We start from the raw sequence: 72,089 nt of genomic DNA, 5'->3' as shown, positions 1-72,089 counted from the left end.
GGGCCATTATTCTGTAGGGAGGACCCTATGGGACCCATTATACTTTATAGAGGATAATGTGGGAGCCATTATACTGTATGGATGACTATGTGGGGCCATTATACTGTATGGATCACAATGTGGGGCCACTATTGTGTACGAATGACTATGTGGGGCCTATTATACTGTATGGAGTACTATGTGGGGCCCCTTATTCTGTATGGAGGATTATGTTGTGCCCATCATACTGTATGGATGGCTATGTGTGACCCATTAATCTGTATGAAGTACTTTGTGGGGCCAATTATACTGTACGGAGGACTATGTGGGGCCATTATTCTTTATGAAGGACTTTGTGGGGCCATTATTCTGTGTGGAGGACTATGTGGGGCCTATTATTCTGTACAGAGCACTATGTGGAGCCTATTATTCTGTATGGATGACTGTGTGGTGCCATTATTCTCTATGGAACACTATGTGGGGCCCATTACCCTGTTTGGAGGACTATGTGGGACAATATATTCTGTATAGAGGACTATGTGGGACAAATTATTATGTATGGAACACGGTGTTGGGCCATTATTCTGTATGGAGGACTCTGTGGGGCCCATTATACTGTATGGGGGACTATTGAGTGCCATTATACTGTATGCAGCACAATGTGGAGCCATTATACTGTATGGAGGACTGTGTGGGGCCATTAATCTGTAGGGAGGACTCTGTGGGGCCCATTATACTATATTTGAGGACTATGCGGGGCCCATTATTCTGTATAGAGGACTATGTGGGGCCCATTATACTGTATGCAGCACTATATGTAGCCATTATACTGTATGGAGGACTGTGTGGGGCCATTATTCTGTAGGTAGGACCCTGTGGGGCCCATTATACTTTATAGTGGATTATGTGGGAGCCATTATAATGTATGGATGACTATGTGGGGCCATTATACTGTATGGAGCACAATGTGGGGCCACTATTGTGTACGAAGGACTATGTGGGACCTATTATACTGTATGGAGTACTATGTGGGGCCTCTTATTCTGTATGGAGGACTATGTGGTGCCCATTATACTGTATGGATGGCTATGTGAGACCCATTAATCTGTATGAATCACTTTGTGGGGCCAATTATACTGTCCGGAGGACTATGTGGGGCCATTATTCTTTATGAAGGACTTTGTGGGGCCATTATTCTGTAGGAGGACTATGTGGGGCCTATTATTCTGTACAGAGCACTATGTGGGGCCTATTATTCTGCATGGATGACTGTGTGGGGCTACTATTCTGTATGGATGACTGTGTGGTGCCATTATTCTGTATGGAGGACTATGTGGGGCCCATTATTCTGTATGGAGGACTGTGTGGGGCTATTATTCTGTATAGAGGTCTATGTGGGGCAATTATTCTGTATGGAGGACTATGTTGGGTTTATTATTCTGTATGGAGGACTTTGTGGGGCCCATTATTCTGTATGGAGGACTGTGTGGGGCTACTATTCTGTATGGATGACTGTGTGGTGCCATTATTCTGTATGGAAGACTATGTGGGCCCTATATACTGTATGGAGGACTTTGTGTGTCTATATATTGTATGGAGGTCTTTGTGAGGCCCATTAATCTATATGGAGGACTATGTGGGGCTATTATACTGTATGCAGGACTGTGTGGGGCCATTATTCTGTAGGGAGGACTCTGTGGGGCCCATTATACTTTATGGAGCACTATGTGGGTGCCATTATACTGTATGGAGAACTATGTGGGCCATTATTCTGTATGGAGGACAATGTGGGGCCATTATTCTGTATGGAGGACTATGTGGGGCCCATTATACTGTATGTATGGCTATGTGGGACCAATTAATATGTATGAAGCACTTTGTGGGGCCAATTATACTGTCCGGAGGACTATGTGGGGACATTATACTGTATGAAGGACTATGTGGGGCCATTATTCTGTATGGAGGACTATGTGGGGCCTATTATTCTGTATGGAGGACTATGTGGGACCCATTATTCTGTATGGAGGACTGTGTGGGGCCCATTATTCTGTATGGAGGACTATGTGGGGCTATTTTTCTGCATGGAGGACTATGTGGGACCCATTATTACTATGTGTGACCCATTATTCTGTATGGAGGACTATGTGGGGCCCATTATTCTGTATGGAGGACTATGTGAAGCCCATTATTCTGTATGGAGGACGATGTGGGGCTATTATCCTGTATGGATGACTGTGTGGTGCCATTATTCTGTATGGAGGACTATATGGTGCCATTATTCTGTATGGAAGACTATATGGGGCCATTATTCTATATGGAGGACTATGTGGGACAAATTATTCTGTATGGAGAACTATGTGGGACACATTATTCTGTATGGTAGACTGTGTGGGGCCGTTATTCTGTATGGAGGACTATGTCAAGCCCATTATTCTGTATGAATGACTATGTGGGGCCAAATATACTTTATGGAGGACTATGTGTTGCCATTATACTGTATAGATGACTATGTGGGGCCATTATACTGTATGGAGCACAATGTGGGGCCACTATTGTGTACTAAGGACTATGTGGGGCCTGTTATACTGTATGGAGTACTATGTGGGGGCCATTATACTGTATGAAGCGCAATGTGGGGCCACTATTTTGTACGAAGGACTATGTGGGCCCTATTATACTGTATGGAGTACTATGTGGGGCCCATTATTCTCTATGGAGGACTATATGGTGCCCATTATACTGTATGGATGGCTATATGAGACCCTTTAATCTGTATGAAGCACTTTGTTGGGCCAATTATACTGTATGGAGGACTATGTGGGGCCATTATTCTTTATGAAGGACTTTGTTGGGCCATTATTCTGTGTGGAGGACTATGTGGGGCCTATTATTCTGTACGGAGCATTATTTGGGGCCTCTTATTCTGTATGGAGGACTGTATGGTGCCATTATTCTGTATGGAGGACTATGTGGGGCCCATTATTCTGTATGGAGGACTATGTTGTGTCCATTATTCTGTATGGAGGAATATGTGGGGCCCATTATTCTGTATGGAGGACTATGTGGGGCCCATTATTCTGTATGGAGGACTGTGTGTGGCTACTATTCTGTATGGATGACTGTGTGGTGCCATTATTCTTTATGGAGGACTATGTGGGCCCATTATACTGTATGGAGGACTATGTGCGGCCACATAATGTATGGAGGACTATGTGGTTCCCATTATACTGTATGGAGGACTATGTGGGACCCATTATTCTGTAAGAAGGACTATGTGGGGTCCGTTATAATGTATGGAGGACTATGTGCGGCCATAAAATGTATGGAGGACTATGTGGTGCCCATTATACTGTATGGAGCACAATGTGGGGCCATTATTCTGTACAAAGAACGATGTGGGGCCCATTATACTGTACGCAGGACTATGTGGGAACAATTCTTCTATATGTATGACTGTGTGGTGCCATTTATCTGTATGGAGGAGTATGTGGGGCCCATTTTTCTTTATGGAGGACTGTGTGGGGCTATTTTTCTGTATAGATGACTGTGTGGTGCCATTATTCTGTATGTAGGACTATGTGGGGCCCATTATTCTCTATGGAAGACTATGTGGGGCCTATTTTTCTGTATGGAGGACTATGTGGGACCCATTATTCGGTATGGAGGACGGTGTGGGGCTATTATCCTGTATGGATGACTGTGTGGTGCCATTATTCTGTATGGAGGACTATATGGAGCCATTATTCTGTATGGAGGACTATGTGGGGCCATTATTCTGTATGGAGGACTATGTGGGGCCCATTATACTGTATGGATGGCTATGTGGGACCCATTAATATGTATGAAGCACTTTGTGGGGCCAATTATACTGTCCGGAGGACTATGTGGGGCCATTATTCTGTATTAAGGACTATGTGGGGCCATTATTCTGTATGGAGGACTATGTAGGGCCTATTATTGTGTATAGAAGACTATGTGGGGCCCATTATTCTGTATGGAGGACTGTGTGGGGCCCATTATTCTGTATGGAGGACTATGTGGGGCCTATTTTTCTCTATGGAGGACTATGTGGGACCCATTATTACTATGTGTGACCCATTATTCTGTATGGAGGACTATGTGGGACCCATTATTCTGTATGGAGTACTATGTGAAGCCCATTATTCGGTATGGAGGACGGTGTGGGGCTATTATCCTGTATGGTTGACTGTGTGGTGCCATTATTCTGTATGGAGGTCTATATGGAGCCATTATTCTGTATGGAAGATTATATGGGGCCATTATTCTATATGGAGGACTATGTGGGACAAATTATTCTGTATGGAGAACTATGTGGGACACATTATTCTGTATGGAAGCTGTGTGGGGCCGTTATTCTGTATGGAGGACTATGTCAAGCCCATTTATTCTGTATGGAGGACTATGTGGGACCCATTTTTCTGTATGGAGGATTGTGTGGGGCCATTATTCTGTATGGAGGACTGTGTGGAGCCATTATTCTATAGTGAGGACTATGTGAGACCCATTATACTGTATGGAGGACTATATGGGGCCATTATTCTGTATGGAGGTCTATGTGGTGCCCATTTTACTGTATGGATGGCTATGCGGGGCCCATTATTCTGTATGGAGGACTATGTGGGGCCATTATTCTGTATGAAGGACTATGTGGGGACATTATTCTGTGTTGAGGACTATCTGGGACCTATTAATCTGTATGGAGCACTATGTGGGGCCTATTATTCTGTATGGAGGACTGTGTGGTGCCATTATTCTGTTTGGAGGACTATGTGGGGCCTATTATTCTGTATGGAGGATTATGTTGGGTCCATTATTCTGTATGGAGGACTATGTGGGGCCCATTATTCTGTATGGAGGACAATGTGGGACCCATTATTCTGTATGGAGGACTGTGTGGGGCTACTATTCTGTATGGATGACTCTGTGGTTCCATTATTCTGTATGGAGGACTGTGTGGGGCCCATTATTCTGTGTGAAGGACTGTGTGGGGCTACTATTCTGTATGGATGACTGTGTTATGCCATTATTCTCTATTGAGGAGTATGTGGGGCCATTATACTATATGGAGCACAATGTGGGGCCATTATTCTGTACAAAGAACAATGTGGGGCCCATTATACTGTATGGAGGACTATGTGGGGCCAATTATTCTGTAAGGAGGACTATGTGGGGCCCATTATACTGTATGGAGGACTATGTGGGGCCATTATTCTGTGTGGAGGACAATGTGGGGCCATTATTCTGTATGGAGGACTGTGTGGGGCTACTATTCTGTATGAATGACTGTGTGGTGCCATTATACTGTATGGAGGACTATGTGGGACTCATTATACTGTATGAAGGACTATGTGGGACCCAATATTCTGTATGAAGGACTATGTGGGGCCATTATAATGTATGTCGCACAATGTGGGGCCATTATTCTGTACAAAGGACGATGTATGGAGGACTATGTGGGGCCAATTATTCTGAATGGAGGACTATGTGGTACCCATTATACTGTATAGATGGCTATGTGGGACCCATTAATCTGTATGAAGGGCTATGTAGGGCCCATTATACTGTATGGAGGACTATGTGGGGCCATTATTCTGTATGGAGCACTATGTAGGACCCATTATTCTGTATGGAGGACTATGTTGGGCCCATTATTCCGTATGGAGGACTATGTGGGGCCCATTATTCTGTATGGAGGACTGTGTGGGGCTATTATTCTGTATGGATGACTTTGTTGTGCCATTATTCTGTATGGAAGACTATATGGAGCCATTATTCTTTATGGAGGACTTTGTGGGGCCATTATTCTGTATGGAGGACTATGTGGAGCCCATTATACTGTATGGATGGCTATGTGGGACCCATTAATATGTATGAAGCACTTCGTGGGGCCAATTATACTGTCCGGAGGACTATGTGGGGCCATTATTCTGTATGAAGGACTATGTGGGGCCATTATTCTGTATGGAGGACTATGTAGGGCCTATTATTCTGTATGGAAGACTATGTGGGGCCCATTATTCTGTATGGAGGACTGTGTGGGGCCCATTATTCTGTATGGAGGACTATGTGGGGCCTATTTTTCTGTATGGAGGACTATGTGGGACCCATTATTCGGTATGGAGGACGGTGTGGGGCTATTATCCTGTATGGATGACTGTGTGGTGCCATTATTCTGTATGGAGGACTATATGGAGCCATTATTCTGTATGGAAGACTATATGGGGCCATTATTCTATATGGAGGACTATGTGGGACAAATTATTCTGTATGGAGAACTATGTGGGACACATTATTCTGTATGGAAGACTGTGTGGGGCCGTTATTCTGTATGGAGGACAATGTCAAGCCCATTATTCTGTATGGAGGACTATGTGGGACCCATTTTTCTGTATGGAGGATTGTGTGGGGCCATTATTCTATAGTGAGGACTATGTGGGACCCATTATACTGTATGGAGGACTATATGGGGCCATTATTCTGTATGGAGGTCTATGTGGTGCCCATTTTACTGTATGGATGGCTATGCGGGGCCCATTATTCTGTATGGAGGACTATATGGGGCCCATTATTCTGTATGAAGGACTATGTGGGGCCCATTATTCTGTATCGAGGACTATGTGGGGCACATTATTCTGTATGGAGGACTATATGGGGCCCATTATTCTGTATGGCGGACTATGTGGGAACAATTCTTCTCTATGTATGACTGTGTGTTGCCATTAATCTGTATGGAGGACTATGTGGGGCCCATTTTTCTTTATGGAGGACTGTGTGTGTCTATTTTTCTGTATAGATGACTGTGTGGTGCCATTATTCTGTATGTAGGACGATGTGGGGCCCATTATTCTCTATGGAAGACTATGTGGGGCCCATTATTCTGTTTGGAGGACTATGTGGGACACATTATTCTGTATAGAGGACTATGTGGGACACATTATTATGTATGGAACACGGTATTGGGCCATTATTCTGTATGGAGGACTCTGTGGGGCCTATTTTTCTGTATGGAGGACTATGTGGGACCCATTATTCGGTATGGAGGACGGTGTGGGGCTATTATCCTGTATGGATGACTGTGTGGTGCCATTATTCTGTATGGAGGACTATATGGAGCCATTATTCTGTATGGAAGACTATATGGGGCCATTATTCTATATGGAGGACTTTGTGGGACAAATTATTCTGTATGGAGAACTATGTGGGACACATTATTCTGTATGGAAGACTGTGTGGGGCCGTTATTCTGTATGGAGGACAATTTCAAGCCCATTATTCTGTATGGAGGACTATGTGGGACCCATTTTTCTGTATGGAGGATTGTGTGGGGCCATTATTCTATAGTGAGGACTATGTGGGACCCATTATACTGTATGGAGGACTATATGGGGCCATTATTCTGTATGGAGGTCTATGTGGTGCCCATTTTACTGTATGGATGGCTATGCGGGGCCCATTATTCTGTATGGAGGACTATGTGGGGCCCATTATTCTGTATGGAGGACTATGTGGGGCCCATTATTCTGTATGGAGGACTATGTGGGGCACATTATTCTGTATGGAGGACTATATGGGGACCATTTTTCTGTATGGCGGACTATGTGGGAACAATTCTTCTCTATGTATGACTGTGTGTTGCCATTAATCTGTATGGAGGACTATGTGGGGCCCATTTTTCTTTATGGAAGACTATGTGGGGCCCATTATTCTGTTTGGAGGACTATGTGGAACACATTATTCTGTATAGAGGACTATGTGGGACACATTATTATGTATGGAACACGGTGTTGGGCCATTATTCTGTATGGAGGATTCTGTGGGGCCCATTATACTGTATGGAGGACTATTTGGGGCCATTATACTGTATGCAGCACTATGTGGAGCCATTATACTGTATGGAGGACTGTGTGGGGCCATTATTCTGTAAGGAGGATTCTGTGGGGCCCATTATACTATATTTGAGGTCTATGCGGGGCCCATTATTCTGTATAGAGGACTTTGTGGGGCCCATTATACTGTAACCAGCACTATATGGAGCCATTATACTGTATGGAGGACTGTGTGGGGCCATTATTCTGTAGGGAGGACCCTGTGGGGCCCATTATACTTTATAGAGGATAATGTGGGAGCCATTATACTGTATGGATGACTATGTGGGGCCACTATTGTGTACGAAGGACTATGTGGGGCCTATTATACTGTATGGAGTACTATGTGGGGCCCCTTATTCTGTATGGAGGACTATGTTGTGCCCATTATACTGTATGGATGGCTATGTGAGACCCATTAATCTGTATGAAGTACTTTGTGGGGCCAATGATACTGTACGGAGGACTATGTGGGGCCATTATTCTTTATGAAGGACTTTGTGGGGCCATTATTCTGTGTGGAGGACTATGTGGGGCCTATTATTCTGTACAGAGCACTATGTGGGGCCTATTATTCTGTATGGATGACTGTGTGGTGCCATTATTCTGTATGTAGGACTATGTGGGGCCCATTATTCTCTATGGAAGACTATGTGAGGCCCATTATTCTGTTTGGAGGACTATGTGGGACACATTATTCTGTATAGAGGACTATGTGGGACACATTATTATGTATGGAACACGGTGTTGGGCCATTATTCTGTATGGAGGACTCTGTGTGGCCCATTATACTGTATGGAGGACTATTGAGGGCCATTATACTGTATGTAGCACTATGTGGAGCCATTATACTGTATGGAAGACTGTGTGGGGCCATTAATCTGTAGGGAGGACTCTGTGGGGCCCATTATACTATATTTGAGGACTATGCGGGGCCCATTATTCTGTATAGAGGACTATGTGGGACCCATTATACTGTATGCAGCACTATATGTAGCCATTATACTGTATGGAGGACTGTGTGGGGTCATTATTCTGTGGGTAGGACCCTGTGGGGCCCACTATACTTTATAGTGGATTATGTGGGAGCCATTATACTCTATGGATGACTATGTGGGGCCATTATACTGTATGGAGCACAATGTGGGGCCACTATTGTGTACGAAGGACTATGTGGGGCCTATTATACTGTATGGAGTACTAGGTGCGGCCTCTTATTCTGTATGGAGGACTATGTGGTGCCCATTATACTGTATGGATGGCTATGTGAGACCCATTAATCTGTATGAATCACTTTGTGGGGCCAATTATACTGTACGGAGGACTATGTGGGGCCATTATTCTTTATGAAGGACTTTGTGGGGCCATTATTCTGTGTGGAGGACTATGTGGGGCCTATTATTCTGTACAGAGCACTATGTGGGGCCTATTATTCTGTATGGATGACTGTGTGGGGCTACTATTCTGTATGGATGACTGTGTGGTGCCATTATTCTGTATGGAGGACTATGTGGGGCCCATTATTCTGTATGGAGGACTGTGTGGGGCCCATTATTCTGTATGGATGACTGTGTGGTGCCATTATTCTGTATGGAGGACTATGTGGGGCAATTATTCTGTATGGAGGACTATGTTGGGTTTATTATTCTGTATGGAGGACTTTGTGGGGCCCATTATTCTGTATGTAGGACTGTGTGGGGCTACTATTCTCTATGGATGACTGTGTGGTGCCATTATTCTGTATGGAGGACTTTTTGTGTCTATATAATGTATGGAGGTCTATGTGAGGCCCATTAATCTGTATGGAGGACTATGTGGGGCTATTATTCTGTATGGATGACCGTGTTGTGCCATTATTCTGTATGGAGGACTACATGGGGCCATTATTCTGTATGGAAGACTATTTGAGGCCCATTATTCTATATGGAGGACTATATGGGGCCCATTTTTCTGTATGGAGGACTGTGTGGGGCTATTTTTCTGTATGGATGACTGTGTGGTGCCATTATTCTGCATGGATGACTATGCGGGGCCCATTATTCTGTATAGAGAACTATTTGGGGCCCATTATACTGTATGCATCACTATGTGGAGCCATTATACTGTATGGAGGACTGTGTGGGGCCATTATTCTGTAGAGAGGACTCTGTGCGGCCATTATACTTCATGGAGCACTATGTGGGGCCCATTATACTGTATATGAGGACTATGCGGCGCCCATTATTCTGTTTAGAGAACTATGTGAGGCCCATTATACTGTATGCCGCACTATGTGGAGCCATTATACTGTATGGAGGATTGTGTGGAGCCATTATTCTGTATGGAGGACTATGTGGGGTCCATTATTCTGTATGGAACACTGTGTGGGGCCCATTATTCTGTATGGAGGACTATGTGGGACACATTATTCTGTATAGAGGACTATGTGGGACACATTATTCTGTATGGAAGACTGTGTGGGGCCATTATTCTGTATGGAGGACTCTGTGGGGCCCTTTATACTGTATGGAGGACTATGTGGGGCCATTATACTGTATGCAGGACTGTGTGGGGCCATTATTCTGTAGGGAGGACTCTGTGGGGCCCATTATACTTTATGGAGGACTATGTGGGTGCCATTATACTGTATGGAGAACTATGTGGGGCCCATTATACTGTATGGAGGCTTGTGTGGGGCGATTATTCTGTAGGGAGGACTCTGTGGGGCCCATTATACTTTATGGAGAACTATGTGGGGCACATTATTCTGTATGGAGGACTATGCTGGGTCCATTATTCTGTATGGAGGACTATGTGGGGCCCATTATTCTGTATGGAGGACTATCTTGGACCCATTATTCTGTATGGAGGACTGTGTGGGGCTACTATTCTGTATGGATGACTGTGTGGTGCCATTATTCTGTATGGAGGACTATATGGGGCCATTATTCTGTATGGAAGACTATGTGGGGCCCATTATTCTGTATGGAAGACTATGTGGGACACATTATTCTGTATGGAAGACTGTGTGGGGCTATTATTCTGTATGAAGGACTATGTGGGGCCCATTATTATGTATGGAGGACTATGTGGGGCCCATTATTCTGTATGAAGGACTGTGTGGGGCTACTATTCTGTATGGATGACTGTGTGGTGCCATTATTCTGTGTGGAGGACTATGTGGGGCCCATTTTTCTGTATGGAGGACTGTGTGGGGCTATTATTCTGTATGCATGACTGTGTGGTGCCATTATTCTGTATGGAGGACTATGTTGGTCTACTATTCTGTATGGAGGACTATGTTGGGTTCATTATTCTGTATGGAGGACTATGTGGGGCCCATTATTCTGTATGGAGGACTGTGTGGGGCTACTATTCTGTATGGAGCACTGTGTGGTGCCATTATTCTGTATGGAAGTCTGTGTGGGGCTATTATTCTGTATGGAGGACTATGTGGGGCCCATTATTCTGAATGGAGGACTATGTGGGGCCCATTATTCTGTATGGAGGACTGTGTGGGGCCACTATTCTGTATGGATGACTGTGTGGTGCCATTATTCTGTGTGGAGGACTATGTGGGGCCCATTTTTCTGTATGGAGGACTGTGTGGGGCTATTATTCTGTATGCATGACTGTGTGGTGCCATTATTCTGCATGGAGGACTATGTGGGTCTATTATTCTGTATGGAGGACTATGTTGGGTTCATTATTCTGTATGGAGGACTATGTGGGGCCCATTATTCTGTATGGAGGACTGTGTGGGACTACTATTCTGTATGGAGCACTGTGTGGTGCCATTATTCTGTATGGAAGACTATGTGGGCCCATTATATAGCATGGAGGACTATGTGCGGGCTTATAATGTATGGAGGTCTATGTGAGGCCCATTATTTTGTATGGGGGACTGTGTGGGGCTATTATTCTGTATGGATGACTGTATGGTGCCATTATTCTGTATGGAAACCTATATGGGGCCATTATTCTGTATGGAATACAGTGTGGGGCCCATTATTCTATATGGAGGACTTTATGGGACACATTATTCTGTATGGAGGACTGTGTGGGGCTACTATTCTGTATGGAGCACTTTGTGATGTCATTATTCTGTATGGAAGACTATGTGGGCCCATTATATAGCATGGAGGACTATGTGCAGCTTTATAATGTATGGAGGTCTTCGTGGGGCCCATTATTCTGCATGGAGGACTATGTGGGGCCAATTATTCTGTATGGATGACTGTGTGGTGCCATTATTCTGTATGGAGGATTATATGGGGCCATTATTCTGTATGGAAGACTATGTGGGGCCCATTATTCTATATGGAGGACTATCTGGGACATATTATTCTGTATGGAGGACTATGTGGGGCCCATTATTCTGTATGGAGGATTATGTGGGGCCCATTATTCTATATGGAGGACTCTGTGGGGCTATTATTCTGTATGGATGACTGTGTGGTGCCATTATTCTGTATGGAGGACTATGTGGGGCCATTATTATGTATGGAGGACTATGTTGGGTTCATTATTCTGTATGGAGGACTATGTGGGGCCCATTATTCTGTATGGAGGACTATGTGGGGCCCATTATTCTGTATGGAGGATTATGTGGGGCCCATTATTCTATATGGAGGACTCTGTGGGGCTATTATTCTGTATGGATGACTGTGTTGTGCCATTATTTTGTATGGAAGACTATGTGGGCACATTATACTGTATGGAGGACTATGTTCGGGCTTATAATGTATGGAGGTCTATGTGGGGCCCATTATTTTGTATGGGGGACTGTGTGGGGCTATTATTCTGTATGGATAACTATATGGGGACATTATTCTGTATGGAAAACTGTGTGGGGCCCATTATTCTATATGGAGGACTTTATGGGACACATTATTCTGTATGAAGGACTATGTGGGACACATTATTCTGTATGGAAGACTGTGTGGGGCCGTTTTTCTGTATGGAGTGCTGTGTGGGGCCATCATTCTGTATGGAGAACTATGTCGAACCCATTATTCTGTATGGAGGATTGTGTGGGGCCATTATTCTGTATAGAGGACTGTGTGGGGCCATTATTCTCTAGGGATGACTAGGTGGGCCCATTTTACTGTGTAGATGGCTATGTGGGACCCATTAATCTGTATGAAGGACTAGGTGGGGCCCATTATACTGTATGGAGGACTATTTTGGGCCATTATTCTGTATGGAGGACTGTGTGGGGCCATTATTCTGTATGGAGTACTAAGTGGGCCCTATTATTCTGTATGGAGGACTATGTGGGGCCCGTTATTCTGTATGGAGGACTATGTGGGGCCCATTATTCTCTATGGAGGACTATGTTGGGCCCATTATTCTGTATAGATGACTATGTGGTGCCCATTTTTCTGTATGGAGGACTATGCCGGACACATTATTCTGTAAAGAGGACTATGTGGGACACATTATTCTGTTTGGAAGACTGTGTGGGGCCATTATTCTGTATGGAGGACTCTGTTGGGCCCATTATACTGTATGGAGGTCTATGTGGGGCCATTATACTGTATGGAGCACTATGTGGGGCTCATTATACTGTATATGAGGACTATGGGGGGCCATTATTCTGTATAGAGAACTATGTGGAGCCATTATACTGTATGGAGGACTGTGTGTGGCCATTTGTCTGTAGGGAGGACTTTGTGGGACCCATTATACGTTATGTAGGACTATGTGGGGTCCATTATACTGTACGGAGGACTATGTGGGGCCATTATTCTGTATGGAGGACTATGTGGGGCCCATTATTCTCTATGGAGGACTATGTTGGGCCCATTATTCTGCATAGATAACTATGTGGGGCCCATTTTTCTGTATGGAGGACTATGCCGGACACATTATTCTGTAAAGAGGACTATGTGGGACACATTATTCTGTTTGGAAGACTGTGTGGGGCCATTATTCTGTATGGAGGACTCTGTTGGGCCCATTATACTGTATGGAGGTCCATGTGGGGCCATTATACTGTATGGAGCACTATGTGGGGCTCATTATACTGTATATGAGGACTATGGGGGGCCATTATTCTGTATAGAGAACTTTGTGGAGCCATTACACTGTATGGAGGACTGTGTGTGGCCATTTGTCTGTAGGGAGGACTCTGTGGGACCCATTATACGTTATGTAGGACTATGTGGGGTCCATTATACTGTACGGAGGACTATGTGGGGCCATTATTCTGTATGGAGGACTATGTGGGGCCCATTATTCCGTATGGAGGACTGTGTGGGGCTATTATTCTGTATGGATGACTGTGTGGTGCCTTTATTCTGTATGGAGGACTATATGGGGCCATTATTCTGTATGGAGGACTGCTGGACTTCAGAGTTTTACTGTCTCTCTAGCCAGGTGTTTCTTTGCCTTTGTCTGTCTAGTTCGCTTGGTCCTCTGGGACCTCTAGTACTTTTTGTCAGTTTGTCTTTTGTGTTCTGCAACAACTTCTGTTTAGGAGGTGTCCCATTTTTGTCCCAGTCCTTAGTCCTTTTAGGGACCCCTCCCTTAATTCTATAGGTCTTCGTTCAGACTAGTCGAGGACAAAGGCTGGTCTGTTCACTAGGAACAGGCAGCCCGCTACATCGTAGGGATTCAGCTTAGTCTTACTGTAGGGACAGCTTTCCCCTATCTTTCCTTAGTACATGTTGCAGATCATAACAGTAAGTCCAGACCAAAAAAAATTTAAAGGAAAGAAATTCGGGAATCAGTATGGTTTTCGTCCAGGATTTGACTCAACTCCTGCAGGGATTGTCTCTGGAGGTGGCCGAGCTCCAGCAACACTTGAGTAGCTATTCTGAAGCGCATTTTGTCAAACCCAAGGTAGGACTGCCTGATGTTTTTTAAGGTAAACAGCAAGATTTTTTTTCCTTTAAAAATGCTTGTTTGTTATATTTTCGTTTGAGACCAAGATCCTCTGGGAATGGATCACAGCGCATTGGTTTTATTATGTCACTATTGCGCAAAGAACCACAGGGGTAGGCCTTTTCTCTCCAACCTTATGATCCGTTTTTGGGGTCTGTTAAAGAATTTTTTTCTGCTATGGGGCTATTATATTACGATCCTGATTGAATCTCATCTGCTGAATCAGAACTTAGTCGTTTGAATCAGGGGTCAGATGATGTTGAAAATTATTGCACACACTTCAGGAGATGGGCCTCAGAAGTTAAGTGGAATGATTCTGCGCTGAGATGTTTTATTCTTGCTGGTCTGAGTGAAAGGGTTAAGGATTTGCTAATTGCATTCCCTGCACCTGAGACACTGCAGGAAGGTATGCAGTTAGCTGTTCGTGTGGACAGGAGACTAAGGTCCAGGGTGAATGATGTAAAAACTCCTGTAACGTCAGGTCCTAGTTCCCAGAAAATCTGCTCTGACAGCGGAGAACCAATGGAGGTGGGGGCAATGTCACTCCGCTCTCAGGAAAGAGACCGGATATTCGCCTAAGGTTTGTGTCTTTATTGTGGTAAAGCTGACCATTTGATTAAGTATTGTGAGTGTCGTTTAAGTAAAGAAAAAAAAAAAAGGTCATTTACTCCCGTATAGTTTGTTTACGCTCTGCAGGAGTATTTCTTTCTGGGAGTACTACTCTGCAGGGAGATTTGATTGAATTTCAGGTATTTGTGGATTGTGGTTCTACACTAAATGTGATTGATAAAGGGTTTTTGGAAAACCTTAAATTGAAATCCAAACCTTTGTCGTCACCTATTTCTGTGGTTGCAATTGATAACACTCCTTTGAAATGTATTACTCACAAGACTGCTGCATTTTCCCTCATTATCAATGGAGTTCACCAAGAAATTTTGGACTTGGTTGTTTTGGATAATTTGCCCTCTCAAGTTGTTCTAGGATTGCCTTGGTTAAAACTGCACAATCCTTTATTGGACTGGTCTACTAATGTGATTAAGTCTTGGAGTCCGAAGTGCTATGATAAATGTTGTAATGGTCGCATTGCGGCTGTGGAAAAAGGGGAATTACCGGTACCTATTCAAGATTTTTGGAGGGTTTATTCGGAGGAGGAGTCGCAAGTTTTACCTCCTCATAGGGATTATGATTGCGCCATTGAGTTTGTTCTGGGTGCTACTCTTCCCAAAAGTCACTTGTTTAATCTGACTATCCCTGAAAGAAAGGCTTTGGAGTAGTACATAGAGACTAGCCTGGCTGCTGGTCACATTAGACCTTCTAAGTCGCCTGTGGCAGTTGGATTCTTCTTTGTTAAAAAAAAGGACGGCGGTTTACGTCCATGTCTGGATTTTCGTGAAATTAATAAGATTACCGTACGCAATTCCTACCCATTGCCGTTAATTCCTGACTTGTTTAACCAGTTAGTGGGGGCCAAGTGGTTCTCCAAAATTGATCTCCGGGGGGCATGCAATTTGTTACGAGTGAAGGAGGGTGATGAATGGAAAACTGCATTTAACACTCCGGTAGGTCATTTTGAGAATCTGGTGATGCCTTTTGGTCTTACCAATGCACCGGCATTTTTTCAGAACCTTATTAATGACATCCTGAGACCTTTGATTGGTAAGAATGTGGTTGTGTATTTGGATGACATTTTGATTTATTCACCAGATCTGGAGTCCCATTGGCAGAGTGTACGTGAAGTTTTGCAGTTATTGAGTGATAATTCACTGTTTGCTAAACTGGAGAAATGTGAGTTCGCTGTGCAGAAAATTAGTTTTTTGGGCTACATTGTCTCAAGCGAGGGCTTTGAGATGGACCCTGTGAAGGTTCAGGCTGTGCAGGAATGGCCTAGGCCTATTGGTTTGAAATCTATACAGAGATTTTTGGGTTTTGCCAATTATTACAGGAAATTCATTAAGAATTTTTCTGTAATTGTTAAACCTCTAATCGATCTCACCAGGAAAGGTGCGAATACGGTCCAGTGGACCACTGAGGCCACTGAAGTGTTTAAGAATCTCAAAGAGAGGTTCAGTTCTGCCCCTATCCTTATGCAGCCTGATGAGACCTAGCCTTTTTTGGTCGAGGTCGATGCTTCATCGGTGGGGGGCGTGAGCGTGATTAGTGATCCCACTGTACCATGAACCGAGGAGTGCCTGGAGGGGCGTAACTAAGTATCAACCCGATCCGACCAAGGTCGAACGGCGGCTCAGTCGACTCCGTGAACCAAGGAGGAACCGAGCAGAGGGACCAGGTGCTACTCCAGGTCAGACCCCGGTCACAGCTGTTGACCCACACCGGGAAATTCAGGAACAGGCAGGTTAGACTGGCATGTAGACAGGTGGGTACTGACAAACACGGCTGGTATGCAGACAGGTGGATATTGACAGGTACAGTTGGTATGCAGACAGGTGGGCACAGGCAGGTACGACTGACATGCAGAGAGGTGGGTACTGGCAGGTAGAAACGCAGGCAGGATAGGGACCTGTACAGACTGGCAGAGCAGAGCAAAACCCGCAGATGCGCTAGACAAGCTGAGCAGAGCAAAACCCGCAGATGCGGTAGACAAGCTGAGCTGAGCAAAACCCGCAGATGCGGTAGACAAGCTGAGCAGAGCAAAACCCGCAGATGCGGTAGACAAGCTGAGCAGAGCAAAACCCGCAGATGCGGTAGACAAGCTGAGCAGAGCAAAACCCGCAGATGCGGTAGACAAGCTGAGCAGAGTAAAACCCGCTGATGCGGTAGACAAGCTGAGCAGAGCAAAACCCGCAGACGCGGTAGACAAGCTGAGCAGAGCAAAACCCGCAGACGCGGTAGACAAGCAGAGCAGAGCAAAACCGCAAGCGCGGTGAACAAGCAGAGCAGAGCAAAACCGCAGGTGCGGTGAACAAGCAGAGCGGAGCAAAACCGCAGGCACGGTGAACAAGCAGAGCGGAGCAAAACCGCAGGTGCGGTAGATAAGCGGAGCAGAGCGGAACCGCCAGAGCGGTGAACCAGCAGAGCAGAATAGAACCGCAGGTGCGGTAACCAAGCGGAGCAGAGCGGAACCGCCAGAGCGGTGAACAAGCAGAACGGAGCAGAAAGTGAAGGCAGACAGGACAGGGCTCTGTTCACATGGAACATACTGGAAAATACAGGAAGATGGTTAGAACACAGGAGGTAGATACGGAGGAAGGGAAAGGGGACAAGCAGAACCAGATACACACAAGGTACTACAATGAAGTAGCGAGTGGACACAAAACTCACAAACAGAAGTACAGAGACAACGAGTTGGAGTTAGGTGCAGGTTCAGACACTGCAGGAAAAGGGAAGATTTGGACATAGAGACAAACAAGTAACAGGCTAGGACACTGTTCAGACAGGAACTGAACCGGGAATAATATACAGGAACGAGCCTGGGAACTCAGCCCCCAGCGTGGCGGAAACAGACTAGGAGTCAGATATACAGGTAGTGGCCCTGGGTACTCGGCCCCCAGGGTGGCGGAAACAGAGTCAGGACAGGACCTGGCAACTAACAGTTGCACAGAACACAGGCTGTAAGAAAGTGTTGCTCAGGCACCTCCCACTGGGTGGAGGGGGTTTAAGTTTCCAGTGACTCACAGCAATAGGCTGGGGACACATTAGGACTGTGCACACAGTAGCTATAAGAAACAAGCAGAAAGCCGCACCGCCACCCTAAGCAATCAGACAAGAGACATGGAAAGAGCAGGTACTGGAGCAAAGAGTGCAGCGTGGACTGACAGGTAAGATTGCGGTCTTGCATAGTGGGAGGTGGTGCACTATGCAAGCACGCCGCCAGGGATGTTACACCTCTAACCGATCTCACCAGGAAAGGTGCGAATACGGCCCAGTGGACTACTGAGGCCATTGAAGCGTTTGAGTATCTCAAAGAGAGGTTCAGTTCTGCCCCTATCCTTATGCAGCCTGATGAGACCAAGCCTTTTATGGTCGAGGTCGATGCTTCATCAGTGGGGGTCGGAGCAGTTTTGTCTCAGGAGAACTAGGGTGGAGTACATCCTTGTGCCTTCTTTTCGAGTAAATTTTCGTAAACCGAACTGAATTATGATGTTGGAAATCGGGAGTTGCTGGCTATTAAACTTGCGTTTGAACATTGGCATCATTTTTTGGAAGGTGCTAGATTTCCTATTCAGGTTTTCACAGATCAGAATTTGATCTATCTGGATGCTGCCAAGCGCTTGAATGCCCGTCAAGCTAGGTGGGCACTTTTTTTTTCTCGGTTTCATTTTTCTGTTACCTATATCCCTGGTACTAAGAATGTTAAAGCCGATGCTTTATCTCGCAGCTTCTCTCCTACAGTCGGTACCGAGGAGGAGAAGAGCATTTTACAGAAAGGAGTTGTGGTGGCGGCTTTGGACTCCATTTTGGAGAATGGGATTCTGAAAGCTCAAGATGATGCTCCATCTAACACTCCCCATGGGAGGTTGTTCATGCCTAGAGCCTTTAGGAGAGATTTGTTTGTGGAGTGTCATGAGTCTCGGTTGGCAGGTCATCCAGGAATTTCGGAAACTAAGAGAATTATCAGTCGCAGTTTTTGGTGGCCTGGATGGCAGAAGGAAGTCATCAGGTGGGTGCGTCAGTGTACTGTGTGTGCTAGGTCAGAGGCTTCACATACTCCTGCTGCGGGGTTGCTTTGCCCTCTGGAAGTTCCTAGTGCGCCTTGGACGCATCTCACAATGGATTTTATTACTGATCTTCCTGTGTCCGAGGGTTTTACTGTCATCTTTGTGGTCGTGGACCGTTTTAGTAAGATGTGTCACTTGGTTCCATTCATTAAGTTGCCCTGCGCCAAGACACTCGCTAAGGTGTTTGTTAAGGAGATTGTCAAACTCCATGGCGTTCCCACAGATATTGTTTCTGATAGAGGACCTCAGTTTGTGGCTCGCTTTTGGCGTGCTTTTTGTGACAGGTTGGGAGTCCATTTGTCATTTTCGGCTGGTTATCATCCTGAGTCTAATGGACAAACTGAAAGAAAGAACCAGGATGTTGAACAGTTTTTGCGTTGTTTTGTGGCAGACAATCAGGAGGTGTGGTCTGAGTTTCTGCCTCTCGCAGAATTTACTCTTAACAACCATACATCCTCCTCTGCTGGGTGTTCTCCTTTTTTTTGTTTTACTGGGAGACATCCATCTTTTGGTTCGTTCTCCAAATTAGGGTCGGCGGTGTCGGAGGAGGAGAATTTTTCCGGTGATTTGGAGAGAGTTTGGACTAATGTACGTTGCAACCTTCAAGAGGCTAACAAGAAGTCCAAGAAGTATTTTGACAGGAAATGTAAAGAGGTTTTGATTACTGTGGGTGACATGGTTTGGTTGTCCTTGAAGAACCTGCGGTTGAGGATTCCCTCTAAAAAACTGGGTCCTAAGTTTGTGGGTCCATTTAAAGTGCTTCAGGTTGTTAACCCTTCTGCTGTTAGGTTGGATGTCCGTACTTCGTGGAAGATTAATCCTGTGTTTCATGTTTCCTTGTTGAAAGAGGCTTACGTATCTGATAGGGACGCCACTGTCACAGTTCCTCCTGTGGTGGAAAACGGCGAATTTGAGATTTCGCTTATCTTGAATTCTAGATGACATAGAGGGAGATTACAGTATCTAGTCTCCTGGAAGGGTTTCGGTCCCGAAGACAACTCCTGGGTAAGGAAGGATGATGACTCTGCTCCTAGGCTTGTTAAAGCTTTCCACAGGAGGTTTCCGGATAGGCCTGGGACTGAAGGATCCGGAGGATCCTCATAAAAGAGCGGGTACTGTTAGAACCCTCCTGTTAGTTTTTTCTATCTTGTGTTTTGAGGTCACGTGACCATCTGCCTATATATTCCAGCTCCGCCCTTCTGGCTTTGCTGGACTTCAGTGTTTTACTGTCTCTCTAGCCAGGTGCTTCTGCGCCTTTCTCTGTCTAGTTCGCTTGGTCCTCTGGGACCTCTAGTACTTTTTGTCAGCTTGTCTTTTGTGTTCTGCAACAACTTCTGTTTAGGAAGTGTCCCATTTTTGTCCCAGTCCTTAGTCCTTTTAGGGACCCCTCCCTTAATTCTATAGGTCTTCGTTCAGACTAGCCTAGTACAAAGGCGGATCTGTTCACTAGGAACAGGCAGCCCGCTACATCGTAGGGATTCAGCTTAGTCTTACTGAAGGGACAGCTTTCCCCTATCTTTCCTTAGTACATGTTGCAGATCACAACATATACTGTATGGAGCAAAATGTGGGGCCATTATTGTGTATGAAGGAGGATGTGGGGCCTATTATACTGTATGGAGGACTATGTGGGGCTCATTATTCTGTATGGAGGACTGTGTGGGGCCCATTATACTGTATGGAGGACTATGTGGGGCCATTATTCTGTATGGAGGACTATGTGGTGCCCATTATACTGTATGGATGGCTATGTGGGACCCATTAATCTGTTTGAAGGACTATGTGGGGCCCATTATACTGTACGGAGGACTATGTGGGGCCTATTATTCTGTATGGAGAACTATGTGGGGCTACTATTCTGTATGGATGACTGTGTGGTGCCATTATTCTGTTTGGAGGACTATGTGGGGCCCATTATTCTGTATGGAGGACTATGTTGGGTTCATTCTTCTGTATGGAGGACTATGTGGGGCCCATTATTCTGTATGGAGGACTATATGGGACCCATTATTCTGTATGGAGGACTGTGTGGGGCTACTATTCTGTATGGATGACTGTGTGGTGCCATTATTCTGTATGAAGGACTATGTGGGGCCATTATTCTGTATGGAGGACTATGTTGGGCCCATTATTCTGTATGGAGGACTATGTTGGGCCCATTATTCTGTATGGAGGACTATGTGGGGCCATTATTCTGTATGGAGGACTATGTGGGGCCATTATTCTGTATGGAGGACTATGTTGTGCCCATTATTCTGTATGGAGGACTATGTTGGGCCCATTATTCTGTATGGAGGACTATGTGGGGCCATTATTCTGTATGGAGGACTATGTTGGGCCCATTATTCTGTATGGAGGACTATGTGGAGCCCATTATTCTGTATGGAGGACTATGTGGGGCCCATTATACTGTATAGAGGACTATATGGAGCCATTATTCTGTATGGAAGAGTATGTGGGGCCCATTATTCTGTATGGAGGACTATGTGGGACACATTATTCTGTATGGAAGACTGTGTGGTGCCATTATACTGTATGTAGGACTATGTCGGGCCCATTATTCTGTATAGAGGACTGTGTGGGGCTATTATTCTGTATGGATGACTGTGTGGTGCCATTATTCTGTATGGAGGACTATGTTGGGCTATTATTCTGTATGGAGGACTCTGTGGGGCCCATTATTCTGTGTGTAGGACTGTGTGGGGATACTATTCTGTATGGATGACTGTGTGGTGCCATTATTCTGTATGGAAGACTATGTGGGCCCATTATACTGTATGGAGGACTATGTGCGGCCATATAATGTATGGAGGTTTATGTGGGGCCCATTATTCTGTATGGAAGACTATGTGGGGCTATTATTCTGTATGGATGACTGTGTGGTGCCATTATTCTGTATGGAGGACTATATGGGGCCATTATTCTGTATGGAAGACTATGTGGGGCCCATTATTCTATATGGAGGACTATCTGAGACACATTATTCTGTATGGAGGACTATGTGGGGCCCATTATTCTGTATGTAGGACTGTGTGGGGCTATCATTCTGTGTGGATGACTGTGTGGTGCCATTATTCTGTATGGAGGACTATGTGGGGCCCATTATTCTGTATGGAGGACTGTGTGGGGCTATTATTCTGTATGGATGACTGTGTGGTGCCATTATTCTGTATGGAGGACTATATGGGGCCATTATTCTGTATGGAGGACTGCTGGACTTAAGTGTTTTACTGTCTCTCTAGCCAGGTGCTTCTGTGCCTTTGTCTGTCTAGTTCGCTTGGTGCTCTGGGACCTCTAGTACTTTTTGTCAGTTTGTCTTTTGTGTTCTGCAACAACTTCTGTTTAGGAGGTGTCCCATTTTTGTCCCAGTCCTTAGTCCTTTTAGGGACCCCTCCCTTAATTCTATAGGTCTTCGTTCAGACTAGCCGAGGACAAAGGTTGGTCTGTTCACTAGGAACAGGCAGCCCGCTACATCGTAGAGATTCAGCTTAGTCTTACAGTAGGGACAGCTTTCCCATATCTTTCCTTAGTACATGTTGCAGATCATAACATATACTGTATGGCGCAAAATGTGGGGCCATTATTATGTATGAAGGAGGATGTGGGGCCTATTATACTGTATGGAGGACTATGTGGGGCTCATTATTCTGTATGGAGGACTGTGTGGGGCCCATTATACTGTATGGAGGACTATGTGGGACACATTATTCTGTATGGAAGACTGTGTGGTGCCATTATTCTGTATGGAGGACTATGTGGGGCCCATTATTCTGTATGGAGGACTGTGTGGGGCTATTATTCTGTATGGATGACTGTGTGGTGCCATTATTCTGTATGGAGGACTATGTTGGGCTATTATTCTGTATGGGGGACTCTGTGGGGCCCATTATTCTGTATGTAGGACTGTGTGGGGCTGCTATTCTGTATGGATGACTGTGTGGTGCCATTATTGTGTATGGAAGACTATGTGGGCCCATTATACTTTATGGAGGACTATGTGCGGCCATATATTGTATGGAGGTTTATGTGGGGCCCATTATTCTGTATGGAAGACTATGTGGGGCTATTATTCTGTATGGATGACTGTGTGGTGCCATTATTCTATATGAAGGACTATATGGGGCCATTATTCTGTATGGAAGACTATGTGGGGCCCATTATTCTATAAGGAGGACTATCTGGGACACATTATTCTGTATGTAGGACTATGTGGGGCCCATTATTCTGTATGGAGGACTGTGTGGGGCTATCATTCTGTATGGACAACTGTGTGGTGCAATTATTCTGCATGGAGGACTATATGGGGCCATTATTCTGTATAGAGGACTATGTTGGGTCCATTATTCTGTATGGAGGACTATGTGGACCCATTATTCTGTATGGAGGGCTGTGTGGGGCTATCATTCTTACGGATGACTGTGTGGTGCCATTATTCTGTATGGAGGACTATATGGGGCCATTATTCTGTATGGAGGACTGCTGGACTTCAGTGTTTTACTGTCTCTCTAGCCAGGTGCTTCTTTGCCTTTTTCTGTCTAGTTCGCTTGGTCCTCTGGGACCTCTAGTACTTTTTGTCAGTTTGTCTTTTGTGTTCTGCAACAACTTCTGTTTAGGAGGTGTCCCATTTTTGTCCCAGTCCTTAGTCCTTTTAGGGACCCCTCCCTTAATTCTATAGGTCTTCGTTCAGACTAGCCGAGGACAAAGGTTGGTCTGTTCACTAGGAACAGGCAGCCCGCTACATCGTAGAGATTCAGCTTAGTCTTACAGTAGGGACAGCTTTCCCATATCTTTCCTTAGTACATGTTGCAGATCATAACATATACTGTATGGCGCAAAATGTGGGGCCATTATTATGTATGAAGGAGGATGTGGGGCCTATTATACTGTATGGAGGACTATGTGGGGCTCATTATTCTGTATGGAGGACTGTGTGGGGCCCATTATACTGTATGGAGGACTATGTGGGACACATTATTCTGTATGGAAGACTGTGTGGTGCCATTATTCTGTATGGAGGACTATGTGGGGCCCATTATTCTGTATGGAGGACTGTGTGGGGCTATTATTCTGTATGGATGACTGTGTGGTGCCATTATTCTGTATGGAGGACTATGTTGGGCTATTATTCTGTATGGGGGACTCTGTGGGGCCCATTATTCTGTATGTAGGACTGTGTGGGGCTGCTATTCTGTATGGATGACTGTGTGGTGCCATTATTGTGTATGGAAGACTATGTGGGCCCATTATACTTTATGGAGGACTATGTGCGGCCATATATTGTATGGAGGTTTATGTGGGGCCCATTATTCTGTATGGAAGACTATGTGGGGCTATTATTCTGTATGGATGACTGTGTGGTGCCATTATTCTATATGGAGGACTATATGGGGCCATTATTCTGTATGGAAGACTATGTGGGGCCCATTATTCTATAAGGAGGACTATCTGGGACACATTATTCTGTATGTAGGACTATGTGGGGCCCATTATTCTGTATGGAGGACTGTGTGGGGCTATCATTCTGTATGGACAACTGTGTGGTGCAATTATTCTGCATGGAGGACTATATGGGGCCATTATTCTGTATAGAGGACTATGTTGGGTCCATTATTCTGTATGGAGGACTATGTGGACCCATTATTCTGTATGGAGGGCTGTGTGGGGCTATCATTCTGTACGGATGACTGTGTGGTGCCATTATTCTGTATGGAGGACTATATGGGGCCATTATTCTGTATGGAGGACTGCTGGACTTCAGTGTTTTACTGTCTCTCTAGCCAGGTGCTTCTTTGCCTTTCTCTGTCTAGTTCGCTTGGTCCTCTGGGACCTCTAGTACTTTTTGTCAGTTTGTCTTTTGTGTTCTGCAACAACTTCTGTTTAGGAGATGTCACATTTTTGTCCCAGTCCTTAGTCCTTTTAGGGACCCTCCCTTAATTCTATAGGTCTTCGTTCAGACTAGCCGAGGACAAAGGCGGGTCTGTTCACTAGGAACAGGCAGCCCGCTACATCGTAGAGATTCAGCTCTGTCTTACTGAAGGGACAACTTTCCCCTATCTTTCCTTAGTACATGTTGCAGATCATAACATATACTGTATGGAGCACAATGTGGGGGGCCATTATTGTGTATGAAGGAGGATGTGGGGCCTAATATACTGTATGAAGGACTATGTGGGGCTCATTATTCTGTATGGAGGACTGTGTGGGGCCCATTATACTGTATGGAGGAATATGTGGGGCCATTATTCTGTATGGAGGACTATGTGGTGCCCATTATACTGTATGGATGGCTATGTGGGGCCCATTATACTGTACGGAGGACTATGTGGGGCCCATTATACTGTACGGAGGACTATGTGGGGCCATTATTCTGTTTGGAGGACTATGTGGGGCCTATTATTCTGTATGGAGAACTATGTGGGACTACTATTCTGTATGGATGACTGTGTGGTGCCATTATTATGTTTGGAGGACTATGTGGGGCCCATTATTCTGTATGGAGGACTATGTTGGGTTCATTATTCCGTATGGAGGACTATGTTGGGCCCATTATTCTGTATGGAGGACTATATGGGACCCATTATTCTGTATGGAGGACTGTGTGGGGCTACTATTCTGTATGGATGACTGTGTTGTGCCATTATTCTGTATGGAAGACTATGTGGGGCCCATTATTCTGTATGGAGGACTGTGTGGGGCTATCATTGTGTATGGATGACTGTGTGGTGCCATTATTCTGTATGGAGGACTATGTGGGGCCATTATTATGTATGAAGGACTATGTGGGGCCATTATTATGTATGGAGGACTATGTTGGGCACATTATTCTGTATGGAGGACTATGTTGGGCCCATTATTCTGTATGGAGGACTATGTGGGGCCATTATTCTGTATGGAGGACTATGTTGGGCCCTTTATTCCGTATGGAGGACTATGTGGGGCCCATTATTCTGTATGGAGGACTATGTGGGGCCCATTATACTGTATAGAGGACTATATGGGGCCATTATTCTGTATGGAAGCCTATGTGGGGCCCATTATTCTGTATGGAGGACTATGTGGAACACATTATTCTCTATGGAAGACTGTGTGTTGCCATTATTTTGCATGGAGGACTATGTGGGGCCCATTATTCTGTATGGAGGACTATGTGGGGCCCATTATTCCGTATGGAGGACTGTGTGGGGCTACTATTCTGTATGGATGACTGTGTGGTGCCATTTTCCTGTATGGAGGACTATGTGGGGCCCATTATTCTGTATGGAGGACTGTGTGGGGCTATTATTCTGTATGGAAGATTGTGTGGTGCCATTATTCTGTATGGAGGACTATGTTGGGCTATTATTCTGTATGGAGGACTCTGTGGGGCCCATTGTTCTGTATGTAGGACTGTGTGGGGCTACTATTCTGTATGGATGACTGTGTGATGCCATTATTCTGTATGGAAGACTATGTGGGCCCATTATACTGTATGGAGGACTATGTGCGGCCATATAATGTATGGAGGACTATGTGCGGCCATATAATGTATGGAGGTCTATGTGGGGCCCATTATTCTGTATGGAAGAATATGTGGGGCTATTATTCTGTATGGATGACTGTGTGGTGCCATTATTGTGTATGGAGGACTATATGGGGCCATTATTCCGCAATGGAATACTATGTGGGGCCCATTATTCTATATGGAGGACTATCTGGGACACATTATTCTGTATGGAGGACTATATAGGGCCCATTATTCTGTATGGAGGACTGTGTGGGGCTATCATTCTGTATGGATGACTGTGTGGTGCCATTATTCTGTATGGAGGACTATATGGGGCCATTATTCTGTATGGAGGACTATGTTGAGTCCATTATTCTGTATGGAGGACTATGTGGGGCCCATTATTCTGTATGGAGGAATATGTGGACCCATTATTCTGTATGGATGACTGTGTGGGGCTATCATTCTGTATGGATGACTGTGTGGTGCAATTATTCTGTATGGAGTACTATGTGGGGCCCATTATTCTGAATGGCGGACTGTGTGGGGCTCTCATTCTGTATGGATGACTGTGTGGTGCCATTATTCTGTATGGAGGACTATGTGGGGCCATTATTCTGTATGGAGAACTATGTGGGCCCATTATACTGTATGGAGGACTATGTGCGGCCATATAATGTATGGAGGTCTATGTGGGGCCCATTATTCTGTATGGAAGACTATGTGGGGCTATTATTCTGTATGGATGACTGCGTGATGCCATTATTCTGTATGGAGGACTATATGGGGCCATTATTCTGTATGGAAGACTATGAGGGGCCCATTATTCTATATGGAGGACTATCTGGGATACATTATTCTGTATGGAGGACTATATGGGGCCCATTATTCTGTATGGAGGACTGTGTGGGGCTATCATTCTGTATGGATTACTGTGTGGTGCCATTATTCTGTATGGAGGAATATATGGGTCCATTATTCTGTATGGAGGACTATGTGGGGCCCATTATTCTGTATGTAGTTCTATGTGGACCCATTATTCTGTATGGAGGACTGTGTGGGGCTATCATTCTGTATGGATGACTGTGTGGTGCCATTATTCTGTATGGAGTACTATGTGGGGCCCATTATTCTGAATGGAGGACTGTGTGGGGCTATCATTCTGTATGGATGACTGTGTGGTGCCATTATTCTATATGGAGGACTATGTGGGGCCCATTATTCTGCATGGAGGACTATATGGGGCCCATTATTCTGTATGGAGGACTGTGTGGGGCTATCATTCTGTATGGATGACTGTGTGGTGCCATTATTCTATATGGAGGACTATGTGGGGCCATTATTCTGTATGGAAGACTATGTTTGGGTTCATTATTCTGTATGGAGGACTATGTGGGGCCCATTATTCTGTATGGAGGACAATATGGGACCCATTATTCTGTATGGAGGACTGTGTGGGGCTACTATTCTGTATGGATGACTGTGTGGTGCCCTTATTCTGTATGGAAGACTATGTGGGGGCCATTATTCTGTATGGAGAACTGTGTGGGGCTATCATTGTGTATGGATGACTGTGTGGTGCCATTATTCTGTATGGAGGACTATGTGGGGCCATTATTCTGTATGAAGGACTATGTGGGGCCATTATTCTGTATGGAAGACTATGTTGGGCCCATTATTCTGTATGGAGGACTATGTTGGGCCCATTATTCTGTATGGAGGACTATGTGGGGCCATTATTCTGTATGGAGGACTATGTTGGTCCCATTATTCCGTATGGAGGACTATGTGGGGCCCATTATTCTGTATGGAGGACTATGTGGGGCCCATTATACTGTATAGCGGACTTTATGGGGCCATTATTCTGTATGGAAGACTATGTGTGGGGCCCATTATTCTGTATGGAGGACTATGTTGGACCCATTGTTCAGTATGGAAGACTGTGTGGTGCCATTATTTTGTATGGAGGACTATGTGGGGCCCATTATTCTGTATGGAGGACTATGTGGGGCCCATTCTTCTGTATGGAGGACTGTGTGGGGCTACTATTCTGTTTGGATGACTGTGTAGTGCCATTATTCTGTATGGAGGACTATGTGGGGCCCATTATTCTTTATGGAGGACTGTGTGGGGCTATTATTCTGTATGGAAGACTGTGTGGTGCCATTATTCTGTATGGAGGACTATGTTGGGCTATTATTCTGTATGGAGGACTCTGTGGGGCCCATTATTCTTTATGTAGGACTGTGTGGGGCTACTATTTTGTATGGATGACTGTGTGATGCCATTATTCTTTATGGAAGACTATGTGGGCCCATTATACTGTATGGAGGACTATGTGCGGCCATATAATGTATGGAGGACTATGTGCGGCCATATAATGTATGGAGGTCTATGTGGGGCCCATTATTCTGTATGGAAGACTATGTGGGGCTATTATTCTGTATGGATGACTGTGTGGTGCCATTATTCTGTATGGAGGACTATATGGGGCCATTATTCCGTATGGAAGACTATGTGGGGCCCATTATTCTTTATGGAGGACTATCTGGGACACATTATTCTGTAGGGAGGACTATATAGGGCCCATTATTCTGTATGGAGGACTGTGTGGGGCTATCATTCTGTATGGATGACTGTGTGGTGCCATTATTCTGTATGGAGGACTAAATGGGGCCATTATTCTGTATGGAGGACTATGTTGGGTCCATTATTCTGTATGGAGGACTATGTGGGGCCCATTATTCAGAATGGAGGAATATTTGGACCCATTATTCTGTATGGAGGACTGTGTGGGGCTATCATTCTGTATGGATGACTCTGTGGTGCAATTATTCTGTATGGAGTACTATGTGGGGCCCATTATTCTGAATGAGCACTGTGTGGGGCTATCATTTTGTATGGTTGACTGTGTGGTGCCATTATTCTGTATGGAGGACTATGTCGGGCCCATTATTCTGTATGTAGGACTATATGGGCCCATTATACTGTATGGAGGACTATGTGCGGCCATATAATGTATGGAGGTCTATGTGGGGCCCATTATTCTGTATGGAAGACTATGTGGGGCTATTATTCTGTATGGATGACTCTGTGATGCCATTATTCTGTATGGAGGACTATATGGGGCCATTATTCTGTATGGAAGACTATGTGGGGCCCATTATTCTATATGGAGGACTATCTGGGACACATTATTCTGTATGGAGGACTATATGGGGCCCATTATTCTGTATGGAGGACTGTGTGGGGCTATCATTCTGTATCGATGACTGTGTGGTGCCATTATTCTGTATGGAGGATTATATGGGGCCTTTATTCTGTATGGAGGACTATGTTGGGTCCATTATTCTGTATGGAGGACTATGTGGGGCCCATTATTCTGTATGTAGTACTATGTGACCCATTATTCTGTATGGAGGACTGTGTGGGGCTATCATTCTGTATGGATGACTGTGTGGTGCCATTATTCTATTTGGAGTACTATGTGGGGCCCATTATTCTGAATGGAGGACTGTGTGGGGCTATCATTCTGTATGGATGACTGTGTGGTGCCATTATTCTATATGGAGGACTATGTGGGGCCCATTATTCTGCATGGAGGACTATATGGGGCCCATTATTCTGTATGGAGGACTGTGTGGGGCTATCATTCTGTATGGATGACTGTGTGGTGCCATTATTCTATATGGAGGACTATATGGGGCCATTATTCTGTATGGAGGACTGTGTGGGGCTACTATTCTGTATGGATGACTGTGTGTTGCCATTATTCTGCATGGAGCACTGTGTGGGGCTGCTATTCTGTATGGTTGTCTGTGTGGTGCCAATATTCTGTGTGGAGGACTGTGTGGGGCTACTATTCTGTATGCATGACTGTGTGGGCCCATTTTACTGTATGGAGGACTATGTGGGCCATTATACTGTATGGAGGACTATGTGGGACCCATTATTCTGTATGAAGGACTATGTGGGGCCATTATACTGTATGGAGCACAATGTGGGGCCATTATTCTGTACAAAGGACGATGTGTGGCCCATTATACTGTATGGAGGACTATGTTGGGTCCATTATACTGTATAGAGGACTATGTGGGGCCAATTATTCTGTATGGAGGACTATGTGGGGCCAATTATTCTGAATGGAGTACTATGTGGGGCCAATTATTCTGAATGGAGGACTATGTGGGGCCAATTATTCTGAATGGAGGACTATGTGGGGCCAATTATTCTGAATGGAGGACTATGTGGGGCCAATTATTCTGAATGGAGGACTATGTTGGGCCCATTATACTGTATAGAGGACTATGTGGGGCCAATTATTCTGTATGGAGGACTATGTGGGGCCAATTGTTCTGAATGGAGGACTATGTTGGGTCCATTATTCTGTATGGAGGACTATGTGGGGCCAATTATTCTGTATGGAGGACTACGTGGGGCCCATTATTCTGTATGGAGGACTGTGTGGGGCTACTATTCTGTATGGATGACTGTGTGGTGCCATTATTCTGTATGGAGGACTGTGTGGGGCTACTATTCTGTATGGTTGACTGTGTGGTGCCAATATTCTGTGTGGAGGACTGTGTGGGGCTACTATTCTGTATAGATGACTGTGTGGGCCCATTATACTGTATGGAGGACTATGTGGGCCCATTATACTGTATGGAGGACGATGTGGGACCCATTATTCTGTATGGAGGACTATGTGGGGCCATTATTGTGTCTGGAGAACTATGTGGGGCCTATTATTCTGTATGGAGGACTATGTGGGGCCCATTATTCTATATGGAGGACTATGTGGGGCCCATTATTCTGTATGGAGGACAATGTGGGGCTATTTTTCTGTATGGAGGACTATGTGGGGCCCTTTATTCTGTATGGACGACTATGTGGGACCCATTATTCTGTATGGAGGACTGTGTGGGGCCCATTATTCTGCATGGAGGACTATGTGGGGCCCATTATTCTGTATGGAGGACTTTGTGGGGCTATTATTCTGTATGGATGACTGTGTGATGCCATTATTCTGTATGGAGGACTATGTGGGGCCATTATTCTGTATGGAGGACTATGTTGGGTCAATTATTCTGTATGGAGGACTATGTGGGGCCCATTATTCTGTATGGAGGACTATGTGGACCCTTTATTCTGTATGGAGGACTGTGTGGGGCTATCATTCTGTATGGATGACTGTGTGGTGCCATTATTCTGTATGGAGGACTATGTGGGGCCATTATTCTGTATGGAGGACTATGTTGGGTCCATTATTCTGTATGGAGGTCTATGTGGGGCCCATTATACTGTATGGAGGACTATGTGCGGCCATATAATGTATGGAGGTCTATGTGGGGCCCATTATTCTGTATAGAAGACTATGTGGGGCTATTATTCTGTATGGATGACTGTGTGGTGCCATTATTCTGTATGGAGGACTATATGGGGCCCATTATTCTATATGGAGGACTATCTGGACACATTATTCTGTATGGAGGACTATATGGGGCCCATTATTCTGTATGGAGGACTGTGTGGGGCTATCATTCTGTATGGATGACTGTGTGGTGCCATTATTCTGTATGGAGGACTATGTGGGGCCTTTATTCTGTATGGAGGACTATGTTGGGCCCATTATTCTGTATGGAGGACTATGTGGGGCCCATTATTCTGTATGGAGGACTATGTGGGGCCCATTATACTGTATGGAGGATTATGTGTAGCCCTTATTCTGTATGGAGAACTATGTGGGGCCATTTTTCTGTATGGAGAACTCTATGGGGCCCATTATTATGTATGTTTGACTATGTATGGCCCATTGTTCTGTATGGAGGACTATGTGGGGCCCATTATTCTGTATGGATGACTGTGTGGTGCCATTATTCTGTATGGAGGACTATGTGGGACCCATTTTTCTTTTTAGAGGACTGTGTGGTGCCATTATTCTGTATGGTGGGCTATATGGGGCCATTATTCTGTATGGAAGACTTTGTGGGGCCATTATTCTGTATGGAGGATTGTGTGGGGCCATCATTCTGTATGGAAGACTATGTCGAACCCTTTATTCTGTATGGAGGACTTTGTGGGGCAAATTATTGTGTGGGGCCATTATTCTGTATGGAGGACTGTGTGGGGCCATTATTCTGTAGGGAGGACTCTGTGGGGCCATTATCCTGTATGGAGGACTCTGTGGGGCCCATTATACTGTATGGAGGACTTTGTGGAGCCCATTATACTGTATGGAGGACTATGTGGGTCATTATTCTGTATGGAGGACTATGTGCGACCATTATACTGTATGGAGGACTATATGGGACCCATTATTCTGTATAGAGGACTATGTGGGGCCCATTATTCTGTAGGGAGGACTATGTGGGGCCCATTATTCTGTATGGAGGACTCTGTGGGGCCCATTATTCTATATGGAGGACTATGTTGGGCCCATTATTTTGTAAGGAGGACTATGTGGGGCCCATTATACTGTATGGAGGACTATGTGGGGCCCATTATTCTGTATGGAGGACTATGTGGGGCCCATTATTCTGTAGGGAGGACTATGTGGGGCCCATTATTCTATAGGGAGGACTCTGTGGGGCCATTATTCTGTATGGAGGACTCTGTGGGGCTCATTATTCTGTATGGAGGACTATGTGGGTCCCATTATTCTGTATGAAGGACTATGCGGGGCCCATTATTCTGTAAGGAGGACTATGCGGGGCCCATTATACTGTATGGAGGACTATGTGGGGCCCATTATTCTGTAAGGAGTACTATGTGGGGCCCATTATTCTGTATAGAGGACTATGTGGGGCCCATTATACTGTATACTGGTTGGCCCATGACTATATTCAAGTCTTTCATTTTGACCGTCTGTTTGTTTGAATTTGACATTCCTGCTTTAACCCCTTCCCAATGTTGTTGTACATGTATGTCCTGGTCAAGAAGGTCTTTCTGTATATGATTGCACATGGATTTGCTGGTGATTGGGCAGGCACACGACCTGTGCCCAGTGCGTTTACCATGGGAGCTTGGGGTAAAATAACATTTTATTGGAAAATATATATTTTTTTAATTTTTATTACACGATGTGACAAAATTCAGTGAAATACCTGTGGGGGTCAAAATTGTCATCACACGTCAAAATTAATTCCTTGCGAGCTTTGTTTTTCAAAATATCGTAAATTTTTGGGGCATTCTGCTGTTGTGTGCCGCAGTCTATTCCAGCAAAATCTGTACTCCAAAACGAAATAGCATTCGCTTCTTTCTGGTCCCTGCCGTGTACCAAAACAATAGTTTATGATCACAAATGGCTGAACTGAAACTTCCGGTGTGTGCGCACACACTGACAACGCAGGTGCCGAGTGCACACACGCTAAAATACTTTATCAATTTTCCATTAAAAGTGGTCAGAACAATTTAAAACTACTATAGTGGACTTGTATTTCTCCAATGTATAGGGCAGTCTCCTAGAATTGGAGTCCCTCTTATATCAGCTACAATTCTTTGTACTTAATTATATATATTTTCATATCAAGATCATGGCTGCAGTCCATAGATCCATGTAGCACACTTTTATAATATAATTTCTGCTTCATACATGTTCCACTACAGAAACTAAAACACACACATATAGCTCCCTCGACTAGTTTCACCTTTACAGGCTTCCTCAGGGGGCCAGAGCTGTAGTACTTTTTAGTATTTCCCTTAAATAGGGTCTTTTTTACCCCTTCGGGTAACAAGTGGTTTAGAATTTTTCATCCCTAAAATGGTGCTAGCACCTTGATGTGTTAAGAGTGCACACAGACCTCTCTGCTGCAGCCGCTCGCTAATGTAGGTAGCGAGCGGCCATCTCTGCATCGACCTCTCGCTGTATGCACGCTTAACACATCAAGGTGCTCGCACCCCTTTAGGGACGAAAAATTCCAAATAACATGTTACCCGAAGGGGTAAAAAAGACCCTATTTAAGGGAAATTACAGCTCTGGCCCCCTGAGGAAGCCTCTGTAGGTGAAACTAGTCGAGGGAGCTATTTGTATGTGTCAGTGTGTGCACACACGCTGGAGGTTTCTGGTCATACACTGCTTTCTCTGGGCAAGCCAGCACTATCAATCAATAAACAGGGAGACGGCGAGGCATGCTAAAGTATATAATTATCGTTGATAATATTATTAGTGCAAAATAACTGATCTGATGTAAATAGCGAAGAAAATAAGTAAAGACATACATACTGATAAAAAGAGATGAGAAATGATGCAGCACAATTTTAGTGCTATCGCTGAAAACAGAGGTGATTGTGCTGCACTCCATAACTCAGCAGTAGTAGACGTAATTGAGGATAGTGTCGCGCTTTGATCCCATAGAGAGTATGATCCTTTGGGCAATGCCGCCGTGCCTGAAAGAACAGGCTATACCGTGATGTCCTATGACACCATACAAGAATAGGCAACGGGCCAACTGTAGATTTTGCAGAACGGTCCTGTTACACCACAGTGTGCATCTTTTTGCTGAGCTCTTTAAGACTGTCAGATATCTGCTGTGTCAGCAGAACATGAGGACACAGAGCTTGCAATATAAAATTCTCATGTTTTATTCCCGTTTTCCTGCACCATGTCACTGATGTGTGCTGCAGTGTATACACCCCACTAATTGCATTCTCTGTTCCAGAAATTGTATTTTTCTGCTATATTGTCTGATATATATCTATATAGATATATAGTATATACTGTGCATCAAACACAAGTGGCTTATAGAGTGAAAATTTCTGCAAACCGGACCTTGAGTATACCCCAGATTGTTTCTTTATAGGAATGTATTGCCACAGAATGATCAGGCTTTTATATTTTACATAGGTTTTTGTTTTGTTTTTTTTACATTTTGGCAATGTTTTATTTTTTCATATCATTATTTTTGTTAAAAAAAAAATAGTAATCTATCAGTTTTCCCACTGGCAGCTGTGGTCATTTTAAACTCGTACTTCATATGATTTCAGAGTTTACAGCAGTTTCCTTATCATCAGAGGCAGGATGACAGGTAATACCTCTATACACAGCTGATAACACAGGATCCACCAATCACAATAGGTGATGGTACAGCTGACCCTGCTTAACAATGACCTTTGCACTTGCTCATTGGGTCGGGGTTTGTTCATTGAGGCTAATGTATATGTGCATTTCCAAAGCCCCAGTGGCAGATGAAAACTGCCAGATTTATCATTTTTATTTTTAATATAGATTGTGATATTGGGGGGAAAAAAATTTAATTTTTTTTTTCAATTTCACTGCACTTGGATTTTTGTTTAAGTACATCATATGGTAAAATGAATAGAGTCCTTCAAAACTAAAACTCGTCCCACAAGAAAACAAGCCCTCATACAGCTTTGCCGACAGAAAAATAGAAAAGTTAAGGTTGCTGGACCCCACTAGTCTTCATTCCAGGAACACTAACAGCTCGGCGTTACATTGATTTGATGATGAAACGGTGAAACCAGTGGTACGGCTGTTTCTCCAAAGTGTCCCAGGAGCCGGTTTTTCAACACAACACAACGTCAGGCCACTTGTTGCTCGTGCTACTATGAGCAGCCTGCGTGGTCTTAACATACTACTATGGCCATGGCCTGCAGTGTCTCCGGACTTGTCTCCAGTTGAGCACATCTGGGACATAATTGGTCGGCAATTAAAAATGGAGTTGCCAGTAGCTGAGCTTGAATAAATATTTTTGGAGAGTATAATAGCATTGTGGACTTCCAAAATACCCAGATCTCTATCTTTTCAAGCAGATGAAATGGAAAAACAATTCTGATCCACAGAGTCCCAATTCATAACTTACAGGGACTTAAAGAGGACCTGTCATTTGCTCAAAAAATGAAGTGTAATACCTTGAAAAAATTCCTGAGATCCCCTGGTTCTGCTGCTGTTTTCCGTTTTGTGCTGCGTCACTCCATTACAAAGATATTCACATTTGTTTCTTTTATGTGAAGTCTCCACTTTACAGTCCAACTGGGCTTTTTTTTACGGTCTTCTCTGGAGGCGTGTTGCCTTCAGCCCTCATTTCCAGATGCTGCCAATCATAGAGTATGGGAGGTAGGAGTGAAAGTGCCATACCCTCAGAGAAGACTCTGAAGAAACGCCCAGTTGAATTACAAGCAGAGATTTCCCATGCTGCACTCCAGAAGAAAGAATGTAAGTATCTCTGTAAAGAAGTGACGCAGCGCAAAACGGTAGACAGCATCAGAATCAGGGGAGCTCAGGCATTATCCCTGTTATGATAGTGTAGCAACTCTTTCAGGAAAATATGTAACACACTAAAAACTGCAACTGACCCTGCCGGTTCCTGACCCCACAATCCCTAGTGGTTCCTGTGTGAGCAGAGATAGCACTAACCACAGACTAGATGATGGCAACTCTGACCTATGCTGCCTGAAAGTCCGTCGAGCTCTTAATGAACCAGAGGACAGAGGAGAGTGTGAATTACCTACAGAAGGGAAAGTGTGCTGAAATAGAGAGAGATCCCAGAGTGAGTAAAACAAACCACGAAATACAAAATAAATGATTACGTACACACTGTTAGAGAATATGCCGTCTACTGCCTAAAAAGGAACAGAAGATAGGTGCAGAGTAAAGAACATAAACAGCAGAGATAAACCCTAGCTGGTCTTTCACTGACCAGCTTAAACTACAGCAATATGGCTGGACATCCAAATGAAACTATCACCATCAGGAAATACCAGCAGAAGGAAAATATATAAAGCCGTGCCTGAAAGGTGATAGGGCAGACAAATTAGTAAATTAAAACACCTGTTACCCTAAAAAGACTGAAACAAGGATAACAGAAACTAAACACCCAGAAAAATGATGTATGTGCTGTGACTCGGCTGGCAGAGAAGCCGACCAGAAAGCACAGGCTCAAGGGTTCGAACCCAGATGCATGACAATCCTAAAATGATTATCCAAACTTGATGTTTTTGAGCAAGTGCAGCTAACTTTCTGTTGCCAAATACCACAGGACACCATCATAAGTTTTGTGGATTCCATGCCTCAATGGATTATTTTGAAGACACAGGATAGATCCACAAAATTAGTCAGATGGATTTACAGGGATACCTGATCAGTATTTAAGCACAATCTTATTTGTGTACTAAATTTGCAAATGGACCCAAATAAAAAAAAAGCTTTCTGTCTGACAAAAAAAAAAAGAATATTCATACTTTCCATCCAGTGAGTAAAGTGCCACAGATGCCAGAGAATCATTTTCTTGTATGTCTTCAGCAATATATAGATCAATCTGGTTACATTAGTTCAACACGAGAATATTAGTAAATGGTTCAGAGAAATGTCTCCCGCTGCGTTTCTTCCCAATGGATTTCTGTTTTTCATTATGGGGATTCCAGGTCGTGAGCACCAACCAAGAAAGAAGCCCAGCGCACCGTACCACGTCATGAACTATCAGATGAGCAGGTGCCAGTGACCCGGAGCATGATGTAAACATGTTTAGTTTTGCATATTGTTTTATCATTAGTCTCCTGTGTCTGCCTGGAGTGTCTCCTCTTATCTTCCCCAGAGTACAATGCACACAGCGGCTCACACAAGGCAGCAGACAGGCCGGCATTCACAGCTACCAGATGCGATAAGCCGGATGCTGTGTTTGCCAACCGAGTGGAAATACATTAGGTCCAGGGAGCACCTGCAATTTTTGTGTGAATGATAGAAGGTGTCGACATAAACTAAGAAGAGACCTGAATTCATGCTATCCAGAATTACTGGCCATCTGTATGGCATAACGCGAAGGCCGCCTTAAAGGGCTTGTCTTAGAAAAAATAAATCAACTCTACAGAAATGGCAGGAAATACCCACCGGTGACCCACCTCAACCAGGTTGTTTGGGCATTCAAATATTTTTGTACCCCAGAGCAACCCCTTCAAAGCACAATATCCACTACTAGAGGAGGCTTATATTGTTTTTACACACCTCAATATTGAAACTGCGAGACCAAGAAGGAAAAGTTGTAGAATTATGAAAATCATGGGATGAATAGACATGTTAATAATATGCAAATGACAAAAAATGGAAGCAAAATTTTGGAAGCATTTCAAATTATTCAGTATGGAGTATGAGCTCCATGTTCAGAAATCCCCACACTAAAAGCCTTGTCTGCTATCAGTGAGGTTATTAAATGGTTGTCTGAGGAAGGTTCTGCCAGGCTGAATGCACTTGGGCAAATCATCAAGATCCGCTGCTGGCAGCCTCTGTGTAATCATCAACCAATGATGTCTCAGATGTGTTCACTGGGAGACAAGTCTGGAGACTCTGCAGACCACGGTGGCATGTTTAGGCCATGCAGGCTGCTCACAGTAGCATGAGCAACATGCGGCCTGGTGTTGTGTTAAAAAATAATTTCTGGGACACTCTGGAGAAATGGCCGGATGGCTGGTTCCACGACCACATCAATGTAACACCAAGCTGTTAGTGTACCTGAAGACTAGAGAGGAGATTATGCCATCCTACACCCTAATTTAGGGAGTAGGATTGGTGTTACTTTCCCTCGTGAAGGTCTCTTTATTGACTATGGCTTCTTTGCCCATGTGGTCTTGTTAGATTTGAAGAATGGCTCAGAGTGATCAATTCAGGCTGAAAATGAAATTAGACATCACATATCAAGCCTCACACCTTTGAACGGTCCTCAGACAAGCAGAAGTAGTAAGAGCACAGCAGCCCATTAGCGATCGACGATTGGCTGCAGGGCTTACTTTACATTATTATGCCAGGGGATGAGTATATGGTGTTTTTATTTTACAAGGGTGACTACTTCTTTCAAATAGGGGTTACCTAGCTAGTGGACAAACCCCTTTAAGACGACATTGAGTTTTTAAGGCAAAGACGCTTCACAAAAACGCCAGTATTATTTTTCCTGAAGTGTCTTCTCCAGCACTTCATCAGTAGTTTTCCAGTTTCACCACTGAGAGTCTATGGGTGACTGACGCCACTAAGTTACATCTGTTAGGCTGTGATCACATGTACCTTAAACGCTGCATTTTTTCTACTGCTTTTTATCTGCAAGAGTCGGCACCATTACATGCAATAAGAATCGTCTCTATTTATTGCATTTTTTCTGCATTTTTTTTAATGCATTTCTCCTTTATATGATGCATTTTTGGTGGGGCTTCCACTAGGAAGATACTCCTCCTCACTATAGTGGAAAGTAGAGAAAAAAGATAATGGTGGCTCAACCGCCGTAAAAATTCCAACTTTGCCTAGAAAAACTTGGTGCCTCTTCTACCTGAAAAGAGACGTGGCGTGCCCAGAGTTTTTTGTATGTTTTTGCAGAGTTTTGTTCCTGAAGCATTTTTTGCAGCCTTTTGATTGGACAGTTTATAGCCTAGTTCATAGTGTTTTCCATCAGGAGACCCTTCAAAGAACTGTCGTACACTTACTTTTATTCCACTGAGTGTTTTTGAAACCCTCAAAGCATTTAAAAGACCCTTAATAGACTGAACGTATGAACAGCAAGTCGTTTTTCTACGGAAATGTACAGGAAGATTCTTTTGCGTGTTTTGTGAGCGCTTTTTCCTGTGTATTTACAAGCTGGAATAAGATAGTGTGAACATATCCTTAGAGTTCAGGGGTTGACTGACAATTCAATCATTAGGGTGGTGCCCATGGTCAGAAGAGATAAATGCTTTTGAAAGGAAAAGTGTTAACTCAAGTATAGTGATGAGCGAGTATGTTTTGTTAGCCCTTTCGCCGAGTATGCTTGGCCGAGCACCGAGTATTTACAGCGTGCTCGGGCTTTAAGTTTTCGTTGCTCGGTGAACATGATTTGCAACTGTTTGACAGATTTAATACATGTGAGGAATGCTGGAAAAACAGGCATTCCTCACATGTATTAAATCTGTCAAACAGTTGCAAATCATGTTCACGGAGCGACGAAAACTTAAAGCCCGAGCACGCTATAAATACTCGGTGCTCGACCGAGGATACTCGGAGAAAGGATTAACAAAACATACTCGCTCATCACTACGCAAGTGTAGTGATGAGCGAGTATGTTTTGTTAACCCTTTAGCCGAGTATGCTCGGGCCGAGCACCGAGTAGTTACAGCTGCTCGGTGTTATGTTTGAATCACTCCCGTGTGCATGATTTGCAACTGTTTGACAGCTTTAATACATGTGAGGAATGTGTAAGAAATAGACATTCCTCACATGTAGTAAAGCTGTCAAACAGTGGCAAATCATGCACACGGGAGTGATTCAAACATATCACCGAGCAGCTGTAACTACTGTGTTCTCGACCGAGCATACTCGGCGAAAGGGTTAACAAAACATACTCGCTCATCACTACTCAAGTGTAGTGATGAGCGAGCATGCTCGCTACTGCTTGGTGCTCGCCCGAGCATCTCACTGCTCGAAATGCTCGGCGCTCGCCGAGTATTTCCGGGTTGCTCAGGCGGGAACTAGGGTCCCCTCCCTGCATGTTTGGCTCTCTTTAGAGGGATTGCCTGCCATGCACTGTAATGCCGTAACCATGTTGGTTGTGGGCATTACAGTGATTGGCTGGCCACACAGCGTCATCAGGTCAATATCAGACCTGGCGCCGCCATGCTTGTCACAGTCACACCGGATCAGGCAGTGTAGGGAGAGCTGCTGCTGCGTTAGGGAGAGATTTGATTGTGTATTAGGTAGCGTAGGGAGAAAAACCGTACATTACACATATCCATCTTAACAAACAGTCCTTCTGAGGACTAATCCATCTGCAGAGATATCAGGCAGGCAGGGTGTATAGGCAGGCAGTGTATACAGCAGACTGCAGTGCATATAGCACAAGAGGCTCCATTCCAATTCTGCCTTCTGCTGCTGCTAGATATTTCTATACAAAGGCCCAGTTCTCAGGGGCCAGGAATACTTTTCTTTGGATCTTAATCCTCATTATTTGCTTAAAAAGCAATCCAGAGAACACTGTTTTTTCTGCGCCATTTGCTTGTTGGCATTGCAGAATACAGCCAGGTCCTTTCCATATTAGAGCGCTAGAAATCCACCTATTTAAAACCGTGTTTTCTCCATCAAACGGATCACATATACGTTGTCAGAAAATACTGCCAATTCTGGCCTCCATTAAAAATTTCCTTTAGTGTGTCAGTGAAGCAATTCACCGCAGTTTGCTGTTCAAACTACTTACAGTAATGCAGCGGCTTGCGGCATTACTGTAATGGTCCAGAGTGTGTTTTGGCTGACCATGTACCTCCCCCTCAGGTGACAGATCACATGACTGTGACATCAGCACAGGTCCTGTGCACACAGAAGGTCTGATCACATGACTGTGACATCAGCACAGGTCCTGTGTGCACTGGAATATATATAAACCCTGGTAGTTTTGAAACAGGGGGATGAAAGGCGTGAGGCCTGTTCCCCGTGTGTGGGACACCGTGAGAGTGTGAAGCCTGGTGAAGCCTGAAAGGCAGAGGCTGGATCCTTGTGTGTAAGAGATGCCAGTAGCCTTGGAGGGCAAGAGTCCTGGAAGGCAGAGGCTGGATGTTATGTGTGAAAACATACCAGTAGCCTTTGAAGGTACGAGGGCTGGAGACCCCCATCTGGGAAGCCGTAAAGCCACAGCTGTGGCAGAACAAATCTGAAGCAGCTAAAACCCGGCAAAGGTAAAACACTGCTTGATGTGGACATTTATATTGTTACCTTGCTGAAGGCTGTATCTGGAGCCAAGTGGACATATCTGTCACTAGAAAGGCTCTTGGACATTATATGTGTAATATGTCGGCGAGCCACTGAGATGGACTCGATTATGAGCGGTTTATGATAAATAATAAACTGCTGGATTGTGAAATACCGGAAAGGCGTTGCATGTGTGCTTTAATTGACCCGGTGTAGCGAGTGTCCCCCAGCATGATGACTAGCGCTGCCTTACATTACCTACAGGCCAGGTATTTAAAACTCTGTTTTCTCCGTCACACGGATCACATATACGTTGTCAGAAACTACTGCCATTTCTGGCCTCCATTAAAAATCTCCTTTAGTGTGTCAGTGAAGCAATTCACCGCAGTTTGCTGTTCAAACTACTTACCTACAGGCTAGGTATTTAAAACTCTGTTTTCTCCATCACACAGATCACATATAAGTTCGCTCCAAACTCAGTCATTTGTAGTGAGCGTGGAAGATACTGTCCTCCATTTAAAATGGGCAAGGCACGTGGCAAGGGACGGGGAACTGGACGTGATGGTAATGGTGCATGCAAAGGCCGAGGACAAGGCCATGGGCAAGCCGAAATTGTGGCACAACAAACACCCACATCTTCTCGCCTGACCTGCCTGTCCCAATTTCTAGGGGACCTCAGCACACCACTATTGAACCCAGAGCAGTGTCAAAAGGTTGTTGGTTGGATAGCGGATAATGCTTCCAGTCACTTAGCCACCACCACCACCACCCTGTCTTCCACACGGTCAAGTCTCAGTAGCCGTGAGTCTGGACCGCATATTCCTCACCCTGATCCTCCTTCCTCCCACCATGCCGAGTACCCAGAGACAACTGATCCCACACTTGGACACTCTGAAGAGCTGTTCACTTTTCCATTTATAGATTCGGGCCTCTCGCCCGGTCCACTTGAAGCGGGGCAAGAGGAGATTGCGCGTAGCGATGCCCAAATATTTGAGCAGCCACGGTCACACGAAGGTGACAGTGGGAAAGTGTCACAAGAGGTGTACGATGATGAGACACAATTGCCAGAAAGTCAGTAGGAGGACCAGGGTGCGGAAGTGGAAGACGAGGTGGTGGATGATATAGTAACTGACCCAACCTGGCAGGAGGACATGCAGAGCGAGGACAGCAGGGGGAGGGAGGCAGATCACCCCAACAGGCAGGAAGAAGCAGTGTGGTGGCCGCAGACAGAAGGCAGGCAACCGTTCCCCGTAACACCAACACGAAGGAAGTTTCCAGTACAACTGTTAGGTCTTCCCGAGTCTGGTTGTTTTTAAAGACTCTGCCGATAACCCCAAAAAGGCCATTTGCACCACCTGCCAGGCCAGCATCAGCAGGGGTGGCAAAACGACCAGGCTGACCACCACCAGCATGATCAGGCACATGGCAGCAAAGCACCTGACTTTGTGGGCCGAACCCCAGGGTTCAGGAACAGTGTCTGCGGGTGGCACCATTGCTTCTTCCGCTGTTGTGCATGCAAGCCAATCCCCTGTCCATGGTGCATGCAAAGATGCCTCCTGCCCTGCACTTGTCGTTGCACACTCTCAAGTAGCAGCATCAGGAAGCACGTCCCTGTCCTTGTCCCAGCGCAGCGTTCAGTTGTCCATACCCCAGTCCTTGGAACGCAAGCGCAAATACAGTATGCAGCCAACGCCCCACATGCCGCACTACTAAATTCTCACATTTCACGACTGCTTGTGCTCGAAATATTGCCTTTTAGGCTCGTGGAAACGAAAGCATTCCGCAACCTGATGGCGGCGGCCGTCCCTCGGTACTTGGTGCCCAGCCGCCACTATTTCTCCCGGTGTGCCGTCCCCGCATTACACAAGTGCGTGTCCCAAAGCATTAGCCGTGCTCTCAACAACGCAGTTACCGGTAAAGTCCACCTAACCACGGACACGTGGACAAGTGCTTGTGGTCAGGGACGGTACATCTCGCTGTCGGCACACTGGGTTAAAATAGTGGAAGCCGGGACACAGTAGGACCTTAGGACGGAACACGTCCTCCCGACGCCAAGGATTGCGGGCCCTAGGTCAATCAGGGTTGCCCCCAAGGTCTACAGCTCCTGCACCTCATCCTCCTCAGCCTCCTCCTCCTCTTCAGCCCCCGTCTCCGAAATGACCACATCAGTCACAAGCTGGAAGCACTGCAGCACTGCCTCGGCCAAACGGCAACAGGCTGTGCTGAAGCTAATATGCTTAGGTGAAAAACCGCACAATGCTGAAGAGTTGTGGACAGCTCTGAAAGAGCAGGCTGATCTGTGGCTCACACCGCTGAACCTACAGCCAGGCATGGTCGTGTGTGACAATGGCTGGAACCTGGTGGCGGCTCTGAGGCGAGGCGAGCTCACACATGTACCATGCCTGGCCCATGTGCTTAACCTCGTGGTTCAGCGGTTTCTCAAATCCTACCCGGAGCTGCCGGATCTGCTTGTTAAAGTACGCCGCCAGTGTGCCCATTTTAGAAAGTCAGCTACAGCTTCCACCACCCTTGCCATGTTTCAGCAGCGTTTGCAGCTTCCAGCTTACAGACTGGTGTATGATGTCCCCACGTGTTGGAACTCTACACTGCAGATGTTGGGAAGGATTTGGGAGCAGAAGAGGGCAGTTGTTGAGTACCAGCATCAACAAGGCCGTCGGTATTCAGTTCAGACTCCACACATAAGACCTCAGGCGTGGACATGGATGTCAGACATATGTACCATCCTCCAAAACTTTGAGGACTCCACCAAGATGGTGAGTGGCGATGACGCCATAATTAGCGTCACCATCCCACTTCTCTGTCTTCTGAAACGCTCTCTGCTCACAATCAAAGAGGATGCATTGCAGGCAGAGCACGATGAGATGGAGCAAGGAACCATACAGGGTGATTACACACAGCCAAGCCTCATCTCATCCCAACGTGGATTGAGTGACAATGAGGAAGAGGAGGAGGAGGAAGGACAGTAGCTAGTTTCATGCACTACAGACTGTAATACCTACACAGCTGTCATACCGTCTGTTCAGCGTGGATGGCCAGAGGACAAAGAGGAGGAGGAGGAGGAGAGCATGGTCAGTCATCCTCTTGGTGAGGACACGGAAGTCTTGCCTGTTAGTAGTCTGGCACGCATGGCTGAGTTTATGTTACGCTGCCTTTCTCATGACCCTCGCGTTCTCAAATTTTTGGGTGACAGTCATTACTGGTTGGTGACACTTCTAGACCCACGTTACAAGGAGAACTTTATATCTCTTATTCCTGAGGCGGAGAGGTCTACAAAAATGGGGCAGTACCAGAAGGCCCTTGTTGCGGAACTGTTAAAAAAATTCCCATCTGAAAACGCTGGTGGTAGAGGGCACACTTCGTTGGACAACCAAGGACTACAGGCGAGAGAGACACAACTTCAATCCAGCAGAGGCAGGGGAACACTCTCAAAGTTCTGGGTGAGTTTTCTCAGACCCTCCCATCGCACAGGCCCCGAGGCGCGGGGTACTCTCACAAGGAGTGAAAAGTTTGGGAAGATGCTGAGGGAGTACCTTGCCGACCGTACCAACGTCCTCCGTGATTCCTCTGTGCCTTATAATTATTGGGTATCCAAGCTGGATACGTGGAATGAACTGGCTCTCTATGCCTTGGAGTTCCTGGCCTGCCCTGCCGCCAGCGTTTTATCAGAGCGGGTTTTTAGTGCCGCTGGTGGAATTATAATTGATAAGTCCACATGTCAACTGAAAATGCTGATAGGCTGACTCTTATAAAAATGAACAAGGGCTGGATTGAGCCAGACTTCTCAACACCACCGAATGATAGCAGCGTAACATAAACTCCAATCCAGTGTCTTTTCTTGGGAGGTGTATTCCCATGCACCTTTTCACACTCACACATGGGTATACGCCTCCTGATTTTTGCTATTTGCTCTTGTCCTCCTCCTTCTCCTCATCCTCCACCACCATATCACCAGGGTGACTGTGGTCCGTGATGCAACACCCACAGAATTTTTTTAAAGAGTGTTTATGATGCCCATAAAAAAATTTTTTTATACAGTATGTTCATGTATACCCCCCAGGGGTAAATGTTTGTCAGCCCATACACTTAGTGCATAGGCATTACAAGTATAGGAGGCCCGCTCCTTTCTAATGGGAACATTTTTTTAGGAGGCCCTCCTCCATGTCTCTTCCAAGGGTCATTGAAGTGACTCCAAATTTTTGGCAGCCCTTGCATTCACTGCATAGGCCAACACTATGGGAGAATCTCTCCTTTCTAATGGGAATTTGTCGTTACTGTGGCCCTGCTCTGTGTGTCTTTAGATTCTTAGTGTGGTTTTTCCTAAAATTGGTCAGCCGTTGGACTCACTGCATACCCTATAACTGTATAGCAGACTCTCTCCTTTCTAATGGAAACATGTCGTACTTGTTACTGTGGCCCTGCTCTGTGTGTCTTTAAATTCTTAGTGGGGTTTTTCCTAAAATTGGTCAGCCATTGGACTCACTGCATACCCTATAACTGTATAGCAGACCCTCTCCTTTCTATTGAGAACATGTCATACCTTGTTACTGTGGCCCTGCTCTGTGTGTCTTTAAATTCTTAGTGGGGTTTTTCCTAAAATTGGTCAGCCGTTGGACTCACTGCATACCCTATAACTGTATAGCAGACCCTCTCCTTTCTAATAGGAACATGTCGTATCTTGTTACTATGGCCCTGCTCTATGTGTCTTTAAATTCTTAGTGGGGTTTTTCCCAAATTTTGGCAGCCCTTGCAGTCACAGCATGGGCATTACCACTATAGGAGACCCTCTCCTTTATAACGGGAACATTTTTTTTACGGAGACCCTCCTCTATGTCTCTTCAAAGGGGTATTGGGTTGCGTCCAAATTTTTGGCAGCCCTTGCAGTCACTGGATACGCAATAACAGTATAGGAGACCCACTTGTTAATAATGGGAACAACAAAGCCTAGCCGGCTGATGGCTCTCTAACAATAGCTAGAGCCGACTGCTGGCCTTTTAAGAATAGTAAGGGCCGTCTGATGTTCCTATAAAAATAGGCTTTATGACTTTCAGAGTCCCTCCATCATAAATAAAACAAGATGTGTCTGATGATGTGTCACACACCACATTGCCAGATAAGGTTGTAAAATGTTAAAATTACATTTCCCAGTGAATGCATTTGTCTTAAAAAATAACGTAAAAAAAAACAAAACAATAGGATCTTTCTTTAGTATAAAAAACTGTCACCAATTTAACCTCAATGTAATCACATTGTTCAGCTCATGCACCTCCTCCTCCATCTCCAAAATGACCACATCAGTCACAAGCTGACAGCACTGCAGCACTGCCTTGGCCAAGCGGTAACAGGCTGTGCTGAAGATAACATGCTTAATTGACAAACCGCCCAGTGCTGCAGAGTTGTTGAAAGCTGTAACACAGCAGCCTGATCTGTGGCTCTCACCGCTGAACATACAGCCAGGCATGGTCGTGTGTGACAATGGGCAGAACCTGGTGACGGAGAAATGACAGCCGGGGTAGATACGGTTTCCCTCTATGCCAGTCCTTTCACCGAGCTAAAGAATATGGCTGTTGTGAAATACAACTCCCACTGAGAAGCTGTTTCAGATTGAAAAACATTGTGCACACCAGAGGATTTGATTCTGAGGGCTAACCTTTCTCACCCGCTCAAGAGCCCCATAGCAGCTGCAAAGTTAGTGCTATCATGAACTCTCCTGCCGAGAAGCAGTCCTGGCTAAGAAAAGTGTGTGGGAAGGTTCCCGGACACTCTATGGCTGCTTTTTTACTGAGGAGGAAACACATGCAAACATGGGGAGAACATACAAAGTCCTTGGAGATGTTGTCCTTGCTGGGATTTGAACCCAGGATCCCAGTGCTGCAAGGCTTCAGTGCTAACCACTAATCCAGTGTGCTGCCGTTCACCCTCTAATATCTAACAGGCTGGAGAAACTTTCACCTACTGCCAATCTATCTTCAGCTCCTTTGTGAGAAAATGTATTTGGGCAGCCACGCAGTCTACCAAATAAAATTCCTGAGAAGGAAATTGGGGATGGCTGTGCTACTGGTACTGGGGGCAGTGCTAATACCATGGCGTCGTACCATAGTTTGCTGGAAATATTCCAGGCTGGTAGAAGGCAAGCAAATTCCCACAGAAAAGTACCAGCAGTAATATTCAGGCCACATTTCAAGTGCAAGCAGCTTTAGAGGACTTCCTGGGAGAAATGACACGCAGGGTAGATACGGTTTCCCTCTATGCCAGTCCTTTCACCGAGCTAAATACAACTCTTAGCAAAAAAAGTTGTGGACTGGCTCCGTACCGTCCCTGGCCACATTCACCTGTCCACGTGTTTGTGGTTAGGCGGTCCTTCCCAGTAAGTGCACTGGGGAGGGCACGTGTAATGTTGTGGGACCCGTGCTTGTGGAAGGCGGAGGCCATACCGGGAAATATAGTGGCGGCTGGGGACCGAGTATGGACACCCGGCCGCCGCCTGCATGAGGCTTTGAAAATCTTCCGCCTCCACGAGCCTAAAAGGCCACATTTCAAGTGCAATCAGCTGTCAAAAATTTGGCAGTATAGTATTGCAGCCTGTGGGTGGGTGGGTGGCTGCCTGCATACTTGCACTTGCATTCCAAGGAATGGGGTAGGGACAACTGAATGCTGCAGTGGGACAAGGACGTGGACGGTGATTGTTGCAAGTCTGCAACGACAGGTGCATGGCGGGAGGCATCTTCGCATGCGCCAAGGATCACTTTTAGGCAGTGACCTGGGAGTCAGAGATGCTTCCAGAGGTCTTCCCCATGCTGTTCCCATGTCTTTTCAGCACTGTATGCATGTGTCTGATGATGTGTCACACACCACATGGCCAGATAAGGTTGTAAAATGTTAAAATGACATTTCCTGGTGAATGCATTTGTCTTGGTTGAAAGCAATGCAAAAGTGCAAAAACGCATCAAAAACGCTACGTGTGAACATAGCCCAAGGTGTGGAGGAGTATTTTTGTTTTTGGTTATTTATTTTGCCTTATATACCAGCCATTACCCTGGAAAGGATGTTCCTTAACATATTTCCCAGGAAAATCCTTTTTGGTTTCGTTTTTGTATGTTTTATTGTGAGTCTGTAAAAGTGGCGTAATACTCTGACCACGTTGTTGACAGCAGTGATCGGGGAGTCAGAGATGCTTCCAGGGGTCTTCCCCATGCTGTTCCCATGTCATTTGAGCACTGTTCCTATCGATTTGGGAAATTTTTAGGCCCTCTGCAGACCGCTGGGGGCAACCGCCTAAAAAATGCTCGAGTTTCCCATAGACTTACATTGGGCTTGTTGCTCGGGTCGAGCATCCGAGTATTCCAATGTGCTCAACCCGAGCAACGAGTACCCGAGCATTTTAGTGCTCACTCAAGTGTATTCTATGGTGGTTGGAAAAAGGGCCTTTGCTAAGACCAATCAGTCCACCCTTGGTTGGAGTTAAATTTTGGATTAATATTGAAAAAAAAAAGCAAAATAATGAAGTCACCTTCACCAATTTACAGGGACTGGCATGGGATTGGGAAGCACCAGAGGATCGTCTGGTATCCTCACATGATTTATAATAACACATTATATCCATACATCTAATGGAGCTGACCTTTCTACAACTGCTCTGATTTTGATGGGTCTATAAATATTCAGTGGTACACAGGGAGGGAAGGTACCTGTTGTGCTGTAATTTCTTGCGTGAAAACAGCTTGATCAGCTGAGATGATATGAAGCTTTACCATAGATTGCAGCTGCCTCTTTAGAGGACAATTAGAGGTCATTTCTATAAAGCAAATCAGGCATTTTTGTCCTTAGGTTACGTGATGGATTGGCCAGCATATACACGATCTATATGCACGTCTTTAGCTACTTGAAGGATTGGCCAGTAGGTACAGGATCCACATGCACCTCCTATATTACTTACTAGCTGTACCCGGCCACACAATGCTGTGGCTCAGTCTGGTTAAATGGAAAAGAAAGAAACGAGAAAGCGCACGTTTCTAAAACATTTAATTTCACAATGCTTGTGGGTATACAATAGTATTTGTTTGGGTATAGCATGTGTTGCTTTTACGTCCAACAGCTGGTATAGAAAAAGATAGTAGGTATAGAAAAACATGCATGTATTCGAATGCAACGTTCATTTTTATTTATATAGATTTATATATCAGATGGGGCAATGCTGGCGCTGTTGATAGTTGTGCCCATCAGGCAGGCATGGTGGCAGCCTGTACCATGTGACCCCTGCAGGCATGTAGTCTGCACTGGTCTCTAAAGAGGTCAGTACTTGCTGTCAGGTGTCACAATGGAACCGGTCATGTCAGGAATTGCTGACATGACAGGAGGGGGCACAGAGATGAAGGCAGGCGGTGGCAGAGGAGGAGTGGGTGATCCGCTTGACATGTCCCGGGCCTGTAATGGCCAGATTACAGCGTCGCTCTCGCGGTGGCGCAGTGGATTTGCACTTGCTTGCTATCCGCCCACTGCTGATAGGCTCGAGCCCAGCTCAGCGCCCAGAGCGGAGGCCGTGGCCTGTACCTCTCCGTGCAGCCTCCCTCTCTTCCTCCCCCGCTTGTTGTTGCGCAGTCAGAAATAGACTCACCTTCCGGAGAAGAAGGAGCGGCAGCAGCAGCGGTGCCGGAGAGCAAAGGCGGCCGCCTCTCAGGCGGTGGTGGTGATGAGCAGCAGCGTCTTTCGGCCTCGAACAGGCGGTCTCATCATTCCCCTTCTCCCCAACCCCCACGGGGAACACGAAAGGAGCAGAGCACAGGCAGTGGCTGCGGCGAATGAAGGAGAGGGAGAAGGGTTTATGAATGAGATGTCACTAAGGGGGGGAGAATACCAGGTGGCCGGGGAGAGTCAGCCTGGGACTGAGACCGCAACTCCCCCCTCTCACTGTTGCTTTTATGTCCAGCAGCTGAAAGAAAAACCCACAATGGTCACAGAAAAAACTTGAATCTGACAAAAGTAATAATAAATTAAAAATCTATGAAAATGAACAAATGAAAGTCAGACATTGCTTTTCAACCCTGCTTCCACAGAAATTTTAAAAAATTTAATTCATGAAATAGGCCTGGACAGAAATGATGATACTCTTAACTTAATATTTTGTTGAACAACCTTTTGAGGCAATCACTGCAATCAAACGATTCCTGTAACTGTCAATGAGACTTCAGCACCTCTTGAGAGGTATTTTGGCCCACTCCTCATTAGCAAACTGCTCTAGTTGTCTCGTGTTTGAAGGTTGCCTTTTCCCGGCGGCATGTTTCATCTCTTTCCAAAGATGTGACGCGCCCAGGGGATGGGGACGACTCGGCGCCCGGGCCTTGTTGTTACCTGATCTCGGGGAATGTCGCGGTGGCCGGCTCCCGGGCCCATACCCTGGGGTCACTCTTAAAAGAAAGGGGGAAAGTTATATGGGATAGGGGAATGTTCGTGACGCCATTCATGGTGTCTGGTGAGGATCACCAGCGCCGCAACAGTCCTCTGAGGCCGGTGTTCAGGCAGCTTAATTGGTGCAGCTCACCACAGGTGGAGCGGGGCCTCAGGGCAGTGTAGAGAGGGTGTAGAATAGAGCGTTGGCGGGTGCAGAGCCGTTGAGGAAAGAACAGACAGAGGCGGTAGTTGAAGTCATCCAAGTCTTTATTCACTTGGGTGTGTAGTCAGCACAGAGCTTCTCTCTGCTGTCACATGGCGAGCTGCGGCTGCCAGGGTGGGTTTCAGCACACTCCAGGTAGTTCAGGAGGATTTGTCAGGACCCCCGCTTTAGTGTGTTCCTCTCCTGTTGAACTTCTCCCGCCTTGTGTCCCCCACTGAGTCCCGTACGGGTACTGCGATGTCCCTTGTGGGTAACGTGTAGTTCCCGGACCGACTGGGTGCCCTTTTTGGTGACTTGTGGTGAGAACGTGGCGTAAGGCCGGGTCCCTCTGGATAAACTCAGATTAGGGCATACAGGTGACGACTCCGCTCCGTCCGTATCCCCCTGGGATCCACATAAGCCTCCGGACTTTTCCGACAGAGACGTGAAGTGCAAAGTCAGATAATCGGGGACCGGTACCCCTTCTTGCGGCCGGGTCTCTCTGGCTGGGCCAGAATAAGGTATGCAGGTGGCGACTCCGCTCTGTCCGCACCCCTGAGATCCTTTCGCCTGTGGAGCCTATCTCCTCTGCTCCCCTCCTGGGCCTTCTTGCTTGGACCCTGACCGGGGACAGAGCCGGTTATAACTCTGCCCCGACACCCCGTCTCAAGGCCTGAGACCGGGAACCGTGGACCCTCAGCCGGCTGCAGCCTTGTGCTGACTTGCCGTCCCAAATACCCACAACCAAAGACCTTGTTATTAAGATGGCCTCCAGTTATATAGAATTCTAATAAAGTGCTTAGGTAAATGCTTCCTCCACCCTCACTCACTACGTGGTTCCCCCTAACTTTGGTTCCCCCCAACTCCTCCATTCAGGCCCAGGGCAGCACTATGGTGCTTTAGGCCCCCTTCAGAACTGGAGTGGTGTAGTGTTGAGTGTGTGGTTGGGGTCCTGAGTAGTACTCCATCCTTACCTGGGAGAGGAGATACCACACCTCGTTCTGAGGTGCAGTACCCCTGTTGCGACTGAACCCTCAGGGGCGCCACAGATGCTCAATAGGGTTTAGGTCAGGGCTCATAGAAGGCCACTTCAGAATGTTTTCTCTTAGCCATTCTTGGGTGTTTTTAGCTGTGTGTTTTGGGTCATTATCCTGTTGCAAGACCCATGACCTGCGATTGAAACCAAGCTTTCTGACACTGGGAAGCACATTTCTCTATGATATCCCTTGATAGTCTTGAGATTTCATTGTACCCTGCACAGATTCAAGACACCCTGTGCCAGATGTGTGGCGCCCTGCTGGGCATGGTGCCACAGAACCCAGAAGGGTGCATAGATGGATTTCTCCACAAGAGGCCCTCACTACATGCAAACACCTCCACCTTCCACCTCATACCAGCAGAAGGAGCCCTGTTAGGGATATATATAGGGAAGGTGGAGCCAGGCAGCTCAGTGTGTTTTCTAGTCAGTGTTACAGTGTGCTCTGAAGAGAGAGCAGCACGCAGGCTGCTGTGTGAGGCAAGCTAGGCCTCCAGCAGCCCTGAAGCCTAGTGAGGGCCCCGAGCATGGCTGAAGGCGAGAGGAAGAAAAGAGTGACAAAAAGGGGGCAGAGGAGCATGCCAGGCTCACCCCAGCATATACACCGGACACTGTAACACTGACTAGAAAACACACTGAGCTGCCTGGCTCCACCTTCCCTATATATATCCCTAACAGGGCTCCCTCTGCTGGTATGAGGTGGAAGGTGGAGGTGTTTGAATGTAGTGAGGGCCTCTTGTGGAGAAATCCATATATGCACCCTTCTGGGTTCTGTGGCACCTTGCGCAGCAGGGCGCCACAGATGCAGAAAAGCAGCCCCAGAACATAACAGAGCCTCCTCCATGTTTCACAGTAGGGACAGTGTTCTTTTCTTGATATGCTTCATTTTTCTGTCTGTGAACATAGAGCTGATGTGCCTTGCCAAAAACTTCAATTTTTGTCTCATCTGTCCATAGGACATTCTCCCAGAAGCTTTGTTGCTTGTCAACATGTAGTTTGGCACATTTCAGTCTGGCTTTTTTATGATTTTTTTTTCAATAATGGTGTTCTCCTTGGTCATCTCCCATGAAGTCCACTTTGGATCAAACAATGACAGATGGTGCAATCTGACACTGATGTTCCTTGAGCTTGTAGTTCACCTTTAATCTCTTTAGAAGTTATCCTGGGCTCTTTTGTTACCATTTGTATTATCCGTCTCTTTGATTTGTCATCAATTTCCCTCCTGAGGCCACGTCCAGGGAGGTTGGCTACAGTCCCATGGATCTTAAATTTCTGAATAATATGTGCAACTGTAATCACAGTATCATCAAGCTGCTTGGAGATGGTCGTATAACCTTTACCTTTAACATGCTTGTCAATAATTTCCTTTCTAATCTCCTGAGACAACTCTTTCCTTTGCTTCCTCTGGTCCATGTTGAGTGTGGTACACACCATGTCACCAAACAGCACAGTGAGTATCCGTAGCCCTATATACAGGCCCACTGACTGATTACAAGATTGTAGACACCTGTGATGCTAATTAGTGGACACAACTTGATTTAACATGCCCCTTTTGTCACATTATTTTCAGGGGTACCATCATTTCTGTCCAGGCCTATTTCATGAGTTTGATTTTTTTTTAAATTCTGTGGAAGCAGGGTTGAAAAGCAGTGACTGACTCTCATTTATTCATTTTCATAGATTTTTAATTTATTATTACTTTTGTCAGATTCAAGTTATTTCTGTGACCATTGTGGGTTTTTCTTTCATTAAACGAGGGGTACCAACAATTTTGACCACGTGTGTAAAAACATAGTAGGCATATAAAAACATGCATGTATTCAAATGCATTGTTGTGTCAAAATTTCAAAGCAATCGGTGAAGAACTTTCGGAGATTTAAGATTTTGAACAAACAAACATTTACATTTTTATTTATATAGAAGATTGTATTGGCTTGTAGGTACAGGATCCATATGCACGTCTTTGGCTACTTGAAGGATTGGCAGGTAGATACACTATGTATATGCACCTCTTTGATTATTTCACGGGGATACCGCGACAGAGAGAGGCCAGAAAATCACGGCGTAAGGTCATCCGAACTCCTGCACTGGTTAGAACTGTTTTACAATCCTACTAAACAGTGAAGGTTTTCTTTGCTCTGGCATTGCTAGGGTTGATCCACTGGAGCTCTCCATCTTGGATTGCCTCAACTGTTCTGTGTTGGACACTCCCCTCTGGTATACAGTATATGGTCGTCACTGGCATTTGGGAATTGCCAGTGATAGTTTATTCTACCTGGCTTGGAGTTGCAGTAATTGTTTGGTGTTTGGAGTTGGCGGTTGGAGAGTTGTTTTGGAGATTTCTGAGTGAAGTTTGTTTGCAAGTTCATCCTCATCCTCTCCTATTTGGTTTCTTCTACCTTACCCTGTCTGTCTGGATAAGTGTAATCCTATACACTTCGGTCTCGCACCTTCCTTGGTAGGGGAGGGAACAGATAAGGCTAAAACAGGAACATAGCAAGACACGTGACCCCGGCGTCTCCACCGTCCGAGGTAATCCGGGGACAAGGATAGACTAGGGCGCCTCCTAGCTTGAGGGATAGATAAGGACCCCTTTGCTCCGGTATATCCTGCAACAAATTACTTGATGGATTGGCCAGTAGATACACTATCTATATGAATCTCTTTAGATTTTAGAATTACTTCCAAAAAATAATAAATAATTAAAGATAGATATTAATTGGAAAATTTCAAAGACAGATTTTTACTGTGACACTTCCACAACTAAGATACTTCAACATTGAATTCCTCTTCAGTATCTATTGAGGTTTATTCCAGTAATAGCACTTGTGCTATAAAGGGACTAATGGTATTATATTATGCACTTTACTTTTTTTACTTTAATTTATGTATTTTGGGCTGAAAATCATTTATGATATTGGGTTTAATTAATATCAATATGAAATTAGAGGAAATATAAAAGTTGCAAACCCCTGTCAAAACTTGCTCACTGACAGATTATTAACCCCTTTGTGCAAAAGGTCGTAAATATAGGTCTGCGCTGGGGTCCACATGTGTTGAGAGCACTCGGGAGCTGAGCCCACTCTACAAGTGTCCAAGAACAGTGGCCGTGCTTAAGCTCCAACTGCTGCTGTTAACCATTTAGATGCCGCTGTCAATTTTTTTTGTATCCTCCTGACCTATAACTTTTAACAATGAGATACCTTTGCTGTGTTGTAGCTTTGCTTATCATGGCATTTTCTGTAAAAATGCAGCTATGAAATTGTCAGGAAAAACCTCCTAGAATAGCTAAACTTTATTTGGGATTAATCAGAATCGCTGTAAAGGATGGCAGTCGTGTACTGGCTACTGTGTAACATGAGTTTAAATGTGATTAGCTAATTCGAATTACAACCACATCCCAATTATAAGCGGGTGTTCACACTTATACAACCACATTATTTTAGTTTTATTATTTTAATTTTGTTTCAGATTGTTTTTCAATAGATTTGTACAAATTATGGGTGACATTAAAAGTGGAATAAATTCTGAAATTATTCTTCTTGGTATGATTTTATGGGGACAAAAACTTGACATTTTAACAGGGGAGTGAAGCCTATGTAATTAAAATCATGTGTAGTGAAAAGTACATTTGTTTGCCTTTGTCTTGCACTTTTTAGTCTATGGATATGTTGCCATATACTATATGTCTGAATACAGTTTTTTCAGTTCAGGTGTACACATCCAGCGGAATCTATATATATAATCGTCTTATCCCGTCTCTCTGCCTGTCTGTCTGTCTTTCTGTCTGTCTGTCTTTCTGTCTGTCCAGGAAATCCCGCGTCGCTGATTGGTCCGGCCGCGGCCAATCAGTGACGCGGGATTTGAGAAAAAGATGGCGGCCATTAGCAGCTCATCTGCAGTTCGGAGGTCAGCGGCGATGCAGCAGGGAGATGACCGTCGCGAGACGCTCATCTCCCGGCCGCTAGCTGAACGGAGGACCGGGGAGCGGCGCCGCCGGTCGGGATGCTCATCTCCTGGCTTCTCGCAGCGGAAGTAGCCGCACAAGCAGCGCCGCTCCCCAGTCCTCACTAATGCGACGCTGATTGGTCACGGTCGACGCCCGCGACCAATCAGCGATATGGAAGGAAAATTTAAACGCAGCTCTGCTGATTGGTCGCGGTGGCCGGCTGCGACCAATCAGCGATATTGGCGGCAAATTTAAACGCTGCTCTGCTGATTGGTCGCCGGCCGGCCGCGACCAATCAGCGAGATTGGCGCCAAATTTAAACAACACTCTGCTGATTGGTCGCAGCCGCCGGCCGACCGCGACTATTCAGCCAGATTAGCGCCAAATTTAAACACCGCTCTGCTGATTGGTCGCGGCTGGCGATTTTGGCGCCAAATTTAAACCCCGCTCTGCATTGCTCTGCTGATTGCTCGCGGTCGCCGGCCGCGACCAATCAGCGGTATTGGCGCCAAATTTAAACACCGCTCTGCTGATTGGTCGCGGTCGCCGGCCGCAACCAATCAGCATTATTGGCGCCAAATTTAAACCCCGCTCTGCTGATTGGTCGCGTTTGCAGGCCGCGACCAATCAGCATTATTGGCGCCAAATTTAAACACCGCTTTGCTGATTGGTCGTGGTCGCGACTAATCAGCGATTTTGGCGCCAAATTTAAACACACTCTCCAGTCCTCACTAACACGGTCCGCAGATTGGTCGCGGCCGCCGCCCACGACCAATCACCGATATTGCCGCCACATTTATACACCGCTTTGCTGATTGGTCGCGGTTGCCGGCCGCGACCAATCAGCAATTTTGGCACCAAATTTAAACACCGCTCAGCTAATTGCGTTAGAATCGGGCCACCATCTAGTGTTCTGTATAAATGTTAACTGAGCCTAACAATCTGTGAGCTCTGATTGGACATTGTCAGATGGTGTAGGGACACGCCTCCAACTAGTAACTGGGTGTAACCAATCAGGGAAAAGGTCTCTGCCCAGCTGTCAATTTATAAGTACATTTCCATGTGGACTAAGAAAGGAACAGCAAACTCAAAATGATAAGAAAAGATGCTCCAGAATTTTTATTTAATTTGGAATCCAAATATTTGCAAAAATTGACATGTCTGGAGTGCTGACAGTCTTCTTTAATTACTTTCAGACCGCCCATAGACTTAAAATGTCTTTGTGGTCCGCGTTCTATTCTGCAGTAACGTTCTAAAACTAGGTACCTCACCAAGTCCGACCTCGGATGTAAGGCGGCTGACGACACCGCAATCCGAGAAAAGACGGGGGAGGTGGGATCAGGTGCTACACCAGGACTGACTTCAGGTGGATGGCAGCTGACCCCCAAGGGACAGGAGGCAGGAACGGCCAGGAATGGTAGACTTGGCAAGTACTGGCTGGCATGGTTGGTATAGTGACTGGCACGACAGACACACAGGCAGGCAGATACTGGCAGGCACGAGCGGTATCCAGGCAGGTGGGTGCAGGCAGGCAGCGGGCACAGCCGGTATCCAGGCAGGTGGGTGCAGGCGGGCAGGGCCGGTATCCAGGCAGGCAGGTGCAGCGGGTACAGGCGGTATCCAGGTAGGCGGGTGCAGGCGGGCACGGCCGGTATCCAGGCAGGTGGGTGCAGGCGGGCAGGGCCGGTATCCAGGCAGGCGATTGCAGCGGGCACAGCCGGTATCCAGGCAGGTGAGTGCAGGCGGGCACGGCAGATATATAGGCAGGCTGGTGCAGACGGGCATGGCTGATATACAGGCTGATGGGCATGATTGACACACAGACAGGCAGGTGCTGGCTGGCAAGGCTGATATATAGGCAGGCGGACACGGCTTATATACAGGACTGGTATACTGGGATATGAGCACTGGAACCTGAGGATCTGAGAACTAGCAAGTGTGTTAGAAACAGATTAACTACGTTGCACAGGCACCTCCATGCAGGTGGAGGTGCTTTAAATAGTAATTGTCTCCCAACCATTGTCTGTGGACACTTTAGGAAGGCGCATGCAACCCCTTTAAGAAGGAGGGAGCGCAGACCCTAAGCACAGTGCCCTGGGAACTGCGCGCAGTGCGCATACCCCGGACATCAGCAGCAGGAGAGGAGGAAGGAAGTGCGGGACCACAGCGATGAGTGAGTCGGCGTCTCTGCCGGGGGAGGGAATAGAGTGCCGAGACGCCGGAGCTACATTACCTTTATTCCCCCACCGATATCACCTGCTATTAAAAATAAACATAAAAAAGATGAAAGTAATGTTATGAAAATAACAAAGTTATGAAGAAAACATGAAAATGAGACTCAGCGAATCACAAAAAAAGATGCAAAAATTATTTGAACCAGAAACATTTTTTACAGCTCTTTAAATCGAATGTATGAAAAAAGCTGGAATATGGGTAAATGGACCGGTCCTGAACTGGTTAACCTAAAGATAAAATGAGAATATATAACATATATGATTGCATCCTCTGCTTGTGATTGGTGCGCCGCCGTCCTGTTGTTGGGCTGCTGTGCAGATGTGATGTATTAGCGCCGCAGTGTTACTATAAGGATAATAGGAGCCGTGTCTCGGGGTGACTATGCACAGTCATGTACAGTGATTTTATTCAGTTTTCTTTGTCGAGAAGATGTTTCTGCGCTTTGTTACCAGGGAAACAGAATGTAGGAATGGGTGAAGGCCCAGGTTTTTGTATGAACAAGGATATACAGTAATATGACTTGTTTACAGGGGAACTCTGCCACCAAGATCCTTCTCACTGTCTGGGAAAATGACTTTTCTACTTATCTCCAGTGGTTTCAGAACGTGATGTGCATCACACAGTAGAGGATATAATGTCCCAGGGTTCCTTGAGATCTGTCAGCAGTAATGTCAGGGGTCTCACAATGCCCCTGGATGCGACGCTTCTCTTATTCTATAATTTACGGCTTTCCTTACAAGTATATAAGAAGTCTCTTTGACACTTGTAATGGCGACGCCAGTTTGCATTACAAAGGGTGAAATCCACAGCATAAATTGACATTCACTATCCTGTTGCTTCTGTAATATGCAGTATTTTTCACTGGAAAATGTGGACATACATATACGCCCTGAAGGAACTTATTCTTAGGGTTCATTAAGATGGTGCAACCTTGGAAGGAATTAGTACCCACCTGCGGAGGTGAATGAGCTTGCAGTAACATTGGTTCATTTGTGCAATCATTCGCCCCGGCTCGTACATATCACTGTGGGATCACACCCCTTCACACCCCAGCCTGTTTTCACCTTGCTGACCAGGCCATTTTTTTAAATTCTGACCAGTGTCACTTTACGAGGTAATAACTCTGGAACACTTCAATATATATCATAATGGTAGATATGATTTTCGTCTATTTATGAAAACATCAAAAATTTGACCAAAAATTTGAACATTTTGCAATTTTCAAACTTTGAATTTTTATGCCCTTAAACCAGATAGTTATACCACACAAAATAGTTAATAAATAACATTTCCCACATGTGTACTTCACATCAGCATCATTTTTGAAACATAATATTTTTTTTTTGTTAGGAAGTTAGAAGGGTTAAAAGTTTGTCAGCAATTTCTCATTTTTCCAACAAAATTTGCAAAAATGATTTTGTTAGGGACCACATCCCATTTGAAGTGACTTTGAGAGGCCTATGTGAGAGAAAATACCCAAAAGTGATACCATTTTAAAATATTACAACCCTCGAAGTGCTCAAAACCACACTCAAGAAGTTTAATAACTCTTTAGGGGCTTCACCAGAATTAAAGCAATGTGGTAGGAAAAAATGAAAATTTTACTTTTTCCTCACAAAAATATTGCTTTACCCTCAAATTTTGCATTTTCACAAGCGTAACAGGAGAAAATGAACCGTACAATAATTTATTGTGCAGTTTCTCCTGAGTACACTGATACCTCATATGTGGTGCAAAACTACTGTTTGGGCGCAAGGTAGAGTTCAGAAGGAAAGGAGCACCATTCAATTTTTGGAGTGCAAAATTGTCTGGAATAGATAGCTGACGCCATGTCACGTTTGGAGAGCCCCTGGAGAGTGAAAACCCCCACAAGTGACCCCATTTTGGAAACTAAACCCCTCAAGGAACTTATCTAGAGGTGTGGTGAGCACCTTGACCCCGCAAGTACTTCACAGAATTTTATAACGTTGAGTAATGAAAATAAAAAAAAATAATTTTTCCCACAAAAATGTTGATTTAACCCTAAATTTTTATTTTTTACAAGGGTACAGGAGAAAATGGACACCAAAATCTGTTGTTCGATATCTCCTGAGTACACCGATACACCATATGTGGTGGAAAACTACTGTTTGGGCTCGGGGCTTGGAAGGGAAGGAGCACCAATTGAATTCTGAATCGCAACTTTGGCTGGAATAGATTATGGACGCCATGTCACATTTGAAGAGTCCCTGACATGCCAAAACAGCAGAAACCCTCACAAGTGACCCCATTTTGGAAACTACAATACTTGAGGAATTCATCTAATGGTGTAGTAAGCATTTTTAACCCTCAGACGATTCACAGTATTCTATAACATTGGGCTGAGTTAATGGAACATTGCCATTTTTTTTACACTGAAATGTTGCTTTGGCCCCAAGTTTTCAATTTTCAAAAGGGACAATAGGAGAAAATGGACCAAACAAATTGTTACGCAATTTCTCCTAAGTACGCCAATATGTGCTCAAAAACTACTTTTGAGGCACAGTGCAAAGCTCAGAAGAGAAGATGCTCCATACTGGAGATCAGATTGCCAGGTCACATTGGCAGAGCTCCTGAGGTGCCAGAACACCAAAACCCCCCCATAAGTGACCCCATTTTACAAACTACACCTCTCAATGAATTAATCTAAGGGTGCATTGAGCATATTGACACCACGGGTGTGGGTGCCCACACATCAAATAAAATCGTAAAAGGACTTATATACAAGGGATATACAGGGTGGGCCATTAATATGGATACACCTAAATTAAATGGGAATGGTTGGTGATATCAACTTCCTGTTTGTGGCACATTAGTATATGGGAGGGGGAAAACTTTTCCAGATGGGTGGTGACCATTTTGAAGTCGGCCATTTTGGATCCAACTTTATTTTTTTCAATGGGAGGAGGGTCATGTGACACATCAAACTTATTGAGAATTTCATAAGAAAAACAATGGTGTGCTTGGTTTTAACGTAACTTTATTCTTTCATAATTTTATTTTACAAGTTTATGACCACTTATAAAATGTGTTCAAAGTGCTGCCCATTGTGTTGGATTGTCAATGCAACCCTCTTCTCCCACTCTTGACACACTGATAGCAACACCGCAGAAGAAATGCTAGCACAGGCTTCCAGTATCCGTTGTTTCAGATGCTGCACATCTCATATCTTCAAAGCATTGATAATTGCCTTCAGATGACCCCAAAGATAAAAGTCTAAGCGGGTCAGATCGGGAGACCTTGGTGGCCATTCAACTGGCTCACGACGACCAATCCACTTTCCAGGAAACTGTTTATGTAGGAATGCTCGGACCGGACACCCATAATGTGGTGGTGCACCATCTTGTTGGAAAAACTCAGGGAACGTGCCATCTTCAGTGCATAAAGAGGGCAACACGTCATCATGTAGCAATTTCAGATATCCAGTGGCATTGAGGTTTCCATTGATGAAGAATGACCCCACTATCTTTGTACCCCATATACCACACCATACCATCAAGATACAAGATGTGTCACCACTAGTGTTGAGCATTCCGATACTGAAATATCGGGTATCGGCCGATATTCGCGGTATTGGAATTCCGATACTTAATTCCGATACTTTTACAATATTGAATACCGGAATCGGAAGTTCCCATAATGCCTGCGCTCTGCAGTGTCTCTGAAGGATGACAAGCTGGATGGCAGCGCTCAGCTGAGATCCAGCCTGTCATCAGAATGCCATCCCAGCGTGGGAGAATTCTCCTGATTGTTTAAAAGCCGGCGGGCGGTAAAAAGCCGCCGGCTTTTAAACAATCACACAGCCCCATACTGCTTCCCCGCAGCCTCCCACCCCGATCCTCCGCTCCCCTCGCCACCTCCCATCCCGATCGTAAGTTAGGACCGGGCGGGGAGCGCAGCACCAAGGAGCGGGGAGCGAAGGACCCGGGCGGGGAAGCCGGCAGTGAAAAGACTTCACCGCCGGCTTTCCCGTTCTGTGCTGCGCTTTCCCGCCGGTTATTTCAAATGAACAGCTGAGGTATCAGGTGATGCCGATCAGCTGTTCATTTGAAGTCGCCGCGGTGCCCTCAGAGGGTTCATGTGAGTTCATGTGTGGCACCCCAGGGGTCTGGTCTCCACAATAATAGCAATGTTATGTCTGAGAGCAGGTGGGAGGTCTCTTGGTCAGGAATCCTATGCATGCCACACCTCCTGCCCAGTCCTGGGAGGGGAAGAACTTCCCCTATATAAAACTGGGGCTGAGGCAGGGTTAGTTAGTTAAGAAGAAGAGTAAAGAGAAGAAGAGGAGCAGCATAGGAAAGAAAGATCAGGAGCTCTGTGGGAGCAGTGCTAAAAGGAATCAGGGGCTGGCAGCTGAAGAGCTCGCCCTGATTAAAGAGTTACCACCGGACCCGGAGTCCGAGGCTGTGGGGATTAACCCAGACCCAGCAGCAGAAACCGCCCGGCAGGGGATTTCAGGTCCTCTGGCCAAGAAACCCGAAGGCACGGTCACACGCGTGGGACCAGCACCGCCGTCGTGGAGCGGAAGCCACTAGAAGGCCCCGAGTCACCGGCCATACGGGTGAGCACCACACGGTACACTCAGGGACGTGGGCAACTTTTACCCGCCTCTAACAAGGTAGCCAGAAGAGTACATTTAGTTGGGGAGGCCTACAACTCCGCCTGGCCAGGGGAGATCCCATCTGCTCAAGGACTGACCAGGCCCCGACCGCTAGCCAGTACTCCGGGAGGGTCTATCTTTGTCACCAGTAAAGACCCTGAACTACACCGCATCGTCTCTGAGTGGTTCCTGCTACCCCCATCATCCACGTCGGCTGCCCTGAGGCCATACCCCTCCCGTTGGGGGTTATACCATCTACGCTGCACTATCCTACCACCGGCCTCAGCGGTCTGCCCTGCAGCGGCAGCTCCATAGCTGCATTCAACGGGTGGCGTAGTCATCCTACATCTACTGCTAATATACCGCCACTTAGTCTGACTCCCTGGGCACGGACCGGGTCGCCGCCACGAGACTACTACCCCCAACAGGCCCGGCTCCGGGTAGTCCCCGCGTGCGCAACGCTACACCAAGTAGGCCCAGGGGTGCGTCAACTTTTGGCGTAGTCGGCAGGATTACCGTGCCCGCAACCACCGGGTACTGCGTGCCTGAAAAAGACTGTTCAAACTTACCAGTGGTGAAGATTCCCGCCATCCGGCGCCATCTTCAGCCTTCTTCCCGCCATCCGTGAAGTTTTCCCGCCATCCGGCGTCATTTTCAGCCTTCCTCCCGCCTTCCGTGGAGTTTTCCCGCCGTTGGACGCCATCTTGAAGACGCTGCGCGGGAAGAAGAGGGGCGTGGACTCCAAAAGCGCGCGAGAACTGAAGCCCCGCCTCACGTCCAGACGTCGCGTAAGGTCCTGGAAGGAGCCCAGCAGACGTTGACGTCACAGGAGCGCGACGGAAGGTCCTCAACCCTGACGATCCACTGCGGAGCCGCGGCCTACGGAAGAAGATCATCGCAAGGTAGGCCACGGTCCACTAGGGGGGAGGAAGATGTCGGATACGGAGGAGAGCTTCACTGCCTCAACCCCCGCCAGCGCCAGCGCTGCTGCAGTCATGCCTTTTACCATGCCCTATATCCCGGGAGCAGCCTGGCTACCCCAATACTCAGGGGAGTCACATACCCTGAATGACTTTAGAGAAAAGCTGGATAGCCTCTTCCAGGTGTACCCCCTCACAGAAGAGCAAAAAGTGAGCATCCTGGTGGCCCAACTAACCGGGGCAGCCCAAAGGGAGGTAAAGTCCTGGCCACCTGGGAGGAGGACTGTCGCAGGGATACTAACCCGGCTGAGGGACACCTTTGATACCCGCACCTCAGCCGAGATTAAGCTTAGATTCTATGGGTGCAAGCAGCGAGCACATGAGAGTATAAGGGACTATGCACTAAACCTACAAGAGGCCCTGAGAGCCATTAAGCAGACCGACCCCGACAGCGTGGGAAACGAGGACAGGCTGTTGACTGAACAATTTATAGAGGGACTATATTGCAAAGTCCACCGAACCCAGTTGCGGGCCATAGCCTTACAGGATCCTCATCTGGACTTTGCACAGTTCAAGGACAGAGCCATCCGGGTGCTCCGAGAACCGGCACCGGGTGGCGTTGTGACCCACAGGCGCCCAGCTATCACTTACCACCAGGAGGCGGCGCCCTTGTCGACAGGGCCTGTGGGGGCTGATGCGCAGGCTTTGAACAATGACCCGGCTCCAGACCTGCACCATCAGGTCCAAGAGCTAGCTAAAAGCGTTGCTGCGCTAACCCGAACTGTGCAGTCTTTACAGGTTTCCACTCCAGGGAAGATCCAGCTGGCATCCGGACCGGAGGACATCCCGTGGCGTCGACCAAGGAGGACCCCACCGGCCAGAGGAAGACCCAGCGACCGATACAACGAGGACGGACAACCCATCTGCCGCCGCTGCAATCAACCCGGACATATGGCAAGGTACTGTCCTTTAAACTGGCACAACCTGGGGTAGAGGGCCAACCCCCAGGAAAAAGATCACCAGGCCCATCGAGCTGGCGCGACAAATATGTGGGAGGACGTCCAGTCTTGCCTGTGGTACTGGATGGCATTCCTATGAGTGCCCTACTGGACACCGGGTCACAGGTCACCACCATCCCGTACGTGCTCTTCAAGCAGTACTGGAATGACTCGGATATAACCCGCTACCCTGACGACGACTTGAGTATTATTGCCAGCAATGGTCAACCCGTGCCGCAGATCGGATTCAAAGAGGTGACCATTAAAATTGGTAGAGTCGAACTGGCAGCACAGGGACTGATCATTGTGGACATTGACAAGCGCGAGAGTCACCCAAAGATAACTCTAGGAACTAATGTGATTGAAAATTGTCTTGCAGAGGTGATTTTCATTTTACAGCAGGTTGCCAAGAACGCCAGCTCCGGCCAGCAGCGAGTGCTCCAAAAAGAGATCCGGGCACTGATGCGACGGCAACAGGTGGAACTCTCCGGTGGTGAGATTGGTAGCGTAAGAATGTGTGACCCTTTCCCTATTGCCATGCCCCCGAAAAGTGAAATGATGATTTGGTGCCGGGCAGCTATTGGTCTGAGAGGTAGAGATTACCAGGCCATGGTAGAGCCAGTCTACTCAGACAGTAGGCCCACCATTTTGACAGCCCGGGGGGTAGTTGATGTACGCCATGGGAGGGTACCCGTTCGCATAATAAATATTGGGAAAAGGGAAGTATACCTGCCCCGGTATGCTACGCTAGCCAAATTATATACTATCAACCAAAATTCTATACAGTCTGTGGAACCCTTGCCTCCATCTCATCCGGAGGAAGGTAACGGCTCTGAGAAAATAATGGAGGATTGGTGTCAGCAACTACATTTGGGTACTGACTCCACTCCCTCCCACCAGAAACAGGGAGTCTACCGGGTGGTTCAAGAGTACGAGAGAGTGTTTAGTAAACACCCGTTAGACTTCGGGCGAGTCAAGGGGGTAGAACACCACATCCCCACGGGAGACCATCCTCCCATAAAGGAGAGATACCGACCCGTACCCCCTGCACACTACCAACACGCCAAGGGGATGCTTAGAGACATGAAGGAGGCTGGGGTAATCAGGGATAGCTGTAGCCCCTGGGCAGCTCCACTAGTCTTGGTCAAAAAGAAAGACAACACCATGAGAATGTGTGTAGATTACCGGAAAATTAACCGTATCACACACAAAGATGCGTACCCCTTACCAAGAATAGAGGAGTCTTTGGCTGCTTTAAAATCTGCTAACTTCTTCTCCACCTTGGATCTCACTAGCGGGTACTGGCAGGTTCCTGTAGCAGAGGCGGATCGGGAGAAGACCGCATTCACCACCCCGATGGGACTTAGCGAGTTTACCTGCATGCCGTTTGGACTCTGCAACGCACCAGGAACCTTCCAGCGATTGATGGAGTGCTGTCTGGGACACCGGAACTTTGAGACGGTCCTGTTATACCTGGACGATGTCATCGTCTACTCCAAGACCTACGAGGACCACCTGAAGCATCTGGCGGAAGTGTTTGAAGCTCTGGCAAGTTACGGCCTAAAGGTGAAACCTTCCAAGTGTCACCTCCTGAAGCCAAAGGTGCAGTACCTGGGACACGTGGTGAGTGCTGACGGAGTGGCTCCCGACCCTGATAAGATCACCGCAATTAAGGAATGGCCAAGCCCCTCCAGCGTAAAGGAAGTGAGGCAGTTCCTCGGGTTGGTAGGCTACTACCGAAGGTTCATACCCGGTTTCACCAAAAAGGCAGCTCCTATGCAGGACCTCCTGATAGGCCAGTCCAGGAAGGCCAAGAACCAGAAGCCACCCTTCAGATGGGAGAAGCTGGAAGAAGAGTCCTTCCGCCAGCTGAAGATGGCCCTCACGGGGGATGAAATCCTGGCGTACCCGGATTACAGCCAGCCCTTTATCCTCTACACCGACGCCAGTAACATCGGGCTAGGAGCCGTACTGTCCCAGATCCAGCAGGGGAAAGAACGAGTAATTGCTTACGCCAGCCGAAAACTGCGACCCACCGAGAGAAACCCTGAGAATTACAGCTCATTTAAGCTAGAGTTCCTGGCAGTGGTGTGGGCAGTCACCGAACGCTTTAAGCACTACCTCGCTTCTTCCCGGTTCACCGTGTACACGGATAACAACCCGTTGACACACCTGGACACTGCAAGACTCGGTGCCCTAGAGCAGAGATGGATGGCCCGCTTGTCCAACTATGAGTTTACAATCAAATACCGGGCAGGACGCTCTGTCCAGGATGCCAAACCTACCGGACGTAGGGGAAGATTCAGAGGAACTGGAAGAAGTTGAGCTCCCCGCGTTCCACCGTCATGGGACTATCCAGTATTCCCACCGTGTAAGAAGTAAGCAAACCGCTACGTTCAACCCCTTACCTCATTACAACTGGGTGGAGACGCAAGACAGTGACCCTGCCGTCCGTCTGGTAAAGGAGATGCTGACTCGACCAGATGCACGCCTTGACCCAGACGCTCCGGAGGAAGCCAAGCAACTGTGGGCTGAGAAGAGTCGACTGTTCCTTTATAAGGGAAAGTTGTGCCGCAGAATGGTTAACTCCCGGACGCATGAACTAATCTGGCAAGTAGTGGTGCCAAGAAGAGACGCAGCTATGGTGATGGAGGCATACCACGACGGAGCTGGGCATTTCGGATGGAAGAAGCTGGAGTTTCTGCTGCGCGGGCGGTTCCATTGGGTAGGCATGAGAGGAACCATCGAGAGGTGGTGCAGAGACTGTGGCCCATGCAACTTAAGAAGGAGGGACCGTGCCAGCCAGAAGACTCCCCTGCGGTCCATCATCACCAGACAGCCGTTGGAACTGGTAGCCTTGGATCATGTAAAACTGACCCCAAGCAGAAGTGGCTACGTCTACGCGTTAACCATCGTGGATCACTACTCCCGGTTCTTGGTTGTCGTCCCCGTCAAGGACTTAACGGCTCACACAGCAGCTAGAGCCTTCCAGCAGCACTTCTGCCGTCCGCACGGATACCCGGAGCAGGTGCTGACGGACCAGGGGCCTGCCTTTGAAGCGGAAGTCTTCCAGGAGTTCTGCACCCTGTATGGCTGCCGGAAGATTAGAACAACACCCTATCACCCGCAAACTAATGGACTTTGTGAGAAAATGAACCAGGTGGTGATAGATCTTCTGAAAACATTGCCCCTGGAAGAACGTAGTCTGTGGCCTGAAAAGCTGCCCGACCTGGTGGACCTATACAACCACATCCCTGTAGGTTCCACCAACTGTACCCCGGCTTACCTAATGAGGGCAAGACCTGGTAAGCTTCCTATTGATCTGGAGATGGGAGTCCTGACACCCGAGGACACTTCACCAGAAGCAGACTGGGACACAGAGAGGCAGCAGCAGTACCGAAAAGTACAGGAGAGCGTGGAGCGAAGTCTCTGTCAAGCTAGGGAAAGACAAGAGAAAACTTACAACCAGTATGCTCCCGCTGTTCCCCTGGTGCCCGGAGAGCAGGTCTTGAAGAGGAAAAGACGGCTCCACAAGTTGGACGACCAGTGGGAGAAGGACCCGTACACCGTACTGCCCTCAAGCCACGACAACCCAAAGATCTGTACAATCAGTAAAGACGGAGGGGAAACCACAGCCATTGTATCCCGGGATCACCTGAAGAAGTGTCCTGAACAGCTACGGAACCCTGAAGAGGAACAAGAAGACCCTCGACCCGTAGAGGAAAGGGAAGATATGGTTAGTACTGTGCTCGGAGACTTCCCTCGGTCTTGGACTCAAGTCAATGGTGCTGTTGTGGTACCCGTCCTCACGTTCCTCCAACCAGCATCCCAAGGACCTACGGAGACACAGGTGGAGCTGGAAGAACAGCCGGTCCAGGAGGCAGAAGACCCCACACAAGCAGACCAGGAAAATCAACCCTCTGCTTATAGTGAGCCTGCCATACCCCTAGTGAGCCAAAGAGTCCGTAGACGGCTGCCCAGTTTACCCTTGACAGCCCCTATACCCTGTAGCTCAGGACCAGTCAGCCAGCTCCGTAGGTCCACTAGGGTCACTAGAGGCCAGCTGCCCATACGGTGGAGGATCTAAATGTTCAAGTTATTTTATTAATGTTTACCTGTTATTGTTGCTTGTGTATAATTATGTGTTTCTAGTTATTTATAGGAGTCTTTGGTGGATTTACCGGGAATCCTTTGTGTATATAGTTGGAGCGTAACCCAGGACGGACTGAAAGACTGTTAAGGACTCGGGGCAGGACAGACCCCTACCTGGTTACGTCTCCCTGTGTTGGTGAAATGGACACCCTTGTTTTCTTGAACAACTGCACCCGGTTGCGGATACGCCGTGACCATCCTAATGTTTTTCGTTATTGCGTTGTTTCTGTTGGTAATTTGTTATGTTACAGAAATATGTTTAGTCCCGGAGTACTAACTTTCACTAGGGGGGAATGTGGCACCCCAGGGGTCTGGTCTCCACAGTAATAGCAATGTTATGTCTGAGAGCAGGTGGGAGGTCTCTTGGTCAGGAATCCTATGCATGCCACACCTCCTGCCCAGTCCTGGGAGGGGAAGAACTTCCCCTATATAAAACTGGGGCTGAGGCAGGGTTAGTTAGTTAAGAAGAAGAGTAAAGAGAAGAAGAGGAGCAGCATAGGAAAGAAAGATCAGGAGCTCTGTGGGAGCAGTGCTAAAAGGAATCAGGGGCTGGCAGCTGAAGAGCTCGCCCTGATTAAAGAGTTACCACCGGACCCGGAGTCCGAGGCTGTGGGGATTAACCCAGACCCAGCAGCAGAAACCGCCCGGCAGGGGATTTCAGGTCCTCTGGCCAAGAAACCTGAAGGCACGGTCACACGCGTGGGACCAGCACCGCCGTCGTGGAGCGGAAGCCACTAGAAGGCCCCGAGTCACCGGCCATACGGGTGAGCACCACACGGTACACTCAGGGACGTGGGCTACTTTTACCCGCCTCTAGCAAGGTAGCCAGAAGAGTACATTTAGTTGGGGAGGCCTACAACTCCGCCTGGCCAGGGGAGATCCCATCTGCTCAAGGACTGACCAGGCCCCGACCGCTAGCCAGTACTCCGGGAGGGTCTATCTTTGTCACCAGTAAAGACCCTGAACTACACCGCATCGTCTCTGAGTGGTTCCTGCTACCCCCATCATCCACGTCGGCTGCCCTGAGGCCATACCCCTCCCGTTGGGGGTTATACCATCTACGCTGCACTATCCTACCACCGGCCTCAGCGGTCTGCCCTGCAGCGGCAGCTCCATAGCTGCATTCAACGGGTGGCGTAGTCGTCCTACATCTACTGCTAATATACCGCCACTTAGTCTGACTCCCTGGGCACGGACCGGGTCGCCGCCACGAGACTACTGTAGCACCCTGAGGATTCGGCTGCTACAGGGGTATTACACCTCAAGCCAGAGGTGTGGTATTCCACTCCCGGGTAAGGATGGAGTGTGGAACTGAGCTTAGTAGGCTGCATGCACTACATACATCCCATTTCCGGGGGACAGAACTACGGTACTCCCACCAAGTAAATGTGCAGGTACGACAGCGTCTGTCCCTGGCTGGAGTGGGAGGGGGGTGGAACATCCCAGTAGTGTAGGGGCAGATAGGGGGAGTACTCTGGGTAAAGCTAGGAGCTCATTGGGTGCTAGTCACCTGGGCTCACACATAGAGGGAGTATATATGGTGGGCACCATCTTAGGACAGGGTCTTTTTAGCAGAGGAGCTCAGCCAGGAGGGCTGACAGGGAGCTGTGGCTCCGGCTGGGCCCAGCTCCAGGGCCAAGCCTGCAGTGAAGAGAGAGAGGAGGAAGAAAGGCCCAGAGAAGCAGAGTCAGAAGGAACCCTAAGAACCCAGAATCAGACCAAAAAGGGTGAAGGGTTGGCGGACACGGGTACCGGAACCCGAACTGGTGGAGGCCACTTATCCTCAGCCAGGAACCGGAGGTCGTGGTCAAGATTTGCCACGACCCTCACCAAATCCACCAGAAAGGCACACCAAGCATAGGGTCAGGGAACCCAGAGGAGGTTTGACCACTAAGAGACCCGAGGGAGCCGGCCAAAGGTGGATCCCTGGTGGGAATGGCCAGAGAAAGAGAGAGAGAAGGGAAGCTCAGGACCACGCTCCAGAACTGCCTGGGGGTTAGCCGAGTCCAGGACCTGGTGGACGCAGCACGGCTCGGG

This window comes from Phyllobates terribilis, unplaced genomic scaffold (assembly GCF_046119375.1).
Source record: "Phyllobates terribilis strain yellow unplaced genomic scaffold, ASM4611937v1 Scaffold_13__5_contigs__length_258822181, whole genome shotgun sequence".
NCBI lineage: Eukaryota > Metazoa > Chordata > Amphibia > Anura > Dendrobatidae > Phyllobates > Phyllobates terribilis.
Note: the sequence above shows the minus strand (reverse complement) of the source record.